At 41.5% G+C, this 71,499-nt stretch overlaps 5 protein-coding genes across 9 annotated transcripts in view; 1 reads left to right on the top strand and 4 right to left on the bottom strand.

The window, feature by feature from the left end:
- Window positions 1-5,353, top strand: part of map3k10 (mitogen-activated protein kinase kinase kinase 10) — a 32,788-nt gene extending 27,435 nt beyond the window's left edge. Inside the window, exons 6-11 of the mRNA XM_070905781.1 lie at window positions 62-184; window positions 276-414; window positions 1,947-2,059; window positions 2,150-2,436; window positions 3,717-4,251; window positions 4,953-5,353. Coding sequence (XP_070761882.1) covers window positions 62-184; window positions 276-414; window positions 1,947-2,059; window positions 2,150-2,436; window positions 3,717-4,251; window positions 4,953-5,353 — 1,598 coding nt within the window. The remainder of the gene's footprint in view (window positions 1-61; window positions 185-275; window positions 415-1,946; window positions 2,060-2,149; window positions 2,437-3,716; window positions 4,252-4,952) is intronic.
- A 9,305-nt stretch (window positions 5,354-14,658) lies between these two features.
- ttc9b (tetratricopeptide repeat domain 9B) lies at window positions 14,659-34,530 on the bottom strand. The gene is made up of 3 exons (XM_070906159.1): window positions 34,071-34,530; window positions 16,146-16,328; window positions 14,659-14,753 (listed from the first exon to the last, which is right to left on the bottom strand). The coding sequence occupies exons 1-3, from the start codon at window positions 34,528-34,530 to the stop codon at window positions 14,659-14,661; spliced, it is 738 nt and encodes a 245-aa protein (XP_070762260.1).
- A 2,688-nt stretch (window positions 34,531-37,218) lies between these two features.
- c5h19orf47 (chromosome 5 C19orf47 homolog) lies at window positions 37,219-42,387 on the bottom strand. Its single transcript, XM_070906158.1, has 8 exons — window positions 42,369-42,387; window positions 41,152-41,239; window positions 40,699-40,813; window positions 40,388-40,469; window positions 39,180-39,305; window positions 38,895-39,044; window positions 37,890-37,963; window positions 37,219-37,788 (listed from the first exon to the last, which is right to left on the bottom strand). Exons 1-8 carry the CDS (start codon window positions 42,385-42,387, stop codon window positions 37,219-37,221), a joined length of 1,224 nt encoding a protein of 407 aa, XP_070762259.1.
- A 1,152-nt stretch (window positions 42,388-43,539) lies between these two features.
- fosb (FBJ murine osteosarcoma viral oncogene homolog B) lies at window positions 43,540-52,780 on the bottom strand. Of its 5 annotated transcripts, none has more exons than XM_070905217.1 (6): window positions 52,524-52,780; window positions 51,889-52,076; window positions 49,716-50,099; window positions 49,149-49,256; window positions 48,371-48,709; window positions 43,540-48,210 (listed from the first exon to the last, which is right to left on the bottom strand). In XM_070905217.1, exons 1-6 carry the CDS (start codon window positions 52,585-52,587, stop codon window positions 48,145-48,147), a joined length of 1,149 nt encoding a protein of 382 aa, XP_070761318.1. In that variant the 5' UTR covers window positions 52,588-52,780; the 3' UTR covers window positions 43,540-48,144. The 5 variants fall into 5 exon arrangements, with proteins under 5 accessions (XP_070761318.1, XP_070761319.1, XP_070761316.1 ...); XM_070905218.1 differs by having other exon boundaries at window positions 43,540-47,265; XM_070905215.1 differs by having other exon boundaries at window positions 43,540-48,709; window positions 51,889-52,128.
- A 13,763-nt stretch (window positions 52,781-66,543) lies between these two features.
- capn12 (calpain 12) overlaps window positions 66,544-71,499 on the bottom strand; it is a 13,252-nt gene continuing 8,296 nt past the window's right edge. Inside the window, 12 exon segments of the mRNA XM_070906175.1 lie at window positions 66,544-66,942; window positions 67,027-67,079; window positions 68,124-68,240; window positions 68,353-68,431; window positions 68,564-68,632; window positions 68,929-68,990; window positions 69,325-69,370; window positions 69,475-69,546; window positions 69,639-69,675; window positions 70,524-70,646; window positions 71,217-71,296; window positions 71,409-71,420. Of these exon segments, the coding sequence (XP_070762276.1) occupies window positions 66,916-66,942; window positions 67,027-67,079; window positions 68,124-68,240; window positions 68,353-68,431; window positions 68,564-68,632; window positions 68,929-68,990; window positions 69,325-69,370; window positions 69,475-69,546; window positions 69,639-69,675; window positions 70,524-70,646; window positions 71,217-71,296; window positions 71,409-71,420 (777 nt within the window). The 3' untranslated portion in view covers window positions 66,544-66,915.

Below are 71,499 nucleotides of genomic sequence, written 5' to 3'. Positions count from 1 at the left end.
AAATGTCCGACAAGTGAAGAATGATTCATATAAAAACGTCTCTCCTCTTGCTCACGTGTAGGCTTTGAGCATAAGATCACGGTTCAGGCGTCTCCCAGCGTGGACAAGAGAAAGACTCAGGGGAGCGAGAGCACCACCCCGCCTGCCAGCCCGGGGGTCATTCCCCGACTGAGAGCCATAAGATGTGAGCGCAAACACCCAAAAGTCGGACAGCATCCTGTGTCAGAGAAAGTGAATGTTTTCTCAATGTTTATACCGTCTGTATCATCCTCCAGTGACGCCGAGCGACGGCAGTAAGACGTGGGGTCGCAGCGCTGTGTGTAAGAAGGAGGACCTGTCCACCACCAAGAAGAAAGGACGCACCTGGGGACCGAGCTCCACCCACCAGAAGGAGAGGGTCGGCGGGGAGGAGAAGTATGTGCACTCCTTGTTTACACACCAGTTATGAATGTAAAATGAGTTTCACCTGATAAAGTCAATAAGACTTTAAGGTGCGCCATTTTTACTTAGGGTTAGTATTAAAACATTTTACATTATTGAAATTTGAAGTATTCAGATTCTGAAGATCTGTATAATAATAATAATATCTGTAAAATACAGTAAAAGTCCTGTATTGAAAAAGTTACATAAGTAAAATCAGACAAACTAGTAAAAACTGAGTAAAACTCAATGCAGAAAAATACTAGTATATATTGTAGATTATTACTGATGCATTAATGTAAAATCAGGATTTCACTGTTTAAAGGAAAAGCAGAAAATCACATTTCTGAGGCTGGAAACATGACTAAATTATCAAAATAGTTGCCATATTTTTCAATTGACTAATTGATTAATCGACTAATCGTTACAGCTGTACTTGTGTGATACTGTTGGGTAGTTTAATTTATATCAGAACATCACATAGCATAAGCTCTTCATATGCTTGTCATATTTCTCTCTGAATTGTTGTGGAGTAGAAGTATAAAGAGGCATGAAAAGAAAATACTAAAAGTACAGTACTTGAGTAAGTGTACTTTTTGTATGGATCTGTCTGTTTAATCTTGTGATTAGCTCATTTTGCAGCAGTCTACCTGTGTCGCCAACCTCTCCTCAATAGATTTATTTTAAAAACAGAATATCAGCGTTTTCTAGACGTAGGTTAAACATCATAAAACACAACGTACCTGATGAAACTGCAGTCACAAACACTGAGATCATGAGGATCGTTTTCCGTTCACCCTCTGAGATCACAGTTATCACAGGCCAGAAGAAGCTGCCCATTTTTCATGTTTTTCTGGACAGATTACACTGGGGAACAATTTGAAAAAAAAATTCTGTTGAGTTAGATTTTTATGCTGATTAAAACTAAAATTGGCATGCTGATTCCAAAATTGCAGTCAGTTTTTTTCTAGCACGTCAAGTTTTTTCTCCACAGCTTACCCTCCAGATAAGCAAAATTCCACTGATTAGCTGTAGTAAGACTTGCCAGCTGATTACGATTGGACTCATCTACAGCTACGTGGCAACTTGTTTGTGCAGTCACAATTGAGACAGTGCGGTGAGAGGTGTGTGCAGCTCCCAATAGGTCAGTACTATCACACACATATCTGTTAAGTACAGTATTTTTCATATTTTTTAAGAAAACGGGGATCCTATAGTTCAAAAACTTGACGTGATAGAGAAAAACTGATTCCACACCCAAAAATTAGTTAAAAACAGCTGTCAGACCTGACTCAACAAAAATTGTGTTCCCCAGTGTTATTGCTCGAAAGGCAGAGAAACAAAACCTTTCAGTCAATAACTCATTACAGTCTGTGGAGCGGCCAGAAGCAGAACAATTATCTCTGGAAAAGAATCTGTGTGGTGTATGATGGCAGCCCCCGTATGACATGAACCTGAAAACAATATTGTAGCACTGAGTTACTGTATGTTTTAGAAATGATTGTTGACATTTTATCTGCTTGCAGACTGAAATCACTGGGCGAGGGATGCAAAGTTTGGTCCTCCAGTGCACCAAATCTGGGCAAGTCCCCCAAACATGCACCCATGACCGCCGGCTTCTCCAGCCTCAACGAAATGGGTGAGCCTCTTCATTGTGAGCTGTGCATCACTAACTTAGTGACAAGAAACAACCTCATCTTGACTCCCTTGTCATTTCTCTCTCGAACAGAGGAGTGCTGTGAGTTTGAGGAGTCACCGGGGTCCTTGCTGCCCTCAGATACCAGCAGTAACGGGGCTGTGGAGGACTCGGGGTCCCTGTGGGGCAGCCTGGGGCCAAACACTGGGCCTGCTCTTGGCTGTCCGGGGCCCGGCGGGCTGGGGACGGGGGCGAGCTACCAGGACTCTCTCCGCCGCTGCAGCCAGAGGAAAAAGAGTGATATGTTGCTGTTGGGTTGCGCCTCTCTGCTCGCGTCTGTTGCCCTCGGACAAGACCTGCTGCAGCTGGGAAAACTACAGGTGAGGAAACAGCAGAGAGAGCTTTCATTTACAAAACCTCAGCAGAAGAAAGGCCTTTTCTAACAGGTCAATGTTGCTTTTGGAAGGTCACAGTACACAAATACCTTAAATTCTAGTACTTTTCAACCTCAGTCTTACTCTTGTAATTGGTTGAATGACATAATAAATAGATAGATAACAAAGGGAAAATACCATCAGACAGCTCAGAACCAATTTCTTCCCAAAGATACATTTATCATGAAAAAAAAAAAAGAAATGAAGAGGAGAGAAATTCTATAGTTGTTGTGCAGAAGAGATTTCACCTTGAAGGCTTGCGCTTCTTGCACAGATGTACATTGTTTTGATTCCCTTTAAAGTTTACACTTAAAGTACCTCAAATTTAAACAACAACAAGCATTTTAGACTAAAAATATTACAGTTCACATATTGAATAGCACCTGTTTCTCTATATATACATGTTGGCATGTTCTACATGCAGATATATAGTTTTTGCAATATGTAAGTAATTTAGCTGATATTTCAGCTTATATATGTTGCATGATTTTAGTTTTCTTTGTACTGATCTCGTCTAACTGGGAGCGGTCGTTATTTCCACTCAACTCGCTCTGGTTGTCGCTCCAGATCTCGCCAGTGTGGGAAGTTTTATCGGTTTTTATTTTACAAGCCTGTCTGCAACCAAAACATCGCTTCCAGGATAATTAAGTTTTAAACTGGGGTGAAATAATTCATGTTTATTCACACATTCCTTATCCCTTTTATTCGGTAGCTGTTTAAACAAACAGTCGACCCTTTCTCTGATAAATACTCAACAGGATAACGCACCGTGTCCCGTGACAGTGATGTGACTCAAATCACCTGCTCAGTCTCCAGAGCTCAGACTTTTGGGATGAGATGAAACAGGATGAGCGAGCTGCCAAATTAGCAGCAGGAAATGCGCGATGCTGTCGAGTCAGCACCGACCGAGGTCTGCATGCACGGTCTCCAGCACCTTGTTGAGTCTGTGTTTTGAGGATTTTCCGTTATGTTGTCGAAGCAAACGAGGGTCTAGACACGGGGTGTGCAGCGAGAGGATCAATGAAAGTAATGATCGGGATGTAATCTTTCGCTGTAGCAGCTTTGATTGGGCGAGGAAGCGATTGTCAAAGAAATAAAGAAAAAGAAACACAGCAGGTCAGATGACTCCAGCTGTTCGGTTGTTTCACTGTCGGCTGACTTTATTTCAGTAAGGCTGCCTCTCAGTGGCCCTGCAGCTTGTTAACGTGGCCTGGTGTTGTTGTCAGGTGCTTCAGGATGAGCAGGACCTCAGAGAGGAGCAGCGTAAGAAGAAGGAGGGTCTCTTCCAGCGGACGGGACGTTTCCGCCGCAGCACCTCTCCGCCCAGCCGAAACCTCTCCCTCTCCCTCTCCAGACACCACGACTCAGCGCTCCCCTGCATGGACCCATCTCCCTCTGTGACACTCCTCTCTCTGTCCTCCCTGTCTGACTGCAACTCCACCAAGTCCCTCCTCCCCTCCGACCCAGACGAGTACCCCCTGACGCCGATGACCGGGGTCAAAACACCGGCGGCGCCACCGGCTCCCGCCCTCAATCCGCTCTTGGACCTGCGGGCGGAGAGCTTCAAGAAGGAGCCCAACCAGTCGCTCACGCCCACCCACGTGTCCGCAGCCATGGCCCTGAACAGAGGACACAGGCGGACCCCTTCAGACGGGGCGATACGGCCCCGAGCTCAAACTCTGGGACACCACAGGACGCCGTCAGATGGGAGCATGCCCATGCCTCCTCCACCGGGAGCACCGCACAGAACCACTAACAAAGGTACAGTGACGAATCATTCAGAACAAGCTTTTTACAGCGTTTACAGCAACATGTGATTGATTTCTGCCCATTTTGTAACCAGAGTCGTATTCTACAGCCGAGATACTTCACTGCATTAGTGAACACTTGGTGGTGCTAGACGCTGATCGAAATAAGTCATGAGGATTCATGCACATCTGAGCAAAGTTTAATGACAATTCATCCTGTATTTGTTCCACTGGTCTTATGTTTTATATAACATTTTTTCATTTAACCAGAAGGTATTTTTAGATGCATTATCTCTTTTACAGGAGCAAATATGAGAACACACAGTCACATAAAGGAACCATAAAGTAAAGCCATTAAATCAGTTCACAGCGGTATTATATTAAAGCTTGCTTGAGAGCCTGTTACAGTGTGCATCATCTCACATTTATTTCTTTTTTTGTCAAAGTTGTGCTGCTGCTGTTTGGTGCGTTCAAGGCTTGTGGGAAACCCTGCCTTCCTAGACTGTTAAAATTTCGGCGTGGCTCTGCTCATGTGATGCTGTGGAACAAATCTGAGCTAGCTTGACGCAACAACTCACAGTCCAAAACCAAAATACCTTAATGTTACAGTCGTCTATGTCAAAGAAAAGCAGCTAATCGTCACATTTGAGAAGCTAGTATCAGAGGACAAACATTATTATAAGCATTCTTCTTCTTCTGTCTTTCATTATTCAGGTACGCAGGACACCCTGGACATCCCCCGCCTCCCCGACCCCTCTACCATCTTCCCAGTCCCCCATCGGCGTAAAGCACCCGCTCCGCCGATCCCTGACCCGGATCCTCTCTGCCTCATCAGCCCCCTGGAGAGACCCAAGACGCTGGAGTTCGCCCCCCGGCCGCGGCCCACCCCGGTCAGGATGAGAGCCGACCCCTGGAAGCTGGGCTCTCTCTCCCGGACCCTCAGCTCGTCGCCGGGCAGCAGCTGCGACAGCCCACTCGGTTCAGGGGACAGCAGCGCCAGCGCCGCGCGACCCAACCTGATGGACATGGACGTGGAGGGCCAGAGTTCGGACCCCACTGTTCCTCTGTGTGGAAAGCGGCAGCCTGCCACTCTGTGCGGACAACAATACTCGTAGTGACAAGCAGCAAGTGAACATTTCCAAGTCTGCTGTTCTGCATTCAAACCCTGTTCCAGGACGTTAGAGCTTGGGCTGAATAAGGAACGCCTACTGACGTCTGAGCCGGGCGAAGTGCACTCACTGAAGTTTGCAGAAACATCCCACTCCTTGTCGTGTTTCAGGCACTTACTGGAAGCCATTCCTCCCATGTGCCCTTGTAGTGTCCTAATAAGGCGTGAAACCCTTACAGCAGGCCTTTCCCTGATAGTGCTCTCTAACCTGCACGACACTGAGGGTTCTAGAGGCCTTTTAAAAGCCTTGTAGTGTGCTCACCCACCTACCTTCTTCCCCTCCTTGGAAGCCGTCTCTACCTGCGTCTTAGTGCCCTGTGACCGGGTCACATTTCCTACAAGACTCACGACCTTCAAAGCCATTCAAGTACTCTTTTTGACTTTGCTAACTGTTCATTTCGACCCATCTGCTTCGTGCTTATGCCTGTCTGTGTAGCTGTCCACTTTCTGCTTGCATCTTTCCTCTCTCACTGAAAAAAAAAAGTTCATTCACATTTCACCAAAACCTTCATTATTTCAGGAGTGTTTCCCTGACGAAACACTGGAGCTGGACTGTTTAAAATTCATAATAGAGAGTGTCTTTGTTCTTATTTTGCACGCCGTTTTTTCTGCTGGTGCACAAACACCCATAAATTCTCCTTCAGTCAGCTCTGCCTTCGTCCTCACATGTGTCGTCTCTCTGCACGGAGGTCATCGTCCTCTTCCCTCCAAGACCGAGACAGGAAAAATCATTTTTTTAATCACTGCACTGGTGGACTGGTTACATCCTCAACCTTGTACAGTAAAAAAACAAGGAGTTTATTTTCTCAGTGCACCCATCCCTATGGCAACCTGTTAGCAAAAACATTTTTTTCTATTGGTTCGGCAGACCAGGTGTTTTCCTCTCTGTGTGGATGTGTATATATTACTGTACACGTGTGGAAGAACAAAATGGGTTCTTTTTTTTGCGTGCTGGTGCTTTTTCAGTGCATGTTGTTTCACGTGTGAATGGTTGGCTGTACGCTACTCCTTCAAAATTAGACCACTTGTTGCTGCACACACCTGTCTCATCTGTTTGTCTTTTACACGTGTCTTTTTTTCTTTTGGACGAAAACATTCCTCACTAGCAGCCAGTAGCACTCTGTACTGTGTGGATCCCGTTCATGCCACTGAAATGGACACGAAGGAAACGCTGAGGGGAAACGACTTCAACGTCGACCTCATGTTCATGTTGGACACGTTTGGACGCTTCATACTCTCCTCTGACCTCTTGTATTCAACATCGGTGGCACTTTAGGAGCCGTGTTGTGCAACTAGTTAGTCTCTCTGTGGACTAGTGGACTCTAGTCACGGCTGACAAATCAACTTTTATCTGCGGAGTTGTTTTCGCACAGTGGACAGTTCGTCTTGGCTGCAGGTGGTATTTACTTGACAGTGCAAATTTCTCTAAGTGAGTGTGCGTGAGTGTGTGAATATGCGTGTGTGTGTGTGTGTGTGTGTTATTTGTATGGGATGATGACAATCCCATCAGTAGAAGAGTGAGCCCAAACTCATTCTCCTCGTGTGGTTAAGAACACTGAGTATTTATTAAATTAATTGTTATTATTGGAAAGGATTCATTGTTATTATTATTATTATTATTACTATGATGCTCTTCCTGGGATATCTGTATATATTTGTTAATATAACAGGAAAAACCAAGGAAAACCAAGGAAACTGCTTACTGAAACATCCATGTTGTCTCCAGTCTCAACATGTGACATTTCTGGGTCCAGTGAGGAATAAGTGTGAAATGTGATGAATGAGAGACGAATAAAAAAACAAAGAAAGATGCTTCAGTGTCAGTGCTACATCTGTTTTTTATATCCATGTGGTAAAAGTAACATTACAAAGTATCAAAAGTAGAAGTACTTGTTCTGCAGTAAAATGTATCTATATTACATCAATAGATTGTTAATACTGATGCATCAATGTTTTAGTATTTTACTGCTGTAGCTGGTCGATGTAGAGGGATCAGACAAGATACATTTGAGGGGTCAGAAAGAGGAAAAAACAGTTCTGCTACACAAATTTGGTTTAATTTTTGTTTGTTCTTTTTGTGAAGTATTGGACATGTGTTCCTTCTTTGAGGCTGGAGCATTTATTTGACTGAAATTATCTGAGAAATTAACAATTGGAAACAACTGCTTAAATCTTTAACAATGTGTTGTATTTCACAAGCTTATTGTGTGTTTTTTTTAAATGAAAAATTCTTAATCTGAAAGGTAACCAGTAACTACAGCTGTCGTAAAATGTAGTGGAGTTAAAAAGCACATTGTTTCCCTCTGAAATGCAAAGTAGAAGTATAGGGTAGCAGAAAATCAAAATGCTCAATTAAAGTACAAGTACCTCAAAATTGTACATCACTTGAGTAAATGTACTCTGGTGGTTGTCATGGTGCTGTTGTCTCAGGAACAGTTAAAACACTGTTTGGTGGTTACCTGCATGCACCAGTAGAGACAAAGGCGGCTGCAGTAACAGATAAAATCCTGTAGGTGTCACCAGTGTGGCCTATGATGTCATATCATTTCCAAGTCTGCTGTTTTTCTCCATGTAATGAATTCCTATAGTCGCTCTCTGACACTGCAGTTACCATAAAAAGGCAGATGAAGGTGCACTCATGCCTCCAACGCAGTTCACTGTGATTTTACGATTAAATTTGAGATGTTAGAGCTGAAATAAATCTTGGAAATGGCAAACAAAATGTGATATTTCACGCCGACGTGACAACCTTTGAATGTTAAAGATGGATCCAGACACATGCAGCATATACAGATGATACAAACACACACACACACACACACACACACACACACACACACACACACCACTCCACTGTTTTGTCTGAGTGTGACCGCCAATCAAACACCCTTCCAGACGCCAGCCAGTTACCTAGCAACCCCTCTTCACTTCCATGGTGATGCTATTAAAAGCAACAACAAAGAAAAAAGGGAAAGAAAAAAAAGGGGGATGATGGGCCTGAAAATGAAGTGAGGAAGAGAGAGAGAGAGAGAGAGAGAGAGGTGTTAAAGAGCCAGCAGAAAGGATTCGGCAGGCTGAGCGTCGCCTGGCCGGTTCACAGCTCATATACACACACACACACAACACACAGTGTTTTGTCTGGTGTGCTTTTCTTGTATGTTTCTATCTGCCTTTTGTTCTCAACAGCAGCAGAGGCTCTCTCACATGTTTATCACCTTCTCCGTCTTTCCCTTCATGGTTTCCTCAACAGTTTCCCCCATTTTTCCTTTGTTTCATCATGTCATGTTTTGAATACGGGGAGATTCTGGTGCTGTTGGTGTTTGGTGGCACGTCAGAGAGGATGAGGCGAGATGAAAGAGGAGAGGTGGACAAAGTGATACAAATGTGTGTGTTTTGTGCTCAATTTTGAAGTGAACAACTAACCAGATTGCCTGCCAGTTGGTGCGCCCTCGGATCTGCACAAGCACTCTCTTTGTCTTAAACTAAGTCTTTATCAGACCATTAAACCATGTAGACAGTTTTATTCTAAAAGGATCTGTGCAAAGTATTTGAAGGGTAGAATAACTCGAGCCCACATTGGTGACAAGGGATTTTTAGGAAGCAATTATGATCAATCAGATCCTGGGTGTTTAAAGGGGAACTCATTCAATTTTACACATCAAAGTCAGCTTACTCGTCACAGATAGTGAACTACTCAAACTGGGGTTGTGGAGTTTAAAAGATGTGGGCGTTTACCAGGCAGGAAGATATTTTTTGAGCTTCACCCACGCGAGGGGCTAAATGTCTGGATATCTCAGCCTCTGCTGCTTCAGTTTTGACCATTTAGTATTTGCGACAGCCGCAGACTTGGCTTTATTTTTGTTTGTCTTCTCTGGTTGGCTCTGCTCTTCCCTTGTGTTCAGAGGGTGGAGCTGAGAGCTTGTCGCAGATGCAGCACACCTGAGTATGCAGGGCTCAGGTGTCTATAACCAGACGTGCAAAATAATCTCACTTTCTGGTCCCATTTGTTTGACATCCACACCCTCCCTCCTTTGCTAAACTCTGTTGAGCCCAGTTGTGACCTGTTCTAGGTCCATAAAGTTGAGAGACAGGTCTATTTAGTAGCTTTTCTTTAGCTTTCAATCATTCCACATGGTCTTCATCAGCAGATGGAGTTTGCACTGTCAAGTTAAAAAACAATTCTGGGCACTTTAAGACTTAAAGGCAAAGCAGCAGAAGCTTCAAAAACATTTGATCCTACATTTCCCATAATGCAACCAATAGCATCTTATTGACCCTCCCTACCTGGTAGGTCGAGTCTGACAAGTCTTTCAAACTTCACACCCCCCATTTCTAAAGTAGAAAAATGTTTACTTTTAAGCCTGACCTGAGAAAACCCTGATGACGTCATCCACTAAAATCCGTTTAGCAGCTACTATATGGACCTGGAGGTGAGATTGTTTTGTCAACAGCTGGTTCCAAAGTCAAGAATGAACGTAACCTTTAAGGCATAATGGATGAGAAGTCCTTAATGTGCTCAGCAAAAAAAAGAAGATTTGAACATCTGCAATTTCATGAGCAACTTCCATCTGCTGATGAAGATCATGTGATATGATCGAAAGCACCAGAGCAGCTACTAAAGGGACCTTGTCAACTGCTTTCTAAGGTCAACAACGAACTCACCTGACCTGTTTTGAAGATATTATACAACTTCTTCTTCATGTGTAAAATTGTAGATTTGCAGAAGATGCAGAGATATTGTCCTTTTTTTATTCCACATCTTCTTCTTCCTTGTCAAAACCTGGTGCCTACATTACCCACAATGCAACTCAACTCGATTCACTTGACTGCACACATTCTGGTGTGTTATGCTAGCAGCAGCTAATGTAACCTCAAGCAGACATGAGGAGCAGGCTACAGGGGTCTGGTAAACTCACTTCTTTCAAACTCCACACCAACTTGTCGTCTTCAGCTCCAACCGAAGTGACTCTTAAGTCTCGAACCACAAAAGGCTGTAAACGGACTTTGTTCTGACCACACAACAACAACATTCCTCTTTGTTTGAAACTTTATTCATAATCTTCATTTACCAATCAATAGTGCATTCCCGGGCTAGCAGTTCAGTAAAACCAGTGATGGAGGCCTGTGATGTTTTGGATGTTGAATGGAAAAAGGCCTCTTGGAAGCCTAAAACGCAGTCATTGCCTTGACGTTCCCAGCTTCATGTCCTTATTTTCTGTCCTCTCCATCCACACAGAAACAAACAGGATGGAGATCGGTGGTTGTGAGGAGCAGCTCTGCGCTCTGGTACGAGTTCCTCAGAGTTTTCATCCACTCCTGCGTTACTGGTCGCCTAACTGTGCAGAAACGGACGAGTCGGGTGAAAGGTTATTCGGACAGGGGGAGGTGGAGGAAGAGTGGAAGGGCATTGCACACACTCTGAGCCGGTTCTGGATCCCTCGACAAGAGGAACATCAACAGAAGTACCAACAAATACAGACACAGTCACAAAGCAGCTCTGTGGAGGAGCTATAGTAAAATTCTCTTTTCTATCTCTTGCTTTTCTTTTCCGTTGATAAAGTAATTCAGTTAAGTAAAGCTTTTCACAACCATAAACCTTTCCATTTTTGTTATTTTTTTGTACATTTGTATCATATATTCACAAAAATTACTCTGACATTTGACAAACATTTACCTCAAATGACATCAAAGCAAAAGAGCAAAAATAACACAGCCAGTAGTTTGACTTTTCCGTCTCTTTTTTTTTTCTTGTGCTTTTTGGTGTTTGTTTTCAAAGCTACACTGATGTAGAGATCAGGTGTCTCTATCTCTACTTGCACCGACAGCAGTGTTGTCAGATTACGCTCACAATAACAGAATCAGCTCTACCGTTAATCAAGAACTGATCGGCCAGAAATGAACCTGTATCATGTGCGGCAAGTTATCCCCAAGACGGTCGTAGTACACGTTGAGCTAGAATGACTTAGCACAGCGGGACAAAAACAAGATGGCGGATTGGTGCCATGGAGAGAGGACTACGGGAGGAGACCTATCCCAGAGGGGCCTGTGGGTGAGTAGATGCAGCCCAGGCAGCCATGGAGACCGAGCCTGCAGGTGCCATTCCTCACTGTTGTTTTGTTGATTTATCTCCTCTGGGATGCCAGAAGAAGAAGAAGAGCGTAGAGAGGCACATCAAAAGTGAGGAAGGCTTCTGCGTGTGAGGTTTTAGCCTCAACCCCAGAGCTGGATGATGCTGGCTGATTTGACTTAGTGCTCTTGAGAATTTCACATTTTAGATATGATAATCGGTGCTTTACACCAGTGATTAGTTCTCTGAGAAATTATTATTATTGGTAATGGGATTTGGTGAGAAAAATAGTGGCATCAAATGTATTTCCTTTAGCAAGAACAGTAAGATAAGTTAAAGGAATAGCTCAACATTTTGGGATAGAAGTTTATACACTCTCTTGCCAAGAGTTACACTACAGTAGTTACAGTAATTTCAACTGATGTAATAACACCCCCGTAAAATGTCGAATAGTAGTTTCTGCAGGTCAGTTTTTGTACAGACAACACAAACAAGTTATAAAGATTAATTTTAGCTTTAGAGTTGGTGGTAGGTGGATTTTGTTACCTTGGGACAGAGCCAGGCTAGCTGTTTCCCCCTGTTTCAAGTCTTTATGCTAAGCTAAGCTAACCATTCCATTTCATCTATCTAAGAAAGCGAATAAGCATAGTTCCCAAACTATGAAACTTTTCCTTTAAGAAAACGTTATCATGTTCCTGCAACACAGCCAGTAAGACCAAGACAACACGTAAGCTATTTAATTACGTTGAGATATATCTCGTATCATGTGCATGAAATAGCCCAAACTATGTGACCTGGATGGGAGCAAATTTCTGCTGCCAGGTGTATAAATCACGCGGAGATTAATGGCTTAGGTTTGGGAATGAGATATTCAGCAATCATATATGACTTTCCACGCACGTTCAGCCATATGAAGTTAAATCTGCCAGCTCTAAACTTTTTTATTTGTTATCTTGTGTCTCTGCTGCTGGAGTGACTTTGGATGAGCTGCAGCTGCTTTGCTGCTTTGCTGATGATGGCCTACTTCTCCCTCCACTGGAGCCTCTCTGTATCATGCCGGTCTCCTCAACGCATGGTGCCGTCTCTCCAGAGCCCCATTGACACACTTAGGTCTCTATGTACCTCCTAGCAGGTCACTGGAAAAATTGGGAGGGGAAATCTTTTACAGCATCTTTCTTTGATTTCCTCTTCCACCCCTTTTTTGAATTTCAAAGCAGTGGAATTGCCTCTAATCTCTCACCTTGGCTGAGGCAGAAGGTGACCCTAATTTATTAAAGACTCTCTTTTTTCCAGATTTATTTGATACTTATTCTACTGCTGTGATCACAGTCTGTCACCACCTTCTGTGTTTATTTATAAAGGGCAGAATGGATAAAATAGAGGTATGAGCAAACAGTGTGGCAGCATGCCATGACAGAAAGCAATAGAGCAGATATAATCCTTTTCCCATACATCTGAAGTAACTCTCTGGAGCCGCACGTTACATGCAGGAGTTGTGCTTGCACACGGGAAAGAGTTTCATGGCATCAAAGATGAGGGACATTCAGGTCATGCTTTCACAAATCGTCAATCCAACCTTCTGCAGAGCAGGGCAGGCAGATTTAAGCCTGTGGTAAAGCTATCATAAAAGCAATATTAGCATTATCAATGATTCTGCTTCACAAGTCACAAGAGAAGCAGTGGCAAATTATTTATGTATCTTTTGACAGCTAGCCATGGATAGCCACAAGCCATATCATCAGTAGTGTTGTGTAATGCTAATGCTGTGCGTTATCTGTCCTCACAGCTCTGTGTTTGGAACAAATTTTCAAACACAGATGTCGATCTATCGACATACGTTAAACTGAAAGAGGAAGAAATCTCAAATGGCACACTCTTGTTGGAGTGCACTAACGCTTTAGACCGTCAGGACAGACGCGTGTGATTGTTTTCCCTGCACTAATGCTGCCCATCGATGTCTGGGAAGCTTCAGCATTAGCGATAAAAGGTTGGACCTCCGTTTAGAAATGTTTAAAGTGTTTCTCGCTGTGAAACTTTAGAGTGGATCTCCATCTGGCCAACAGAGGTTGATGGAACTCCGATTCCATTGGCTATTTTCCGTTGTGACATCATTAACGTTGGGAGAGGGAGGGAGGGAGGGAGGGGCCTCGACAGTCTCAACAACATCAACAACAACACACGACCCAGGAGGGGCTTAGGACAACAGACTCAAGACACCAGTTTCCACGATAGCACACCTGATAACTGCTGGAGAATTTTGTCTGTTTGCTGCGCACACAGATGCTATTAACAACCGATTAATTACTACTGAGTATGATGAACACCGAAAGCAAATTAAAAACCTTAGTAACAGATTACAAACACTTGAATTAGCCCTTGAATTGAAAAAAAACAGTCCAGGAACTGAGATCCATGGCATCAAGGAAAGAAAAGTGAGACAAGAGAGATTAAGCGCAGAGGCAGGCTGTTCCTCTACTTGATGAAAGATTTCTCATCTGTCCCATAGTCTGGGTAAGGGATCTGAGTGAGCCCTGTTGGGGAAGGATGTACAATCAAATTGGGCTATGGTCTTGATATGTGTCACACACACACCCCTCACTATCCGCTGCTTATGCTCCACACTGCCTCCACACACACACACACACCTGCCCTCCTCCCGGTGTGGTCGAGCTTCCCAACCCCCGATATTAAGAGTTCGAAATAAGACGGAGAGAGAGAAGGCAGAGAGAAAAGGAGAGAGCAAGAGAAACAAAATGCTTTTTATGTCTTTAAAACATTTACTAAATCACGCAAATGTCCATTATTCATGTGTATGTTTTGAAGCTCCTTTTTCATTCCACCACATTGACTGTTTCATATGAGTATAATACAGCATTTTCCTTGTTTTTTTTTTTTTATTTTATCTTTTTTTTATGTTTGCTCGACTGTCTGCGTCTAAGGAGAGGAGCCACAGCACCTGAGGGAGAAAAGGGGGAGAAGAAGAGGGAAGATAAGGAAAAGGAGGTTGGGTTGCAGACAGCGCTTGATATGTCTCCCGTTTTTATCCATCGCTGGCGGGTGATTGGGTCTGTCTCTTCTGTGCTGCTGTCAGGAGTCGATAGAGGGGGTGGAGAGAGGGAGGGTCGATGTAGGGACTGCTTGTAGGGTCAAAGGTCGAGGGGTCAGGAGGGTGAAAAGGTCGAGGGTTAGCCCTGGGTCTCTTTGCCGCTCTCTCGCTCCCGCTGTCCACTCTTGCTCATCTTCATCTCTGTCAGCTGGATGTACCGCAGCACGTTGGTGTCTGCAATGGCGAGAGACAATGTGAGGCAGAAAGGTTGACATAAAAAGAAGAGTCACATCTTTACGTCAATCAATGCAATCTCATTCGTGAATGCAGTTGAATTTCTGCTTCTTTCATGTCAGAACAATAAAGGCACAGTAATGTGGCCTGGGTTTCATTCATTTTCTTCACTGACATTTCAGAAAATATCTAATAAGGAGTCTAATTATAAGTCTTGAATGAGGCCAACCACCTATGAGACAGAGCGTGACCTTATAAAAATGTATCCAAAGTGAAAAGAAAATTTAAATTTTGGAGAAAAAAAGTTGAAGGCACAAGGCTAAATACTTAAATGTTTTTAAATGGAAATCAACTATGAATCCGATAAAGCTCTGCAGTCAAAACATGCAGAGCAAATTACCTGCTTGTACATGTACATACTCAGTGGTATTAAAAACAGAGCTTGCTCTATTTTCTAAAGCTTGTTGACTCTGGTGCACGTGGCTCATCAGAGAACAGATGAAAAGCACTTGTGGAGCAGGTTGTTAGCTGACAACAACAGTACGTCACTTTTCCACCACTGTGGGAAGAAGAAGACTTCAATCGAGCAAATATGGATGTAAACAATGTGGGTTTCAAGTAGTTCCAAATGTTTTATGAGGATGGGAATGCATTCAACATGTTTATTAGGTCTCAAGTTTACAAACAATGTGTTTTAAATGTGAATGAATGTAAACATAACTAAGGCTTTTACAGGAACACAGGGCCCCAAACACACCCCTTGCCACAAAGTTTGACCACAAACCAAAAAGGGTCTCTAAAATGTACTAATTTACTTTGCATCTTTTATTTATCCGGTTAACCGTTAAATTACTCTTTTACTTCCCAACATGAATGTCTAAAATGGTGTCTCAAAGCCTTCTCCACGTCGTGAGGAATACAAGTCTGGGGAGAAATCCTAAAAATGATTCTAGTGTTTATGTAATATATATCATTACTGTATTATTTTGTTGGCCTAAAAAATTGTTACAATTTTAATATTTTTTAATTGTATTAAGTCAACTCCACTTATTTGCAAAAATTAATCAACAAATAAATAAAAAATGGAATGGACCTGACCTCATTGTCTTTAATGGTACCTACAGAAAGAACATGTACTATCATGTACAGTCTGCATTGTACAGTTAATAATACATTATGGCTAATTATCAAAGTCCCTACAGACATTATAAGTAGTTTTTTTACGTTCTAAACCTTAAGCTTGTGTTCTATAAGTCCACTTTAAACTATAATTCAACTTACAGTAAAATACTTTGATCTTAAAACTAAAGCACTCTGCTTCATCTTGCAGTGGTAACGTCTCCCTCTGTCATTTGTTACGTGAGTGTAACTGAATATACAGGTCATTCTCACCTGTGGGCTCGCGGTTCTTGGCATCACGCAGGTAGCGCAGGGCACATTCGTAGTCACCCAGGTGATAGAAGGCGATGCCGGCTCGGTACATGGCCTTGAAGTGGTCTCTCTGGTGGCTCAGCACCTTCAGACAGTACTCCTTCACTCTCTCGTAGTTCACCAGCTCTGACTGCAACAGGCACGCTGCAGGGAGGAAGAGGGGGAACAAGTTAGTAGTTTGTACATTGTAAACGCTTAAAAATTGATTGTGATAATGGTAATAATGATATGAAACGACAAGTACATTCCGTGAGTGGAAAAACAAAAATGGGGATGTTTTGTGAACATCTCACTCTGTGTCTTTTAATAGAGCCACAGTGAAATCTAGCCTCCACATTGCTTCCTCAGGATGACAGTGAGCTCACTATAAATAGCCAATACTAATGTCTCACAGCGTGGAGAAGACACAAAAAAGTCATGCAAGCAGTTTGAGCCCTGGGGCAGGGGAGTAGTGTCTGCACATGCTGCTGTTGAGCTCGATGTGCAAAATAGAAGAATGGGGAAAAATTCAGCTTGAGAATGATGGATTAAATACTGTGAGGATGCTTAAGTCCCGTTCTCCTGACTTAGCAGATGTGTTGTAGTCAGCGGGGGCAGCAGGAGAGACGAGGAGACGAAGGGCAGGATGCAGAGATCAAGTGAGCGACAGATACCGCAGGAGTCCTTTGGGATTTGATGTGAGTGGTGAAGTACAGAACTGAGGTCAAGACACCTGAACCTGAACCAGCTGGCACTTAACTAGTTGAAAAAACGCCATAACGTGCAATTGTATTTCATTGTAGTCTTGCAGCAGCAGTAGCAATTCTCAGCAGCACTGAGATCAGCTAAGGTTGGAATAACTTCATTAGCAAAGACACACAAACACACACAGCTTTTAGTCCACCAAAGCTTTTAAATGCCTGCTGATGGCTCAGATATCTGATCACTCAAACACTATTCCTCTGGTGATTCCTAGCACTCGAGGTTTTACTTCCCTTCTCCCTTCATCCCCTCATTTCTTTCTTTACCCATCACTCCTTCCCTCTCTGCCAGTGTCTGAATCTATCTGATGATGTATCTGGAAAAAAATTCCTTTATCCCTCCTTGTACCTCCGCTGCCATATCTTCCTCCAGCTCTCCCGTCCCACCCTTTCCCTCCCTGATCTGACTCCTTTTTTTTTAAAAGCCTCCCTCCATCCCCCCTCTTTCCTCTGAGGCTGCCCTTGACACACAGACAGCTCTGTGAATAACATGAGTCAGGCACTATTAGCTGGGAGGCAGGGTGAGTCAGGCGAGGGGCTGCAGTAGGAGGAGGAAGAGGAGGTTTGTATGTAGGGAGGCTGGGGGTGAAGTAGAGGAGAAGAGGTGATACCTGTGGGAGACTATAGGGTGAGGAGAAGGGGGGAGGGTGTTAAAAGCAGTTAGTGGTCCTGAACCGGTCCTCTCCCCCTGAGCCTCAGAGACACACTGTAGATGGTCTGGCCTTCTTCCCCGTCAACAACGCAAGTGCAAAACACTAAATAATTCATCATGGACGTCAGGGGACGGACCGATTCAATAACAATCAATGTGTTTTGGTATTTAGTGGTGAAGTCGCACATGTGTCTGGTAGGTGGAGGCAGTACATTGTGTGTGTGTGTGTGTGTGTGTGTGTGTGTTTGTGTTGTGTCACTGCCTCAAGCCTCACAGCTGTAGACATGAACTTTGCTCTATCACACACAGTTAAAATGGGGGGATGGTTCTCTGGAGGTGCCATTTTATTATGATCACTATTACGCTTGTAACATTTTAATTTATCTTTACCTCTGTGCCTTTTTTAAAATATTATTAACCTGACCATAACATGAATCCAAGTACTTTCCCATAATTATAATTACTCTGAGTATTCATAAGAGATACCTGCCCTTTAATCCACCATTTCTCTTGACATTCTCAACAAAGTTATGGTTAATACAGAATGAAAATATAATGATGTGATCCATTTCTTGATGTATAACTTCGACTGCACATGTAAACAGCATATCCTGGTTTTGAGAAACCTGGATATGTTAGCTGGACTACTCTGACAGAAACCGGGACACTGGAGCATGTAAACACAACAATGTTAATAACAATAATGATGCAACTGCCATGTCCTGAATGTGACCAAAACAGATACTAATGTGCATGTAAGCATATTTAGTGTGACAGTGAGCCAGTGGGCACAATACCAGGACCCTGAGAGCTAAACAGCTAAATGGAATTCAGCCATCATTCCTTTTATTATTTACACCTGTGTTTTTCCTACCGTGACACGTCAAAATATCCTCAGTGAAAAACATCTACTACCAAAGGACAAGAGTGGCATCATATTCTTTCACCAACATTTATTAGACACTGATGAGTATTTATCTTGCTGAACTGGTACGATAACACATCTGGATCTTCTCTGCACTTTCTCTCCAAAATCAGATGTTAAACTATTTAGTTAGTCTGCTTTTGCAGACAAATTCACTTGTTTTTGGTTGTTTCCTCCTGTCGAACCCTTTGAGTCTTGTATGAAAGTTGTTACAGTATATAAAATGTTTTAATACCATCATTATTAAATGTATGCACACACACACACACACACACACACACACACACACACACTAATAGCGAGAAGAACAAAAGAAAGCCTGACAATCCCCTTATTTTTTAGCTCATGATGACTCAGCTCAGAGCAGAGCAGCAAGGTCGAAGCTGTTTCCCGTCTTCAGCGATCATAAGTCTGCTCAGCCCGGTACAGTGGGAATCACCTCAGGTGCCCTCTACCTCTCCTGCACACCTCTCCACAGACTCCACTCATCTATTTGTTTTTACAACCGTCCAGCTCCGACATGACTACTCTCATCCCTCCACACACTCATCCATCATCGCCTTCCAGCAGTGGACGTGAGCGGAGCTTTCAGAGGATCCGGTTACAGTCCATAATGGCCTAATGGCTGACGCAGTTAGAGAGTTCACTGGCGCTCACACGAACAGATATTACCACACACACCTAAATTGCATACAGCAGATACACAGTTACCAATGACAAGGGCAAAGGCACAAACACACACACTGTAACACAGGTGACTGCAAATCAACAAGTGGGGCGTAGACGAGGGTTGGACATAACAGATGACTTTAAATGAACCATTTGATGCAAACAATGGTTAAAAAGATATGTGACTGTACAAATACACACACACACACACAAAAGCAGCGTACACAAGTGATGACTGGCCGGCCGCACCCTACTGGCCCATTAGGCAGATGGATGGCATGCCAGAGGAAATGTAGAGTGTGGTGAGATGCATTAAGGGTGTGATAATGATGGGATCATCGGGGCAGGCTGGGCAGGGACACAGACAGACAAGAGGCATGATAAAATACAGCAGAATAATATAGTTGGAGCCAACGTGTCCCAGTCCCTGAGAGACATGCGAGTCTGAGGTTTTCTGTTTGTGTTCTGTGTTATTGTTAAAAATAGAGTGACTCAGCAGGGCCTCCAAACCTGGAGGCCAGGACCCCCCTCAAGAGATTGCAAGATAAACCGAAGAGGATGTGAAATGATTTAAGAAGAGAGGAAGACAGAACACATATTGATTTCTTCTAATCTTTGTCTTTTCTTATAAATTACAGGATAAATTACACTCTACACACTATTTTGGTTGAACTGGTTGACAAGCAGTGGACCAGCCCAGTAAACCTAGAAATTACGATGATTGTTAGTCATGATTTACATCCAATGCCAATGTTCAGTGCTAATGCAGGAAGCGGTGTGCCCTGCCTGGATTGTAAGGATGTGGTGGTGAATGAACATCAACCAAAATCTTGCGTGAGCAGATATTGTAGAATTGTAGAATTTTGTAAACATTGGCATTCGATGTAATCCAGGGTTTTACAGAATTGACCAATATTGACATTCTTGTCTGACTGCTAGACATGTAACTGGTGACAAGCGGTCACAAGGAGACATTGCTTTGTTTTAAGGTCACAAGTAGAGCAGAATTGATAAGTTTCGATTAGATTAGTGCAGGATTAGCTGATTACTCAATTAGTCAGTCAACAAATGAATGTGCAACTATTTTGAAAATTGATGAATCTTTTCGGTAATTTTTCAAAAAAACAAAAATGCAAGACTTTCTCTGGTTCAGCTTCTCAGATGTGAGGATTTGCTGTTTTTCTTTGCCACTTATGATAGTAAGATTAATATCTTTGGGTTTTGAACTGATGGTCTGATAAATCAAGTAATTTGATGTCACCTTGGGCTCTGGGAAATTATAATGTTGATTTTATATAATTTTTCACTATGTTATGACACAACAATTAAGCAATTAATCGAGAAAACAATCATTAGTTGTAGACCAATTCACAAGCCAAAAAGGTTGGGAACCACTGTGATCAGGAACACAGTCCATCACATCCATGCTGAACTTTTCCATGAGAGGCAATTCCTCTTCGGACATCGACAGAATATCAGATATGACTTGCTGATTTTTGAGTTGATTAAAAATGCAGTGTTCCCACAGCTTTTTCTGGGTACATGTTGAGATGAGAGAGGAGGAATAATGAGACGTGACTGCATTAGTGGTGCAGACGAGATAGATTTGTCCTAATGAGGGACTTGATGTGAGGGCAGGGATAGAAGAATGAGCTGACGCTGGGACACTGGCTTTGTGTGCGCCCATCTAGTGTCAGTGTCATAAGTGTAAGTATGTCTTCCTCTTTCTGAGATTCTGTGTCTCACTGCCAGAATTAAGGAAGAGCAGAAGAAGACGAAACACAGGAAATTGGGGGGGGAAAAAGGAACAGAAAAATGTATTTAAAAATGCATTTGAACGTCTAAAACCCCAAAAAAAACCCAACAGGTGCAAAACAGCTGTCAAGTGTGAGTGTGTGAATGTGCCTGTCTTCATGTGACTGCATGTGTTTGTGTGTGTTTCCGTTGCTTGAATGTCGAATGAGAGGTGCGATGAGTGGGAGTGGTTAACACATGCTCAGGAACCCCACTGGTTTGCCTGAAGCATCATGTTTGAAAAAAAACAAAAACACAGAGCCTGCACAGAGACTTGCTTTCATTTAGCTGACAGAGCGTCAAAGCCTGGGAGGAATAAAAGAGAGAGACAGAGAGAAAAGGCAGGAAGCTGAAATAAGACAAGAGAGACAGGGGGCAGGGGAGGACAGAGATAGAGACAGCACTGACAAAACAAAATCCAGACATAGCCGAGGGAAAATAATGATAGAGTTTCTGTATGAAAGGTACAGAGGACAAGAAAAAAATGTTATGCTTAATCACTTTTCTTCTCCTCTGCTCTCTTGTGATACTTGTTTTCAACTCTGCCTCCTTCTCTTTCTCTACATCACCTCATCTTCCCTCTGGACCCATGCTCCCCCCCATCCCTCTCCATCACCAACACCAGGCGCGACACCACGATCCGGCTAATTTAAAGCCTCTCGTGGCCCCCGGTGATTAGTGTGCTGTCCATCACCTTGTAATTAGTTCTGCGGGAAGATAATGGCAGATGGAGAGACCCATCACTCTCACTGATGCTCTCACACAGACGCACATCCCTCATTTCCTCACACATCCCTACGCAACAGCATCCCTCTTTGACACTTCGCTCCTCCACCCTCCGTTCCTTCCCAGCAATGTGTCGCTGTTCATCTCCGAGCAAAGACCGCCCTGCCCTCCTCTACACCTTTCACTGTCTCTCCTCTACAGATGTCACAGTCCTGCAACAGATTTATTTACAGAGACAAATGAACCGTGCACAGTCATCATCATGAACTCGCCTCAGAAATATATTCTCTGAGCAAAATCCGATCCAACATGCTGACGTCACGGCTCTCGGACAGTGTAGCCGGTCTCACCAGGCCCACCAAGAATAGCTCCACCCAAAGCGTTTTGTGAATGCCTATCTCTGTTATTGAGAGGGACAGCAGAACTACGGCTCCTAGCTCGCTTTATCACAGGGGCTTGTCTGCACTGACATGACACAGCATTCACTCCACCTTCACCAGCCACCACCTGCATGATTATTTTTCTTTTCACCCCCTTTCTTTTTCCCGGAGATCCACTACTTTTTCCTCCCGTTACACGTTCTTCTCTCTTGTTCTTGTGTCTCAATCTCTGAGAAGTTGCTGCCATTCATCTTGAATGTCATCTTTTAACCCAAAGCTGTTAAGAGGAAGCTGTCACTCTCATAATGCAGCTGATGAGTGTTTTAGTATCTCTTATATCACTCAAAATGTGACATAAGGAATATAAAATACTCTTTTCCTTAGAGGAAAATATACATAATGACTGCAGGGATCTATCATTACACAGATTTGATAAAAGCTCATCTTGTCATCAAGTAACATTTCACTTAAAACAAGTGGTGCAGATCATCTCTTTGATTGTATGTCACCGTAGCGGAAGACTAATGCAGCTCCATATGGTGTTAAAATACCCTCATAATTACTCACTCTTGTTGCTCTTGTTTGACTGTGTGCGTCTCAGAGGCCTCCACAGGGCCCTCTGGTGTAGGTGGAAACGTAGAGTGCTGGGACCAGCCTTACAAATGAGTCACTGACTATTTTCAATGAGCATGACTATTCTGAGCAGTACAAACTGAGAGTGTATAGGGTGAATAATGTGTGAACGCTCCCAACCTGCTAGCTAGCCTGGCTCTGTCCAAAGGTAACAAAATCCACCTATTCGCATGTCTAATGCTCACAAATTCTTGTTTGTTTAATCTGTACAAAAAACGAAGAATTAAAAAAAAAACTACAATGTTGTGGTTTTGGGTGAATTAGTGAGTTACCTTTGGACAGAGCCAGGTTAGATGTTTCCAATCTTTATGCTATGCTAAGCTAACTGGCTGCTAGCTTTTGCTTCCTATTCAACGGACAGACAATCGACACTCAATCTGCCTCTCATAGATCCTTACATTTGTAATGCTAACCTCACAAAACAAACCCTGGCTTGTTGATTCCCTCGTAACATTGAACATCCCCTGTCATGCCTGGAAACTGCTGGTACATCAGACATATTTGCATGGATTACCCACAGCGCAACAATTATCCTGAGACTGAAGTAGCCAGATTATTCTGTTAGATCTCACAGAGAGCAAGGGGCAGAACGACTCCAACCCATGCTTCACAAAGGTCCTGGCTCTATCTTACTCTATCAATTTGCACCCTTCTACATTGCTCCGCTCTCCTAAAATAGTCGCTGACTCAGGATTAATGCTCATCTAGTTAAATATTTATACAAGTGAGGAAGCTACCTTCTCTATGACTTCACTAAAGATGAAATCATTTAATGCTCTCCACTGCACATCAGTTTCCAGAACTTTAGCTGTACTGTAAGCCCACCATACTTAGAGTGGGTCTTTTGGGGGTTTCTTGAGGCCTCTAAAGAAAATGAAGAGCAGTTCATGTAGTTATGATTTTATTTAACTCATTACAACTGGTTGACTTTTTTAATATCTTCAATAAGTGTCCGAAGGAGGATCCAGGACTTTCTATATTACTTTTACTCTCATGAGTAAAAACAGACATTCAAATAATAGATAAGGGCAGTTTAATAAAGCAGAAGAGACTTTTATTGAGGTTACATCTGTAGTTGAACTACAGACATAATTGAGACATAATTTTGTTGTGGCCCTTAGCTAGGCCATTATCTGATTGGCGATGTCATCTATGGACACTGGACAGACTCTCGCCTTTAGCCCAGCAGATCTTTGGCTACGCTTTTCTGCTGCTGTTGTTGCTTTTATCAACTCTGACAAATATTGTGAAGTAAAAGTAAGGCTGTGTTTGTGTGTATGGTTGTATGTGTGCTAACACTGATCCACTTCCTGTGTTTTTTTCAGGTTTGTTTGGATGATCTATGTACAGTAGCTGTGAGAAACATGTTCTGTGCATTAAACTGGTTACAAGATAGATGAGGGAGTCTTTGGAAAGGTCAACAGAGAAAACTGCCAAATGGTTTGGCTCAGAATCTCATGGAGTCAGCCTCAATCTGCGAGGTAGTAAAGCTTTTCCACTAAGTACCTGAAGTAAATGAATGGCTAAAGCAGCATAGAGCTTTCATAATTTCCCAAATTGAAACAGCCATGTGTTGGCAGCCTGTTGTGTTTAGAAAGCAGTCACAGCTGCACACAGTATGGAGACCATCCGGTGGTAGATAATATGGATCAGAGCTTACTCCCAACAATCTGTATCATCCTGGACCAAACAGCCAAACACATCAACGAAAAAGCACATAGAGCTTCCAACCTCTCAATGACTTTAGACCTGATTTTTTTGCCACTTGGGGCCAACGGAAACAAGCTGTAAACACAACAATGACTATTAATATAAACATTTAACTTGATATTGTGAACTTGTTAGCAAAAAGTTTCCTATTTACATATCCAGCAGACGCAGAGCAACTTTAAGGTTCATTTGGAGTCGTGTTTGTGTCCACCTGATGAGTCCAATATTCTCTCCTGAGGAAAATATCTGTATCTATATCGTTAGCCTCTAAATGCTTCACTGTGTTCACCAGCTAGTCGCTAACTATGTCTTTCTGCTCGTTTGGGGCTGGAAAGGTGGTACTACAAGCCACCCCTTTCACATACCCTAATATAAAATTATTGATTATAGCAGCTTTAAATTTAACAGTGTACCTCTATAATTGACCTTTTTTAAAATTTGACAGCACTGGTGTTAAAATACTGCTAAATCTGCTCCACTGAGGATCACCGTCATTTCACCGCCTTCACAAACAGCGTGTAACAAGGGCAAGTTTTCAATGTCAACCCCCGGCAGTGCATGTAATGAAGCATTCAGTGTCAGGCCGGAGCAGACCGTGTAGTATCTGTAAGCTCAGATAGCGACCAACATGGCTTTTTATCAGCATGTATAAATATAAACAGCCACTTGGTTTACTCTGCACTGTCCGCTGGAGCACGGGGTGTTAGATATGCGCAAATAGCTTCAGCAAATTCTCATTACTGATGGCTTACAGAAGATGAATATTCTGCATTTCTCTCGCGCTCTCTCTCTCTCTTTGAGGGTGTCAGAAAAGGGCATCAGTTTCCTCTCAGCTGATGCCATGACTTTCAACTACGGACTAAAAAAAAAGAAGCTTTGACAGACACTTTCAATTTATTCATTACTTCGCACAACTGTCAGTCAAAATCAAAATGATCCAAAAATCTAAATCACACACACATCACATATCACAAACACATGGGCACAACAAAAGCATTATAATAAATCCCTGAGGTGTCAGCACAATGTGATGAATGCAATTCTGCCAACGGTTCTTTAATACAAATCTTTATTTCCTGTTCCAAGCTGGTTATCTACTGGGGGGACATTTTATAGATTTCTTTTTTTGAGCGTTACGCACAGTAGTGCAACCAACACTATATGCTGATAATGTTTGGCACATTAGAGATATTAACCACATTAAAAGTGCCTTAAAGACGGTTCATGGCTAACAGCAAGGAAACACTTGAACCACCTTCAGTGCAGCATTGACCAAACGGTTTGTCAGGCTCCCTGCATCTTGAAAGAATCAGGTTTGCTCTGACTTTTTTGTTTTTTAGTGAAATGTCTCGACAACTAGAATACATTGTAATGACATTTGGTACAGATATCCACGATGCCCAGAGCATAAATGCTGTCTCAACAACTATTGGCTGGATTGCCATGAATTTTGGTTACAGACATTCACCCTCAGAATGAATTGTAATAACTTTTCCCATCAGCTTCAGCTGCACTTTGTGTTTGGAGCAAATTAATGCTATTTAATGCTAACACACTAAACTAAGATGGTGAACATTAGTCCTGCTAAGCACCAGCATGTCGGCATTGTCATTGTGAGCATGTTAGCATTTAGCTTGCCGTGCCTTAGTACAGCCTCACAGAGCTGCTAACATGACTGTAGCCTTTTGCTCGTTTGTTTGTTTTTTGTAACTGTACCAACTATGTGAACACATACAGAGCTTCAATTAAAAATAGATATGACAAAAAGCATCATAAAAAAATATTTCTTTCTCACTCTCTATCTCTCCCCCAGAGTCCCTGCCTGTCCCCTGTCTTTCCTTCTCTTCCTGACAGATGACTGAATCTTATTTACTCTTGTGACAGGAGTCATCTGGGCCTGTCAGGGCTCTGATATAAATCAGTTTGGTCTGGATTGGATTTCTTAGCATCCTCCCCCTCACGATGAAGAAAACCCCCATACAAATGCAGCTTTAAAAACCCTCCCTTTACCACTCAGAGGTCATAGAGGCACGCATTTTCCTCCTCTCCTTCCCTACTTGTCACTCTCCTTTACAGTCGTGCCCTCCCTCCTCTGTCGTATAATCCCGTCATATTTAAGAGTTCTGTCCAGTTTCTCACGCTCCCTTGGTTTTACTCCCTCCCCCATTTCTTCTCTATTGACTCCCCCCCCCATCCTCCAAATCTACCTCTCTCAGCTGTGAGGTCATTCGGAGATTTGGTATGGAGAGAACATTACAGTGTGAGCGGTGCAGTAGAGGGAGTGCCAGTCGTACCCCTGACAGCAATGCCACGCCATCTGCAGCCCTGGCACACGACTCTTCCACGGCTCTCGTTCTGCTCTGTCCACCCCTCCAATGGCAGACGTACATGCACAGAGGGAGGAAAAACACCAACCAAAACTCCCCCCATCCCCCTTCTCACCCTCGCATGGCATCTCTTTCCTTCCTCAATCCTCCTACGAGCACATTGCAAGGTGTATTTCTTCTCTCCAAAGCACCAGGCCAGTTCTTTTCCTCTCCCAACTTCTTATACAACCCAGCTTTCTCCTCGTCTTATCCCGTCTATCTTACATTTCTTCTCCCCATCTCCTTTTCGCCCTCACTCTCTTCTTCTGCCTTTATCTCATGCACTCCGCCACGTCCCCTGCCGATGGAGCTGGCAGGAGATGAAGGGGAAGAGTTTTCTGTTCTGCTTTTGTAAGCAAACCTCGACTGTTCACTAGCAGTGGGTCAGAGTGAACTGGTGAAATCAACCAGATGTGTGGTGTTACACATCACTGACATTATTCTAATACAGCCCCAGCTGCCCCAGGCTGTGATGTGGTGAGTCTTCAAGGCCGCTGAGGAAGTGCAGCGATAGCACTACAGCTCTCTGACGAAGGCAGTGATTTAATTTTGGTCCAGCAAGGAACAGATGTTGATGCCACCAACAGACTCATTAAATCGTTAGTATAAGGCCTGTAATTGCATGTCATGGTTCAAAAGTTCATTGATGGCCTCAGTGAAATGTCCCTGAGGCTCTGAATATAGAACACATGATGGGACACACCTGGTTAATTAACATGTGATCTGTATTTGGGTACATTACCTGAATAATGCATTTACACCTGGTACCAAAATGTATTCTCATTATCTCGATTGTGTCCGCATTGTGATGAGATTTAAATCTGCAAATTAGTTAGGTGGCACTGGCTGACTTGTCCACACACATGGCCTGTCCCAGGTCCAGACAAGAGTGGGGAGTTACTGCTATTGCTTGTGGCTTTTGTTGTGTTTGCTTAAGCTAACAGGAAGAGACGAGTTTAGATGACCTATGTCTGGCTGATCTGACCACATTCCTATCCCAATAGGAATAGATTTACACCTAGCATTAACATGCTTTTTCCAGATAACGTATCCAGATACAGATTGCATGTTAATGCCAGGTGTAAATGGGGTCACACACATTCAGGAAAGGATGAATGTGATGCTTTGAAATTGAAATGATTTTACAATCTTTCAGGTCTAACCAGAAATGGATTTTAATGTTACTGCGTTAGGAAATCAAAAAGTTCCTAAACCGGTAGTGAACAACATTAAGTGTTGTTTTTCATCATTAAAGCTGCTCTAATCCATACTTTTATATAAAAAATTGATCAACTGACTATGCATAATGTAAATGGGGTAGTTCATAGTTACCAATCCTTAATTATCACCTGACATTGTTGTTCCCCTCAACTCTAAGGAGAATTTTAACATTTTCCGTCTCGCAACTTTACTGTTTTGGATCACTCTCACTGCTCTCATAGCATAACATTTAAAAACCCACTGCACGCTACCTGCTCACAGTTTCAGCAGTCAGACTGTCAGTTTGTGCTTGTACCCTACTATATTACAATAACAGATTTTATTTCCTTGTGAACAGAGAATTAAAAACTGAACAACTGAATGTGGAGTTTATTGTAGATAAATAATTAAGGCAGCATGAGATGCATGTTATAAACTACAACTGCACAGTGGGCCTCTACAAACACCAGTGGGAAATGGTTTACTGGCCGCTCATATCCAACTCCATAGCTGTTTCTGCATGTGAATACAAAAGACCATTATTAGCTGGCAATGTACAATTTGAAAGTCACGTTTTCTTAGTTTCAAATGCATGCTTGTTTCACTGTTTTTTTTTTTAATGTCATTCCTTTAACAAATATTCTTAAATGTGACGAGTGGGTGGAAACTGCTGCATCATCATCATGGCAAGCAGTTGAATAAAAAGGTGGCTGGTGTTACGAAACAAACAATTTCACTCATCCACTCCTGCTGCGCCTCTCCTAAGGCAGTGACTTATGACTCATTCACAGATTGAGCCAGTCAGGAGGAACAAAGAGAGATTTCAGGCAGAGATCAGAGCGAGCAGGAGTTAATGAAAAGTCTGATTGATCGCTCTCACAACAGGATCACACCATCCTGCTCCTTGTTTGATTCTCTGTACACTTTCTAATGTACATTTGAAGCGATTAAAACTTTCTATAGCTTCTAAACTGGTTTATGCAAGTCTGTCTGTCTGTGTGCTGTTTATGTAAACTCAGACTAGCTGCTGTTAAAGGTGCTTCTTGATGATCAATATCAGAAATAAGAGCAAACAAACTGCAGTCACATCTGTTATTTCTGTATGTGCCTCGCAGTGTGTTTGTGGTGGGTGGATGGATGGCTGAGGCGTGCTGGCAGGCAGTCCGCCTCTGGCCAACATGTTGCACCACTGTGAGCTGCGACAGACACAGACAGTGGTGGTGGTGGTGTAACCCATTTAGATGCAGCCCTACAGGGACACACAGACTCGGGGTGTCCCCTTAACAAGGCCAGCAAATAGGACATTCATCACCCATTGTCTTTTTGTTTGACAGAATCAGGTAACATTAGTGTTGGTGCTGAGACTTAATCCTCTGGTTTTCTTCTCTTTAACCAAATTCACTCCCCTATATATAATGTTAAAAACTCATATTCTCTCTGTTGCCGGCCTCGTTCCTATAATAATCATCTAGTTTATTTCCTTTTTGCCAAAACATATTTAGTCTCTCTTTGCTCTTTTCTTATCATCCTTTCAGATTTGTTTTCTCCACTTACATTACATATCGTGTGGTTTGTATCAGTGTGCACTCAGCATTCAGTAAAAACTTTTCACTCATCAACATTTTAAAAAGTTGCTGTGATTGACTGAAGACGCTGGGGCTACAACTAAGGATTATTTTCATTATTGACTAATCACCATTAATCATTTGATCTACAGAATGAAAAATATTGAAAAATGCACATCACAAATTCCTTAAGCCAAAGGTGACATCTTTAAACTGCTTGTTTGATCCAACCAACAATCTAATGCCTGCCTGAACATATTCAGTTTACTATTACACAATACAAGCGAAAGCAACAAATCCTCACAAGTGAGATGCTTAACTCAGTTAATAGATTTATGAACTAATCTTCTCAGCTCTAATCAAAAGTAAACATACTTAATGCAGAAGAATGGCCACTGTTAGTGTTATTATTATACATAATATTTCTGGATTATTCTAAATGTGTAAGTAGTAATTTACTGTTGTACTGTTATACATGTGAAATCTTAATTTGTAAAGTATAAATATAGTATAGTATATATATATAGTATATACATACATATATATATATATATATATATATATATATATATATATATATATATATATATATATGTAAATATTTATCTCTGAAATGTGGTGGAAAAGTTGCACAAAATGGAAATACTCAAGGAAAGTACAGCGCTTAAGTAAATGTACAACAGTTACTTTCCACCAATGCAATGAGAGAAAAGCTTGCCCTCATCACAACAAAGTCAAGAAGATAAGAAAACACACACACACACACACACACACACCAACACACACACACACACACACACACACACACACACACACACACACACACACACACACATCAACTGATAAATGCACACAAATACTCTGCACTTAAACAAAATCAGCAATGTCAGCAACGGGTACGGAAAGAACGGCAGGACGAGCAGCGCTGAAAGCAACTCTCCTTCATTCTTAGCACACACACACAAACACTTGTATACACGCACTCACACACAAACACTGACACGCAGTCACTCTCACGTGTGAGACTGGTGCTACTGCTTGCTTGTTGCTCTCCTATCATGCGTCAGAGCCAAAGACAGCCGACCAATCAAATGGCAGCTCCTCACTCATAACCACGGAGACCGCCGTCTGCCCAGCAGAACTCTGGGTAACCAGGTGGAGCCACGTAACGAAGACCTACAGCTGGATTACTGTTTACCCAATGAGTCACAGCTTAATTTCAGTCGGTGTGAGAGTTACCTTTGAATTTTTAAGACTTTTCTTTTCATTCTGTTCTTAAAAAAAGACTTCCTGTCATCTCTTTTACTAAATTAACTGCCATTTTGTTTAAGTCATAATCACAGACTGAGGCCAACATGGATCATAGTAGCCTGATAGTAACCTTGAATATGAAAGTACCATGTCATAGCTGAAATAAGTATAACTGTGCTAAGACATTAAGAGTTGGGTCGGAATTTAATATATTACATTTAAGTGTTGATCACAAACGCACCATGATCACCCCAATGAGTCAAATGTTTTTTAGTCTTAGAGCAAAATCCTTCAATTATCAAATATCAAATATATGTTCTCAAGTACTTAAAATTATGTGTAGGTACTCCAAACAGGTAAGAATGAGTATTTTATATCTCACGCTGCGACAGACTTAAGGTAAAGTTATTTGTTATCATTCATTTGGACATCAGAGCTGTGAACAAAGACATCTCAAAAGACGATTATGATTTCGATGAGGTGATATTGAATTGTCATCCAGCTCAATGTGGAGTGTACAATTTTAGGTGCATTATTAGAAATGATTTATTATTATTATGTATTTATTATTTTATATTTCTGTTATTGTCAACAAATCCAACAATGAATTGATCCAAATATTGCCTAAAGACTGATAATCTTATTCTTGTGTGCCACAGAGCTCCATTGCTGTCCAAACACTAAATAGTTAAATACATAGTTATATACAGTTAATCCCACATACACCGTCCTGTTGCTGTAAATACTCACTAGAGCAAGTGTATCAATCCACAACTTAATATAGTCCCAAATAAATGCTAAAAAAAACATTGTCCAGCAGGAAACTACTTAGTCTATTTTAAAAATAAAACTATATGTTTGTGACCAGATTTACATCTTCAGTAGAAACCAATGGGCTGGGGTGTGAGACAGATAGGGTAGGGAAGTAGGAAAGTACTGAGAAACGGACTAACAGATTGTTTGGTCTTTTCTTGGGATTTGTTGACAGAAACATAACATGACAGAAGGTTTATAGGGGTGGATCAGATCTTCAGTCATTAAAATGGCTAAGCATATCAGCAGGAATACAAATGTAAAGATCCTATAAGCCACCCACACAAACATCTTAGAGTAAAACACATACATGATTGTAGTCCACGTAAACATAGTCACTGATGGCAAAGCAAGGTTGAAGTAAGGTTTTCTTTGTGTGTGAAGGCGCATGTGCACACACTGCAGCAGTGAGGGGAGGGCATGAGCCATATTAATACAACAACTGGGAAAAGGCCCAGTGATGGTTGCCATGGTAAATATGGCCCCCTGTCGCGTGCTAGCTTCCTCCCCCTCTTCTCCCCTTTCTGTTCCACTGCTCTCTACTATTCCCCTCCATGCCTCTCTCATACCACGCTAACTGAATTCCTTTCTCTCCTTCTGTAATTTCCACCATATCTACTGCTTCTTCCTCCCCCAATTCTGCCTTTTTACTTCCCTATTCCACTCTCCCTCCCTCCTCTTCTCCTTCCCTCCCCCATCTTTCCTTCACGCCACAGTGGCCTCCCTACCGGCTCCAGACAGGCCCTGAATGCTGCGCAGAACGAGGCGACCTTCAATGCATCATGGCAGGCTGACAGGGACAGCAACGAGACCCAACATCATGCCACACTCGTGATCCAAAATCACAACATCCACATAGGAAGTGATGTCTTATAAGTGCTGTAGTGCCAGTGTGCACCACTCATCATCTCCTCCTGGATGTCAACATTCATGATCTGCTGTTCACACTGCAAACTGAGCACATACTGTATTCATTATTAAGCAAAACTAGGCAACATATTCACTATTATTATTTTTCTCATATCGCTGTGACCATATTGTGGGTATTTCTTAATGCAACAAATCCTGATTCACTCCTTTGTTGTTTAAATTAACACCACAAAACAATTATAAGGCGCATTTCTTCCTGAATGCTCTCTGAAACACTGAAAATCTAGCTTGACTTCCCAGAGCCAAGCAGTCTGGGTTGATAAACAGTAACTGACAGATGATTGATTGATAGATGACTCTCTTCAAACTCATTGACATTTTAAGCTAAATTGAAATATGGAAAATAATATTATGATAACCAGAAGATATTTTTTCAATAACTCCATGACTCATTCATGAATATTGAGCATAGAAGTCTTGACCGTATCTATGATAAAATATTATACACTCAATGTTCACTTACTGGCCTTTCCCAGAGCTTTTGACAGTGCAGAAGGCTATGAGACATGGTCAAAAGCTCTCTAGTATTTGTTTTATTGATAGTTCTGTGCCTATAGATACAGTATATACTATAGATAGTTCCATAGTACAGCAACTATAATATGTTGTATAATCTTTAATCTGTTGGGTAAATTATGTTTAATTCAGACTATTAAACAAAACAATAAGTTTAAAGGTAGAGATGAAACAATTAGTTGATTAAGTAATTTTAAAGACATTAACAGAGGGGTTTAGAAAATTGTGATGGCCATTTGTCAGTAAGCCTATTTTTTTTACCAAATGATTAATTGAGAAAATAATATTTGATAGAAAGAATCACTAATTACAACTTAGTGAGTTTAATAGGCTAGTGTATAATAGTGCTATAGCACATGAGCACTGGCATGAAGTGAGCAACTGAAAGTAGTAACGGTTGTAAACACTACAGTGAGTGAACAATGAGTTAATCTTCTCTGTGCTCCAGGAGCTCAGTTAACCCTGTAATAAAGTCACTGCAAAGTGGTGCCATAGACACAGCCTTACATCACCCATTGGATGGTTCAGGGGCGTCTTCTCACCTCAGACCCCCCTGTGAAATGTTGATGTTATGACACAACAGTGTGGTGAACTTGTCTCATACATACATAATGAAAACATATATACATGTCCTATAACACAAGGCTTTTGGTGTTTATTTATTTATAATCATTTTATTTACTTTTTCTCTCACATATACATCATTAGTTGAAATAATAATGAAATAGCTGGGAAAAAACGGCTGTGTAAGAGCCTGAAATTGGCAAGGCAACGATAGGATGTGGTAATTTATAGTGACACTAGGATAAATATGCTTTAATTTGTTCAGTGTACACATTCCTCCACATTCTCCATTAAATTAACACCATATGAGCGTTATTTCACCAGCCTCTGCACAAGAGAAATCCAGCACCTGCAGAAATAACTACAGCCTACAATCTTGTGTGAACCCGGTGAACCGGAACGAGGCTACAGAGGTATGAGTGTTTTGTGGAGGTGTACCGGTACCGGCTCACCTGTCAGGCTGTCGTAGCACTCGATCTCGGTGCTCTCCACGGCTCTCCGCTGCTCCTCGGTCAGCTTGGCCGCGGCTTGGTTCAGCAGGTTGACCTCGGAGCCCGTCGTCCCGTCGACAACATGCACCCCTTTGAGTTGCAGCAGCGCCCGGTGGTACTTGCCGATCGCCTCCCGAAATTTCTTCTCCTTGTAGCAGCGGTGACCCTCCGCCTTGAAGTCGATGGCTTTCTGGATCTTCGCCTCCATCTCCATTTCAGCAGAGCCGGCTCGATACCCGCCGCCGTCGCCTCCGGCGGCCGCTGCCAAGCTCCGGCCACCGGTCTCCGGGTAGCTTTTTAGGCTTTTTATCGGGTGCTGTTTGGCTTCCATGTCTCTCAGTGAAAGCGGCTGGAGCGGGCCATGGTGCTCGGACACGAATGTGTGTTTTGTTGGGGAGGACCGGAGCAGCGTGCTGTGCATAAAGGATGCGGGACGGAGCGGCAAAGACGGCTGGGCAGGCGGCGGCACCGGAGAGACGACGAGCCACGAAAAACAGCAACACAAACGGCTTCAGAAACGTCTCCGGTTTGTCAGCTTGTGCTTGAAGAGTAGACGTAAAAGGGATTTAAAGGATGTTTGCAGTTATAAGGAGAGAAATAAGGCTCGAGCAGCTGGCAGGAACATGCTAACCGTCAGTTCTCCAACCGTCGAAAAAAACATATTCCTCGCTCTGGTCCGCTCGCGGAAGGATGCTCGGGTGGATTTCTATGGTAGCAACCTCCGAGGCACGCGCAGCTTCAGCACCACTAACAGCGCACACACGACAACCCCTATCGCGCAGCATTGTGGGAAAAAAAGAGAAGTCGTGAGGCGTTGCTGCAGTCCAGATTTTACATGGCAAAAAAAACCCACAAAAAAACGAAGGAACGTGTTGAAATGTCCTGACATGATAGATTATTTGGCAAATACGACACTGCATTTTGGTAAATTGTTAAAAATCAAGTGTATGAATTATAAAATAATACTTATATCTGTCCATAAATTATAGGGTATTTGCATATTTATAGGACTATTGGGCAAAGGGTACGCCCTATGACACCATTCACAGTGATAGTCCTATATTTAGGCTGCAATATTTTAATGATTAGGCCTATTAATAGCCTTATAAAAGATTGCAGATTACGTCACACCCATTGTTTGGAAGCGTATGTCACAATAAAAAAAATCGGCTATATGATACAGACTAATTCTGCTTTTACTTCAACTGATACCCCCTCTATAATCATCAGATTATGACCAAATTGGAGCGCCTGATGACTTCAGCTGATAAGGTTTTCAAGGAGATGGAGACGGACAGCACAGCAGGAGGCTGCAGGGACCAAAAGAGGAGGAGGGCAAGAGCGACCTCAAGGGGACATAATGTCAATTACACTCATTTTTTGATGTGATGTGTGGTAAACGTCAGCTAATCATTATCTCTGCACAAATTACATAATTTTTTTGCAAAATTGTATGATATTTTGCAAAGTTGCTACCTAATTTCTTCCAGATTTATATGCAACTTCTGATTAAACATCATTAACATAATGCTCTAACACTTCAGCCAACATTACGCAGCAGCTACCTCATTGTGAGAGTGGGAGTTTAACAGGTTATTGATAAATGATCAGCTACATGATCCCAGGGGAATATAAATATTGACATTGCTGTCATGTACATACTTAAAAGAGTTGCAAAGTACAGTTCCTGCCAATGACATGCATTGTAAATATCTCCTTCACAGAGAGAAAAAAAAACAGTAAAGACTCTTTTTTTTTTACCCTTTTAATTATTTTCCAAGCACACTTTCTCCAAATTCAGAACTTTTTTCCTGAATATCTTTTAAAAAATCCTGACAGTTCATGGTGTTTTGCTCTATTTTGTTCTTTAAAATAATAAAAGTTCCGTGATTTTAAACATTTCAAATATTTACAGTGTAACAAAGTTCTGGTGCGAAGTCAGAAAGACCAAAATAGTACACAGGTATTAATGACCCATATTGGGTAAAGGTGAACTACCTACTGACACCAGGCCCGATGGCATCTCTGAGTTTCATGGATACATGATACAAGACTGTCCACATAGAAAAATATGCAGCCGAACAGGTTCTGTGCTGTTTCAAATCAAGTCTAACAAATCTATACATTGCATTTCAAAATAAACAATACTCAACTGATCCGGCCTTCAAGTAGGTGGTTTTAGAAAATGTTCAGTACTATGGTAGAAAAGTTGACATGGGTGTCTTTAGTTTAGAGGTGTGAACTTCTACTCCACAAGAAGAAGAAGAGGAGGAGGTGTGGTGCTTTTTCTTGGTTCAAGTGTTCAGAGGTCATTCTGTGTAACCCTTTGATTTTAGTTTTTCACTCACAGAAATTAAAAACACTTTTACACATTTTCTACTTTCAAGACATGATAGAGAAGGTCATTTTGAGGTGGTGAAGGTAACAAGAAATAGAAAAATTTAACCCTCACCTCATGGCTAGTCTTACGTCAGACTGTTTTTAACTGACGAGTGGAAAAAAAAACCCATCTGCACCTTTTACATCACACTTGTTTTTGATGAAGAAATAATTAACTTTCAGGCAAATCAACAAAATGACCACATAATTCAACTTGGAGGAACATTTTTTACTACTCAACTGTATTCATTCAGGAGGACTCTCAAAAAAGGGGAAGTTTAGGCAGCAGCATCCTTATATGTGGAGTTACAGGGTAAAAGTAAAACCACCGTTACAGCAGTCTGGTTGATGTCATGCTCATGCCTTAAGCTCACAAATATAGTTAAATATATATTTAAATGGCAGATATGACTGAGATGTGATAAATAGCTTCCTGGTTGAGCAACAATACACTGAGAACTTTCAGTCCTCAAATTAAAAGCTTGGACACTAAACAAAGGTGATTTTCTGATGGCAGCACAACTAAAGTGTAAAAAAAACCAAACATTTATTTTTATCTAAGAGTATCCCTAAAGCCACAGTGCAGCATTAAAACCGTCCATACACTCAGGCTGAACAAGAAAAATACTGCAGTCCTGCATGTTGTCAGGTTAAATGCAAAAAGGTGGTGATAAAAATCCTTTAAAAGGACATATAGAAAGAGTCTGAATATTGTTTAGGGATTTATGTGTTAGGTTCTCTTGCTGCCCAGTCTCTTAAAAACACTGATAGCCCTAACGTCCATCTGGGCACCCAAAGACTCTCCTCCTCCTGCTGCTCCTGCTGCTCCTGCTGCTCCTACAGCTAAGGCCCCGGTGCTACTGCTAACCTTGGGGCTTGCTATGGTTAGTCTCTCCTGGGCTTTGGGCCTGGTGCTGGTCACCCTGTTGTCCTGTGTGTCAGCAGGTGCGGGCGACACAGCCATGCTCGGGTGCGTGGCAGGGAGCTTGCCCAGTCTCTGAAGCACACTAATCTTAGGAGGGGGGAGGCCATTGGGGGAAGAAGAGGAGGTGGGAGTGTCAGAGGGAGGTAGTTTGAATTTGCCTCCCAGGCGCCGCAGGGTGGTCGGGGCTGGTTTTGTGGCTGGCTCTTTCTTCTGGGAGGGAGGGGGTCTCTTGAGGACGCCAGCATACTGAAGGACAGAGCCTTCTCCGTCACTGTCATCCTCGTCATCTACATCCATGTTTCCTGCCGTTTTCCCCGGCCTCGGCCTGTGTTCCTCTTCCGCCCCTCTGTCCAGACGACTGAACACACCGGTCGGCTGCCAAACACGAGCATTATGAGCACAGAACTTATCTTTATGCCCGCATCCAATACAATGCAATACAAAGTGAGCCATCATGATATACTGACAAGTCTCACCTTGTTATTGCTTGTTGTTGTGTCTGCCTTTGATTCAGCCCCAAGTCTTGCAAACACAGAGGTGCGTTTCAAACCTTTTCAAAGAGTAGAGAAACAGGCAATTAGAACGCTTTACACAAATCATTTTGACAGCATGACTTTGATAGGTTTGGTTCATGTTTTGATAACTCACTAGCGATGGACAAATAATCAGCTACAAAATAAACAAAAATTCCTGATCATACCAGAAGAAAGAAACTGAAGAAAACCTTATCGCTTCTGTTGTGCTGACCTGTAGTATTCTAAGACTAAACTGATGAGAGTGCTGCAGTGTGCAACAGTCTCTTACTTTAACATTTAAGATGTTTTTAAAGGTTTTATTAAAATAGGCTCCACATGTATCTAAAGCAGCTGTTACCAGCTCTACTAGTTCAGATTTACGCTTATTGAAGATCACAAGTCAAAAGAATTATTTATTTCCAAGAGATAACATAAAATGTATCATTTATGTTGCCAAAGCTTTAGTTTTACAGCTTTTGGAATGATTTTGTAACAGTCATGGAATAAATGAACTTTGTAGGGGTATCAGACATCTGTATTTTATTATTGTAAATACTCTATTTATTGCTAACATTTGACATTGGCGTTGTATTACGTCCATGCATGTACTATGTGAGAAATATGACAAGAAAACCTGGCAGAGAGCAAGTTAGGGCTCTAAATGTTTTCTTTCTTAAAATAAATATGAATGAATATCAGAAGTTTACTCTTTTCAGAGACAGAGCCCACTGGAAAAAAGTGATGTGACAAAGGTAGAAACAAGAACAGTTTTGACAGAGGGATTAAGTGTTGGTGCAGTGGGAAGTATTAGTAAAGACAAGGGATTAAATTATGGCAGGCTCTGTTTATCAGCCCTGAGTTACCCGATTCAGTTTTAGTATGAAAGAATTTTTAGTACTGATTAGCCGTGGCGAGCAACAGCATTATTTGAGCGTGATGTCGGCGAGGCCACTGGGTCAGGCCTACCTTTCTTGGCCTGCTGGGCCAGGATGCGACGTGTACGAGGCGTGGTGCCTTTGGGCATGTTGATGATGTACTTGCCTTCCATCTCAGCTGTCACACGTCGGCGCTTCACTGCGGGCAAACCGTTCCCCTCATCAGCTGGCTGACTTACAACTGACAAACAAAGTGGTGGGTACATGAGGATTAAACAGAGGTAAAAAAAAAAAAAAAAGAAGACAGGACTCATGGCTCCAGAAGGACAGGAAATATGGGATTGATGGGGTAAAAGGAACTTTTCATGATATCTACCTGCTTTGCTACTCTTGTTCGCTTGCATGTTGGACACTGTGACAGACAGGCGGTTGTCAGGTCGGCGGGCTGGAGTGGGCGGTGGGGAATCATGGCTCAAAGCGTTGGCAATCATACGAGTGGCAGCTGAGAAGAAGAAGAAAAAAAAGACAGAAAAGTAGTTGTGAGCTTGTTTCCTATAGGAGCTCTTCATGTTCTGTCCCTAAGATGAGATCAGAGGACAGCTGGGCTTCACAGTTGTCTTCTGAACTACGTGAAGATCTTTCTAGACAAGCGATAATTAAAGGTGTGCATAAAAGAACATGCTGTGAAGAACTAAAGGAGGTCTTGTACAACTTGGCACTGGGGCCAACAAACTAAGAGATGCAGTTTGTTCTGGTAACATTAGATTAGTGTGATTTACTTTATCTCCCAAAGGAAACAAAATTTAAAATGCTCTATTACCTGACTTAACAAATACAGCTAGTAAAAATGTGTAGCTTTAGCCACTTTTAGGCTGTCTCTCAAAATAAAAACAGGAATAAATCTCTCTCTTACTCCGCCCACTCAGTTAGCTTGACACTGTTCCTTGCTGATAGAGCTGTAGGTTTTCAATAGAAGTGATGACTTCTTCTTATAAATAGCAAGTTTTAAAATGACTGACTGAACCCTCCTCGGGTTTTAAGCTATTGAGCGGGTATCAAAAAGGTGTTGGTGCCTGCCTGATTTGATTTTCTCTGATATCTTTTACAGTTTTTCTTCTTCAGAGAATACTAGTTCATCATTAATAAGCAGCAACACAAATGTTCAGTTTAGAGTGTGATAAGACAAATTAGTCACAGGCGTAGCAAGAGGAAGCATTACATACTGATTTTTTTTACCCACCCCTAAAGTTAACTTTTATTCTCTACACTCTAATCCTATGACATGTATGAAATGTCAGCTTCTTTGACTGTTGATTCACATTGCTTCTGGCTGGGCTGATGTGTAGGTCACATGGTTGTCTCACTACAATAAAGCAAAGTAGTATGTCGGGTGAAATTAGTAGAAGGAACACACAGGAAATGAGAAGGTTTCCCAAAAAAAGTTTAAAAGAAAGAAAAAGAATCATTCACCATGGATCATTCTGTTGTGACCCTAAACTTCAATTTGAAAATAAATCCCTATAACTCATGACAATGGTTTAGTGATGTTCGATGTAGAAAAGTAAAATGTAGATAGATACTTACGAGTATTGGCAGTTCTTCTGAGCTCAGCTTTAATACTGGTCTGTCCTGAGGAGATGGCCTCTGTGGCCATTTTGCACATGTCCTGAAGAGGGAACACACATTACAGCGGTTACGTAAGCTCACAGTCTAATGTGAGTCACTGACCAGACAGCAGCGACTTTGAAAGACATCCATTCTCCATGACTGCATTCACAGTAATAGCGGATATATTCCAGTGGTATTTTGTTTGTACGTGTTTGCACCACTGACGATACATCGTCCATTTTCAACGTTTCATTACTTCAGAACATGAAACTTATGTCTGATCTCACCTGCCTGTAGACCTGCTTGGCATGTTTAAGAATGGCGATGATGTCACCAATGACTGTAATGCCGAGGTCCATCATGATGTCTTTACTGAGGTCCATCAGCATGTTCTTGTGAATTCTGCAGTGATATGAACAAAAAACAAACAAACAGAAAACACTGTAGTTTGGTTCCCTCAAAGAAAGACAATGTGCATTGTTGCCCATTAGTTCACAGTGACCTATTACAAACAAACCAAAAATTGTAAACATTAAAATCACTTGGACTGACAGCGAAATGATTCACTGGACAGTTTCAGTTCCATGAAAGTTGCCATAATTACCACATGAACCACACAAATTTAGTTTTTGAATTCATAAAATCTCACATGATAACAAATTTTTTTTAGTTATTGTAACGCTTTGTATTCTCACCACAAACGAACAGCACCAGCCTATGAAAAAGGGGCATTAGGTTACCTGTTGTCCACAAAGGAGACTGCATAAGTGACTGCGAGGCCGGCTGGGATCCCAGCATCCTTGAAAAACTGAATCCACTCTGAGGTGGCTTAAGAAAAAGAACAGACCATTAGAAATCATACAACAGGAAGGATTTCAAGAACACTCAACCACTGACATGTTTGAAATCAATTTAATCAAATATAAAACCTCTTTGCTTTTGTTGATGAATCTCTCAAATCTTTTTAAGATTAATCAATTCACAGATAAGCATATACAGTATCAAAAAATACCTATCACAATCCCAAAACCATTGTCTGATGATCATCTAATCAATTAATGGTTTCCACACTATTTGTGACCATAGTAACAGTAAATTAGCCTCTTCAAAGCAAACAAAATAAAGTTATACAGTTGATGATTCTTCTCAGTAATACTGTAGATTATAGTAGGAGAGGGGCCTGGCACTTAACGCCAGTGGGAGACATAAACCTGAGGAGACAGCAGCATGCTGAGGTCAAAGACATGCTGCTGACCATGGCCAGCTGGAGGTTATTTTTAACACCAATTACAAAACGTCTTTTGGTTGGAGTAACAGATACAGAGTGAAGGGTGTACAACAGCTGCCAGAACAATAGCTCTGTCCCACATGCTCTGACTGTTACTGATGAACTCATAGCTGCACAGAGACGAAACTCACACAGTGGCTAAAATCTCATTTGGCACTTAGGCGCCTGAACAAGACAGAGCCACAAATGATACCCAAACGTGTTCTATTACAAAGGTATTGTAAAATTACAAAGCTAGCTTTAACGGGGTGTGAAACTGAATTCCAAATCTGATACAGATTCAATGCTGGTTAGCTCATGTTAGCATAAGACGATGACCTAGCCAGCTTAACCAACTCACAGATTAAAATAGCCAACAAGTCAGTGCACAGTTCTCGTTGACGTCTGTTTTAATCAATGAAAGTGAAATCACACATTTAAGGAAGCAACGCAAGTCCGCTAACAGATTTGGCTTAGCATTCGGCATTAGCATTGTCTTAGCGGCAGCTACAGCCATGAATTAAAAGGCGGTATCGGCCATCTGCGACATCCACTATGAATAAAACCGGTTGTAAAAACTCTGGACAGTATTCCAAATTAATGCAGTGACCAAGTCTAATATACAGTTAAATACCCACATATTTTAATTGCTGCTAAGTGGTAACGCTAGATAGGCCTTTCAGCTCTCACCTGTTGTCACGGACGCCATGTTTACAACAAATGTATGGTGGTGACGTCAGCTACATCCGGACAGCTCGCGCTGCTCCCGTGACGCAACTTCCCCCAGAAACCACACTTAGTCCTGAGAAATGTTGTTCATGGACGCTAGAGAGCAACATAGACTGCAAACTCACACGAAACACCCTGAGCAGGCAGTCATGATCACTTTTATGATGACTTGTTTGAAAGTATCCGCTCCTCGACGTCACCATTTAAATCTGCAGTTCACTTTTTAGCAAACAGTTGCCTATTTGCACATCCAGCAGATACAGAGCAACATTCATTTGGAGTCATGCTTCTGGCCACCTGATGAATGTAAGTCCAATATTCACTTTCCTTTTTAGCTCTGTTTTTGTCCCCACCAAGCCCTGAGTATATGAAATATCTGGTTTGTTAGCTGCTATTTCAGCAAACGTTAGCTGCTAACTTTGTCTGTGTGCTGTTTGTTGTTGGGCAGGTAGCTTACAGTTCGCTGAAAACGACACTATGGAAGCCGGGCCTATAACCAAAACAATGAGTTAAAAGACGCTTTAAAGCTCTGTAGAGCACAAGGGAACGAGTTCATCACAATGACGCATCATAGGATCCATTGTTGAAATAAAAAAAATGATTAAAGCCAGTATAGATATATAAATGGTGTGTTTTTGTAAGTGTGCTCTTCTTTATGATTAATTTATTGTATTACTATACTTTTTATACATAGCCTATACATATTTTAAGCCTTGCCAATTGATCTTTCGCCTATTGTTGGCTTGGGAATATTTTGTTATGCTATTTTCTGTCTTGATTGTGCAGTTTGAAATTTGCATATAAATTGGCTCTGCAGAGCTTTTAATACTGACCTTAGTCTAACATTCTGGAGAATTGTGATAGGCATTTTCAATATTTTCTGACATTTTATGGACTTACAGATTAATCAAGTAAATAATAAGCAGATTAAAACATAATGAAAATAATCATTGGTTGCAGTCCTAAAAAACATACATACATACAAACATACATAAATACAATTGCTTTTCTGTTCCATACCCACTTCCTCAGTCTCAACTCAAATAACAGAGATGTTAACTGACTTTTTTTTTCATTTGTACATTTGCAATTAAATCATGCATAGGTCAACTATTTAAAAGCGAGAGACATGTACCTTTATAATATGTTGTTTATTTAAGTGATTTCTTCACAATTTGGAAATGAATGGCATTTGGTCAAACCACCATTAAAGGAGACAGCTCACCCAGCTTTTGCAGTCTGGAAACCGAGAAAACAGCGTTATCATGTAAACCTTTATAGGACAGCAAAAGGGGCCAGAAGCTGAAATATAGACACAGAAGGTCAGAGCAGGGACTGCAAAAGCGACATGGCAAGTTTGTCATACACTTTGGTCCTCTTCAAGAGTAAAAGCAAATGGAAATGTTATAAAAATAAGTAAACAGTATTTTATAATGATGAGCAGAAAACTATGTTATGTTGAATTATATGCATTGAAAAAATAGACTAGTTTGATACCAGAGCACCTTCATGAGCTAGTTATGCGCCCTAAATGACAATGACACATCTAGAACAAAGTTTCTTTGGACCTTTCACTGCTGTAACCTCAAAATGTATCAATCATATATCCTCTGTTTCCAAATGTGACAAAATTGCAACCTTTGCTCCCAGAAAAAGAAATACAGAGTAAATTGTTAGAAAAAAACTGATGAAACATTGATGAAAGGAATGTATTAGAAAAGAAGCATTGTTTTTTTGAAGTGGAGGAACCTCTCTAAACATCATCAATAAATGAAAAAAAGAGATTTTTTAGATATATTGTAACACAATTTCTTCATAAAGATTTTCTCCAACCTAAATGTTACGATAAGTATTACTCATAACTTTTAATATTGTAAAAAAAATTGATAGTTAAAGCAATACATCATCACACTTGACATATAGTAGCAGTCAGTTTGAGCACTGCATGATTTGCTACATTATGTTTATCCAAGAGGATAATAAGTATTGCATTTCATACCAGGAAAAATATGAAATCAGAGCGTATATGGGACTTGTGGAAAAATAGAAATACATAGCAACATTCACCTCATCATAGAAAAATAGGAAAGCTCTTGTTCAGTTAACGCTAACGTAGCCATTTTACAGTACAGGTAGGTGCAGGCAGTTTCTCTGTCTTATAACTGGTCGCTAAATATTTCTCCATTTCCTTCTATGTCACCTTTTCCAATTCATTAGCAAACCATTTGTGATTGTAACCTTACAGAAAAAAAAAGATATTTAAAGCAAATTCAGACAACTTCAATTAATTCCAAGGCAAAGACATTAGATGAAAGAATGAGTCTAATATGTTGTGTGGTGATCAGGGGCTTAAGAGTGGAGTGCAGGTACAGTACAATGGCCCTCTGAGATCTGTTCATCACACTTAAAGATGTAGCAGGCAATTGATATTAAACTATGATGAAATCATAGAGTGATTACTGGGCTCTCAGAGCTTCAGCTGCTGGGAATTCACTGTGTTATTGGCTTCTATTCTGAATAAAACATCCCAATGAGACAAGCAGTTTGCTCATTTGTCTGGAGCCTCAGCAACAGCAATGTGTAACCTTCCACCATACAATGTGAAACTGCCTCGTCATTATAGCATACTATAAGTAGCACCACAAAAACCTATATACATGAGAACTATTGAATATGTTTTATGCTTATTCTCACACCAGAACATATTCTCATCACATTTGCATTTGGAGAGAAATCAAAAGGCATCTCCAACACCTGTACAAACACAGTCCTTATTCAACATTTAAAAAATGAGGTCTGCCCATTTTCTGACCACCAAGAGCCACATTTGACTAAAACTTTATATCATTAATCTAGCCATTGCTTTGAATAAACATGTTTATTTATTGAAAATAAAGCTTCTTATCCAACAAATACAATCGCAATAATTTTTTAAATCTCAATTAGACAACACATTTGCTTAGTACAAGAATGGATAAACTTTAACATGATAATGTTCATATTAAAGCTAAAACTGTTATCCTTCAAACACACATTTCAGTTTGGAAATAACAATGTTATTGAGTGATATGTTTATATTGGACAGAAATGCATACTGGGTACGAAATACTTTGTCCTCAAATGAAACAGTTTAGTCATTAGTTGTTGCAGTCTGAACACTTTTAATATGTGTATTGACATTAAATCACACCATTTATTTTCCTCATTTTGCATCTGCTATAGATCAAGTGGCATTAAGGTGTCAGTAGCATTGGGACAGACCTCACAGAGAAAAAACAAACAAACAAAACAAAGGCGTTACCACAACCTTCTAACATCATAATTATAAACATACATTTAATGTAACTTTGATAGTGCTTTATATTGTTTATAAAACATAAATACACATTGATAGAGGCAGTGACATCGTGCTTCATGTTGAGGGACAGGGCAGTACTTTAAATTTATTATAGTTTTTTTTTCCTTTAGAAAAATATTCATTTTAAAACTAAACCTCAGTAACATTTTATCTTGTTCTTCATTGACAAAAATATCCCATTTAGATCTGCAGACATTCATACTTTACAATCATGGTACATACACTTATATATACATGTTACCTGTATATATGTATATGCATATAGACTTATAATTAGATTTTTTTTTGTAGTGCACAACATGCCTCCAAAGTTGCCAAATGAAAATACAATAAAATAATGAAACAATTGTTACAATGCAATAATAATAGTAACAGTTATAAGGAAATCTCCCAATTAAAGAAAAAAAAACGAAACATTGAAAAAAACAAGAAACGGCAACAGTACAAATGAAAGCAGAGGTCAATGCAAAACAATCAAACACACAAACAAACATAGACATTAAAATATATAACAATTCTCACTCAAACATACAGGAAAAACAAATTGTACAAATTCACAGGCAAAGAAAGGACGCTCACTCCACAACATCAGCCCACGTTCTCCCCTTTTGTTTCCAGGTCTTGCTTTGTGCTCACTCGCCACATCAACCTCAATAAAGAAAGAAATAAACGGGCCAGGTGCCTCAGAGTGGACGCACTCACAATAAAACGCACCCCCACCTCGTCTCCGCTGAGAGAACAGGGGAGGTACAGAGACCACTGAGCCCAATGTTTTAGAGGTTGTCTGAATCACTACAAAAAAAACGTCTCTCCTCTAAATAAAGGCATCGGTTCACATCTGATTGATTCTGAGCAAAACACGGAGCTGGTGCGCTGCAACAAAACGTCTGTATCTTCAGTTCAGAGACTTCAAAGCGATGGTGTGAATATGCGCATGTAGGCCCAGGGTGATGAGGCTCTGTGGTATGGAGGTGTTTTTACTGAGGTCACCCTTCCACACAGTTGGCAAGAGCAGGATTTTTTTTCTCTCTCTTTTTTTTTTTTTGCTTTGTTTTTAACATTTGGCTCTTTCTTTGTTTTCAACTTTTGGTTCCAAAAATCAATGGTTAGGATGGGAGTCATCCTCTTTATCCATCACCTCTCCATCTGAGTCTGTCCAGCTTGTTTGCACTTCCTTCCTGCTAAACCTCTCTCCATCCTCACTTTTAACCTCACAACATAAGATGCGTCTAATCACTGTGTGAACAATGAAAAATGGCTCAGCAGAAGACAGTGGCATCCGTCTTGCATTTTGCGGTCATCAATTATGCGTCTATGTGCGTGTGTCAAAGTATTTAGCTGCTGTTCACTGTAAGGATCCGCTTTGAGCGATGCGCTCCAAGAAAAAGGTTGCGTCCATGTCCTTGTATGAGAGGGTGCAAAAGGGCGTATTAGTTGGGCCGTCATTCACTCAAGGTCCCAAGGGCTGGAGGGGGTCTTCGGGCTCTCAGGGGACGACGACTTCAGAGAGAGGGAGAAACACAGAGACAGAAGAGGAGAAACAGAGATGGGCAGAGATGGGTTGCATGGCAGGTAGGTAGACGGCAGAAGAATTTTTAAAAAACGAGAGAAGAAAGCACAAGATTTAGTGGAGGCTGTGACACTCAGATCCCCAACTTGCCAAGTCCAAGCAGCAAATGAAGAAGCAGAGGGAAGTCGAGCAGATGAAGGGTTAGAGGTGAGCGAGAAATCAGCTGTCTGTTTCCCACAAGAAAAGACCCTGAACAAAGTGTCCATCGTCTCTATTTCAGTTTTGCACAAATACATTCAGCGAGAGGAAGAAGGGAGAAAGTGATGGAAAAGGATGAGAGCAAGGGCACTGGAAAAAGGGGCAACCGACAGAGGGAACAAGGTGGGGGCACTGGTGCTCGTCAGAGTGTAAAGTGAGCTTGTGGTGTCTCACTCAATGTACTGTACATGTTGAAGATTGAAAATATTCATTGTGAATTCATCAGTTAATTCAGAGCACTTAAGATTGGCAACCTGGACTTGATTGTGACTCAGTTTTTATTCACTTGTCTTGTCCAGTTGCAGGTATTCCGATAATACAGAACAAGAAATGATTTATTGTTTGAGCTCAATGTTAGATCTAATGTCATTCATGTGCAAGTATTTGTATGGCTCTTAATTGGAATGCATTTCAGAATATGTAAACTTTAACTCAATCAGAAACAAATGATTGGTTGTTTTTTTTTTTTCTCAATCTGTGAGACTGATACTGTAGGTACTGTGCATGTACTTGCCTCAGCCTCTAATTCCAGCGAGCGTTATGTATGTACGTGTTGATATGTGTGTGCGTGTGTCTGTCGGTCAGTCAGAGTGCCAGCAGCGAAGGCGAGTTCAGGGAATCAGATGACTGCTCGCTACTGCTGTTCCGCTGGTTGGCACTGACCCCGCAGGCTCCCTCTGGGTAGGTGAACACAAATGAAGATGTGTATGAGGTGTTGTAGCTGCCAATGGCCGCATCGTCATGGTTACCACCACCACCACCACTGTCGCTGGCCATAAGACACGGCCCGCCTGGTGCTGGCTCACTCGAGCCATAGAAAGAACTAGAAAACTCTACCTCCTGCATTATCCCTGGCTGAGGCTGCTGCTGGACTTGCTGCTGCTGAACCGGAGGCTGGGACTGTGTGGAGGCCGGATGGGCTGTGTAGGCAGGAGGCAGATAGAAAGAGTCCTCCTTCACAGCCAAGCCCACAATGGAGACAGGAGGTTGTAAGGTCTGGGGCTGGGGCTGGATTGGAGGGAGCTGCGCTGGGCCCTGCTGGGGTTGGTCCTGGTATGGGATCTTACAGTTCGGCTGGTGGGCCACCAGGACAAACTCCAGGCGCTCTTTCTCCTTCTGCAGCTCAGAGATCTCAGCTTCAAGCTCTGCCTTCTCCTCCTCCAGTATGTCCGTCTCCTGTGGGCAGGTACAAAGAATGAAAGAAAGAGGGGAAGGGGGAACAAGACAAAGGTAGGTGAAATGAGGTAGAGGAGGGAAGAAGATGTGCAGCAGAAAGAGAGAGGACAGAATTGTTAGTTACACCAAACCTCTACTTCAGTGTTTGTGGAGGTGGATGTATCCACCCCAGCAGAAATACCTTCCTCACCTGCAGTTGGATATGTAAGGTAGCTTATATAAGAGCCCTTTTAATAAGGCCATAAATACCGTGGGTACAATAGTCTGTCTTAAGGACTATAATTGTCTTCACCACAGCTAAACACCCCATTACCATAATCCTCTCTCTTATACACACATGCACACATTTATTAACACACTCCGCAATGCTATGGGAGGTGACGTAAAGTATGTAATTATGATCATTACTCATTCTGGCAACTAAAACGGCCTAGCTCACCGACTGCAGTCTGTCTGTGAGTTCTCGTCGGCGATTCCTGCATTTGGCGGCAGCCAGTTTATTTCTCTCTCGCCGAACACGCCTCTTCTCCTCCTCCTCAGGTGTCAGCTAAGATGAAGAGAAAACAATTAAACGGATTAGGATAAAAGTTTTGTCTTTGTTCTTGAAAATGTATATTGTCCAAGCAGCAGTGGTGGGCACACTGGATGGGCATCAGGGTGACCAAACCTAATACCTTAAGAACAAATTTGCCCTTTTCTGAAGAAAACTTACAACATTTTCCTCATACAGTGACAGTATCTTCTATCTGGCTTGTGCCCTCCCACATAGTCCTGACCTACTCTGCCCCTATTTCCATGTTTAGCATTTTAGTAATATTGTTTGTGTATATGAGAGGCCTACAGTAGACTGGAAGGTGCCCTTTTTTTGTTCATTTCCCATGTCCCTGAAAGTGTCTGTGCACACCACTGCTTAACAGCACACTACACTGCATGTAAACGATATACCTGCACTGCATATGTGACATGCGAGGGTCAACAAACAAACAGATCAAGCACACACACTTACTAACACACCAACATCTCCATCGTCACTCACAGACTCGTCTCGTGTACGGCGGCTGCGGGTTCTGGACTGGCGGATGGGGCCCGGTGCTGGGCCTTGAGTGTCTGAACTTGGAGGGGTGAACCCAGACCCCACAGAATAACTGGGGCCTGGCATGTCATATGGATCAACCAGTGATACTGGCTGGGTCATGGTTGTGGTGCCGGTGGACCCACTCTGTCCAGAGGCCTGGGAGGAGACGAGGGTCGGCTGTACCATCCACTGCAGGTCCTGACTGGTGGTGATGGCGGTGACAGTGGGCACGAATGAACCGGGCATCTCCCCTCCGACACTGGGCCCTGGCCCGCTACCCACAATGCTCGAGCCAGCTCCCGCTGACACACACTCCTGAGAAGAAGACATGAACTAGAGTTTTACACACCATGTAAAGCCGCTGTAGGTGAGTAAACACATATAGACAAACAGAGGCAGACATACAGGCAGGAACAAGCTTGAAGTGTCATATTAAATAAAATGTATTGTAGACTTCATGCCAGCCTCCAGTTGGCTAAACTTTACCTCTACAACCAAGTGCTGCCATCGAGGATGCATTATTACAAATGCACTGTATTGAAATCTAATCAAGATCCTATTTTTAATTGTAAATACTTCAAATTCTGGTAAAGATACATGGCATGACATAAGAAATATGTAAATGTATTTTTAAAAACTATGAACAATACCCATGCTCCCAATACAATACCCTTCATTTGTAATGTAATGTATAGGCTACATAATGGTTCACGTATAAAAATGGCATTTTAACTTGATATAATAACACTGAATTTAGTGTGATATAGTTTACAGTGCTGGAACAATTAGATATGACTTCGAAAAGTGCGGGGAACAGCGTTTTAGGCTAACCATCTAATAAGAGGAATATATTGGAAAATGACATTTGGAGGTGTAAGAGGAAATACAAAAATTGCAATAGGCTATAAATTCAATGTAAATCTTAAATTCACTAGTTTTTAATCTGTGTTTGTTGCTTTGTCACAGCTTTTTCTATGTATCAGTTGAGGTCTAAACATGCAGAAAGCTCTAATCTGTCGCTTGTCTTGTTTGTTTTATTTTAGACCCGAGGAGGACAGTAGCGGCTTTTATTAATATTCATATAAAAGCGTGTTAAGACACTGGGACAGGCGGCTCTGAAAGCGGCCGCCTCGACCAATCGCTTCTCTCGAAGAGCGTCTCCCCCCTCCTTCTTCCTCCTCCCCCGTCACACCCCCGGTGTTCCCCTTGGCAACGCGACGTAGCGCTCCAAAATAGAACAAGCATTTACGTCACGGCGAGGCCTGTGAGAGGAGAGCGGAGCGCGTGGAAGGAGAGAAGCAGGCTGTGGGGAGAGGCGGAGCTCCGGCGCTGACGTAGGAGAGTTCGAGGACTCTGTCATCCGCTCTGCGGCGTGCTGTAAACCGAGCACGTTGTCAAAACTTGAGGGCCGCTACTGGGGCTACTACTAGCAACAGATGGAGATATATAGATATAGATATAGAATCGGCGATGTACTTAGCGACACTGTTTATATCTGACTGGAATGCAGTACAAACGTATTGTTTTCCTACACGCCCAACTCCATTAGGAACATCACCAGCCTCCAAATAAATTAAAGCATAAGATGTGCCATTAAAAGTCTAGAAGAGTCTGAATCGTGCATACTGTAAAATGTGTAAACTACAATTTCAGTGCTTTGTATATGTCTGCTATTTTTCTTTTATATGATTAGATACGTTCATGCAGATCACATGTAGGATTAGGCCACATGCCCATATCCTAATATAATAGCAAATATTATAAATGTTATGCTGTTTTGCCTATTGCTTATGACATAGCCTACATATGGGGTGGTAAACCACCACATACAAAACATAGCCTATAGGTCTACATTGTAAATTTAACAATATGCAAAGTTTATCCGGTAACATGTTGCACATGTCCTATTTAGCCTACAGACCCACATACAGTTAAGTAAGCACAGGTCCATCAGTGCACTTAGGGCCATAAGTCAGACCTATTGCATTCATGAATAAATACACATCTGTAAAAAATGCCGTTTTTGAATAAAACGATTTTCATTCTTAGTGTGACTCTAACATAGGCTACATGCATACTTTCGCCTTAATAGTCTCTAACTTACCTGCGGACCACTGGTGGTCGGCGGGCTCCCGAAGGAGTCCACGGAGGAAAGGTACTGGGACTCTATGGATGGAGACGAGCTTCCACGGGATCCGCTGTCTGGGTCGCCGGGGAACCCTTGGTACATCTCCCCGGAGGGACCGAGAGAGAACGCGACACCTGCAGTTGCCGGAGAGAGCGCGATGTCACCTGCAGCGACAGGCAGCGGCACGCACAAGATTAGGCTACTAAAGGAGGGGTGCTGTCAGGAGAGAATGACTGATGTTATAGGCAGTGTAGTTAACCAAACCCATCTGATTAATTTGATAATGGCTTTAACGGAGTATTCTCTGGTAAAAGTTGGATAAGCCCACCACCAGCGAGGCGAATTACTTCTGTCTGCATAAATGCATTGATCATTGAAGAAACACCCCACAATTACCAGCAGAGCGTTTGATACATAACGACATGTCTAGTTATTGTGTGAAAGCAATATCAACAGGGAAAGATGTCTGTAAGCATCTCATATTAAGCAGACTGACGGGCAGCGGTGGACAGATGTGTCCGACCTACACTCTGTAGCGCTAAAGCAAACATTTATTTCCAACACTTCTTTTTGTAGCCTATATCGTCCTCATAAAGTCAACATTGACCTACCGTTGCTGATCTTTTTGTTATTCCCCGTTGAGATGCTCTTGGTTTCTTTCCAAAAAAGTTGCATGAAGAAGCTTAATCCAGTTCCCCGCGTTAAGGAGGAAAGTGTCCCAATTCAATCTGTTAAGAAGTCCTCTCGTTTGGCTTTAAATCCTCGCCGCGCTCTGCTGTATCCGCTCGTCAAATATGCGATTATAGATCCATAAAGTCCGTGGTACGCCGGAGGACGCTTGCTTGTATTACGGTGCACAGTAGCAGATCTTGTCTTATGAATGAAGCCATCTCGTCGAGTACAAGCAAGGCATTTCTAGCGTCTAAGCCACGCCTCGGAGTTCCGCTGACGTACATGCCCATATTTGTGCTTTGGTGTTGTGTTTGGTATCCTTGGTGACGTTGAGGGAATCCCTCTCCCACTGAAATGGACCAGAAGCTCACCTCGCCGACGGATAATAATAGACATTTTTTTATACTATCACAGGCACGAGATATTTCTCACCGTCTGACGATTTCTGAGAGGAAATTTTAAGAAACTTCAGAGTGATAAATATGGAAAGTATCTATTTAGGACTATCTATGCGTCTATCTAGATTGGAACATTGTTTTGATCGTGTCTACGTCAAGAGAAGACATTATAATATTCCTATAATGTCCACGCTATCTATAGGCATTTGGGGAGTATTGTTGTGTTCATTTAGGTGAAATCAACGGCACATACAGCCTATGGACTTCAGCATGGTGTTTAGTTATCATAGGCTAGATAAACAGAAGACACGATATTCTATAGCCACTCTCGTTTCTGAATGTCATGTAGGGCTTGAGCATAACCTAGAAAACATCACAAGATAAACCTATACAATGGCTTATTTGTGCAACACCCAGATGTCTATGTCACTCCGGGACGGAATCCCGTCAGGCATGCAAGGGAAATCCTGCTGTAAAGTTTCTCAGGACACGCCCTCGGGAGTCCTCTGAGCTTGAGAGCTTAACGTCTAATGGGAGGAAAGACTCCTTTTCATCTGTGTCTGAACACTCCCTAAACCTGGAGCCAGGCACGGTGCCAAGTATGGATTTACTGTAGGTTGAAAAAATACCCTCGATACATTCCGGATGCACCCAATCTTTCAGTTAGATTTACATATTTATGGATTTTAGTGTAGGCAAGACTCTGTCACACAGCATACAGAGCAACAACAGCAGCCTCATCCAACCCAATAAAAAAAACATAAATTGGTAAACAGCAGTGTAATTCTGTCATAGACAGTGGGCAGCAGTGACGGAAATCGGCGCCTGTCATTGCAAACATCACCCGGCCGAGCAGAAAGTGATTCATTATTATACCCTACATGAGGACACCAGTGGGAATGTGGCAGGTGGGAGGTTGGCTTTGGTCGGGAGGGGAGGGGGGCTTGCTCCACGGGCTAAATGCCATAGAAGACCGGGTGGCAAATCATGAATGAAAATCTAAAATACAAGGCCTACGTTTTTTGGCTGTGATGTCAAACAATGTCACGGGGCGGGCACGCTTCTGTGTGAGGACCGATGTGTGAAAAGGCGTGAGCAAAAGGGGAAGAGTTGGGGATAACAAGTTATTAGTCAGCGCCATAACAACGTCAGAGACGAGGATCCACGGAGGACGTTGTGTCCCATCCGGGCTGCAGTTACCGGTGCTGTGCTGCTGAACCGGGATGACTAACTCCGTCGATGTAAGTTGTTCATGATGGGGGATTATTGAGGTGAATGGCTGATAACGCAGGCGAACAGCCCACACTGACGGGGAAATAGACGATAATAGCATGACCTGGCGAGGGCAAGAAATCACGGAGATGACTACTGACTAATAGCTACCGCTATTTTATGCTGATAACTAGTTTACAAACAGACTTAACAGTGACAACATACGATATGTTTTCCCTTTTAATGCTGTTAAAAATATCACAAACAGTGAGTATAATCACGTTAAAAGAAGATATTTAGGCTAAAACAAGTGGCCGGGACCATGTGTTATCCACGGGTCTGCTGCGTGTGTGTGTAGCGTTCTGTCGCCATGGATACGCCGTCGCCTCTGACGCAAGGACGTATAAATTTGGTCTTTTTTGTTATGCCGCCTAGCAACCGGTTTCCGTGGTAACCGCCTCTGAGTGACAGACAGCAGCGGCACACAATATGGCTTCCGGATTCTTTCTGTGCAGTGAGCAGCAGCATATCTGAGAATACTACGGCCACCGTCGTTATTTCAGCATAGTTTTAACCGTCAGCGGCGGTTGTTTTCCTCGTTCTAACGTCAGACAGTCAAAGGGAAAGTCAAGTTGAAGGTGTTAGCGTTCACTAAACTTGTTTGTCCCGTGTCCTAGTCGTAGCCTATAAAATGCAAATATGCACACGCGTAGCAACGCACAATACACAAATGTATTCGTCTTGTAGTTAATCATTGTATTGTGAATGCGTAGGTAACAAGCAGACTCCAAGGCAAACTGACCGCTGTGTTTTCAGACAAGGTTCATTGAATGCAACGTTAATAAACAGATTCAGCATCAGACAACGCAAGTAAATGAGCCCTGTTTTGATGGGCAAGGAGCTACAGCAGCTGATATTTTGTGGAAAAGGTAGGCAGTAATTATCCTTCATTGAATTAAACCTGCAGATTTTTCTCAGCCACCTTCTGTTGCATGGCATTGAATTCAATTTGCTTTATTTCATAAGGACAATCCACTCAGTATCAACACTGCTTTCAGGGAATCCTCAGTACATACAAGCTAATAAAAACAAACAATAAGAACCTTAAAACGTATCAAAGAGTAGTAACTTTTTGTCAATGAAGTGCACTTGTGTCGAGGTTTCAGTTTATATTTGAAAGCTTGTAAAGTTTAAGTTGTGGGTATTGCCACATCTTCATCATACAGAGTGAAAACAGACTTATAGCTTATTGAGTTTTTATGGCTCTTCATAGACTGTATACCTAAATCACTGTACTAGTCATGGCCATATTTAGAGTATGGAGGACATTATGGAGTTTAACTGAGACTGCCATCCTCTCTCTAAACTATTTTGTTCCTTGAGAGTTTGTTTGTTTACAACTTGTGGTGGTCTAGACAGTAGACTCCAGCTGAGCCAGGTAAAAAAATAGACGCAGTGTTGTCCAATACCCCTGATGTGCTTTGTTTTGCTTGCCCCTGTCTCTTAGCGTATTTTCGGGAAGCCACTAACTTGTGCTGTGCTCATGAGGCCAGCCCCTATTTCCTTTTGGAAGGCGGGCCGTGTTTGCCTGGTCTTCCTGCCCAAAATATTTGTTACCAGGCAACGGTTAGGCCTGTCCCACTTCAGAGTGGTGTTGTTTACACCCCTTCTGGCTCCATATCCCAACAACATTACATAACTCTCACAGGCTTTCCCCACCTCACTGAGAGAAATATGATCTGTCTTTTCTCTCCAGCCAACCAAAATGTCTCATATCCTCATACCATAGCTTTTCCCTCAGCCACTCAACAATTTCTTTCGGCCTTTGTCTGCTGTACTCGCTCAGAGCTCTTTTTACTCACCTAGCCGTTCAGAGCAACAAAACTGAAACTGAGGCTAAAATTGTTTATGAAAAAGCTATGCTTGACTAGACTTTCAGCTCAGCCTTGGGCTAAAAATCCCTGAAGCTTATTGTTACATGATCCGTCTGGTGGGGGTTTGGGTCAACCCCCTTAGCCATTTAATAACACATCTATTCTCGTCTAAATCCAGTAATTCTTTCTTGGCAAAGTCGAAGGCCTTCCTACACGCCTATGTCAACATGACTTGTGTATACTGTATTAACTGAAATGCTTGGGTTGAAATTAAAGAAGTGGAGCCCTGCATTTATTAATATTCAGTTCAGACTGAACCATAAGCATTTGATCTTGTTTGTTGTTTAAAACTTAAATGTTATTAGATTTTAATTCATTATTGCGATCCAATTTGTCGAAAGTCGAGAATATTCACTTTTGTTGTTACTGGCAGTTTGAGGTTTGCACGTTGTGCTGTTGCATTGGATTTTATTATATACTGTAAGATGCTTGTGTTATTTTGTACCTCCTTGTGTGTTTGGCTCATATACTTGCCTCTTTAGTCTTTGAGTGACGGCATGAAAAGAAAAATACATGCTTCAGCTGCCCTCGGTCTCCTTCATCTTACGAGTGATAAATGAAAACCTTTCATTAGGGGCAGAGTGCAGTTTCTCCAATTTTCTGTCTTACAGCTGACTCTGTGTTTTGTAGTTGTGCCACAGACCAGGAGAGGAGCTGGAAACTATCTTCCTTTTTTATGTTTTGAGCCAAATAACAAGCAAACTGCCTTGATATTGACCTCCACCTTCTCCTGATTCACCATGTTGTGTCTAGTATGTGTTACTTAAATTTGTAAGGTGGATTTATTTTGTTTCAGTTGAAATTTGCCAAGAGAACGATGACATGTGAGATGTTTATTAGTTGCAGGGGGAGGAGACTGCATGTTCCATCCATTCATTTTATGGTTTCTATCTGCCCACATTTAACCACTGGGCAGCACACTGAACAAGCAATGCAGCCCAGAATACTTTCACAGGCAGATGTTTGTGAGGCATCCAGACCTTCTGAATATATAAGCTCCTCACCTTGTCCCAACGGATAAGCCCAGACACCCTATGAAGCAAACTCATTTTATTTATTTAACTTTATTTAATCGAGAAGTCTCACTGAGCTCTTTTTCAAGAGAGACCTGAGAACAAGAAACATTCATAGTGAGATAACCGACAATCAAGCGACAAGTAGAGTTAATAAAAACAATTACAAGAGACTTCAAAGACACCATAAAAATACATCAGAGAGTAAAGCTTTCACATTTCCAAGGTGAAAATGAAATAATGTAGCTTGAGAGCAGTTTGCAGTTCACTCCATATAAACGGTGCAAAATACCTGAAATCAGATCTGCCAAGGTTAGTGTGTGGAAGATTTTAAAGAAGTTAGAAGATTTAAATGAAAGAAAGATATGAAGAGGAAGCTTTAACGAGAGCTTCTTGCATCCATTAGCGTGCCTGCCCAGACTTTGTGACCATACATTAGGATTGTAACATACATAAATGCGAGATATCACCTTCAGCCTCAGCTTCCTTTTCACCACGATGGTCCAATACAATGTTTGCCAGACTTCAGATGCAGCAGGGAGCCACTTCCTGACGTGTCATCTCATGTTACCTGTGTGCTTTCGAACGCAGTTACCTGAACTCCCTCACCTCAGGCAACAAACCTATAATCCTGCTCGACTTTCTGCTGAGGATGCAGATACAGCTTTTGCTTGAATCATACAAGATTTAGATGCACTGGAGCCGACAGCCCCGGCACCGCACACTCCCACAGACTCCACAGGACCCCTCAATGGACAGTTGAGACCACAAAACTCATGTTGACTGAAAAGGAAAATTCCCATGACCCTTTCAGTGTCTGTGTGAAGAGCCGGTTACATTATTTACACTTGTGACTTTCCAGTTTTTCTCGTTCCCTGCTTCAGCACACGGCTCCCTTTGCAAGCTCCCTTTTGTCCTGTTTATGTTAATGTACTTTTGTTTATATGGCGTAATCCTTGTGGCTCTCGGATTTAAATAACAAGCTTGTGTGTTTACAGGAACCCACACAGCACACACACGCACAGCAAAGATGTACAGTGATCTGTGGACAAGGTAAAACATTCAGTTGTGCATGCGTCATAGCCTCGGTTGTGGGCTCTTCTGAGACAAAAATATACTCGCGTCATCTTATTTCACCCAGCAGAGTGGTATCAGGCCTCTTACACTAATCTCCCTCAGTGTTAAACAGGTGAGTGAGGCTATAGTTGACTGTGGCATGCCTGACCCATTGTAAAAAGGCTCTTGACAGCACTTGACGATGAAGCACAAATTAAAAAGATGCTTGACAGCTTTGTGTGAGAGAGAGAGGTTATTGTACCATGGCAGAAAATTAAGATGATGTCCTCCATTTTTCTCATTACACAGTTTGGTATCATCCTAAACCCATTGGTGTGCACAATCTAGTTGTGGTGTTTGAGTGAGATCATTACTTTGTCTGAATTAACAATGCCTTTGAATAATCTTTCCACTTGTTCACAGCGTCAGAACAATTGGCATTCTTTTTTTTTGGTGTAAGTGCAGCCATAAACGTCAGCATTGAGGTGCAGAAAGCAGAGCGGATGGTTCTATTGTATCATGCACTGCATGGGAGTCGGATGCCTAAAGTTAAATGCAATCAGTGGGCTTCAGTATTCCACAGCTCTCTGTGACTCAGACACAAGCAGCGCGTCAATCCTAGCCTACTTTCAACAGGCTCGCTGCCAGTCAGAGAGGCAAAGTGCCAGAGAGAGGGAGGGACAAGAGCAAGAGGATGAGATCAGAGGTGGAAAGTAACTCTGTATATTTAGTCGGATTCTGTCGTTAAATACAGTGTTGAGGCACTGACTGAGAGTTTTTAATTTGAAGCATTTATACATAGAATTACCCACATTTCCTAAGTTTTAAACATATTAGCCCACTTCCTTCTTCACAGCAAACTTTTTTGATTTGTCATAGTGGCACAAGCACAGATGTTACCAATAACATTAACGACTCTGTTCTATTCAAGTGTCCCAGTGTGTCGTGACAGTGAGCCAGCATGCCCAATACCAGGACCCTGGAACTGTTCAGTGGTGAAGGAAGTATTTAGATTTTTTACTTAAGTAAAAGTGGCGATACTGAAATATAAAAACACTCCATTACAAGTAGAAGTATGTAAGTATTATTATCAAAATGTGCTTAAAGTGAAAGTGCTGATAGGTGTGCTGTGAGTGTGATACTATTATGTATTATCTTATTGGATTATTATTGCTGATGCGTTGATGTGTAGGTAGCATTTTGTTGTTGTAAGTACTCTCTAACAATTCATTATATTTTAAAAGCATTTTTTGTTTGTAAGCTTAATGGAGCAAAAAGTACAATATTTTCCCTTTTGAAATGTAGCGAAGTAGAAGTATAAAGTAACATAAGATGGAAATAGTCATGAAAAGAACAAGTACCTCAAAACTGTACTTGATTGCAATACAGTACTGCAGAGTAATTGTACTCCATTACTTTCCAACACTGGAAGTCTTTATGTATTTGGACAGTTTTATTTTCATGCTTTAATTGGATTTGAAATTAAACAGTGACTGTGAGGGTTTTTACATCCAAATCCGATGTAGAAATTATAGTCATTTTTGTACATACAAAAATTTCAAAGAGCTACAGTGTGTACTGTTCACCCTATATGGATGCAAATATCCAAAACACCATTAAAGCAGAAAGTCTGCATTTAAACATCATAGTCACTGTTTGAATTGTAATCCAAATATCTGCAAAGTACAGCAGTTAAAATATATAATTGTTCTAATACATACAGCCTGTACTGTACAAAAGCTTATAAAATACAGTGCTGTCATTTCAACAATGAAACCGTATGAGGTAATTAGACTTGATGTCACCTGGACAGCAATACTAATAACTTTAACACTCTGACAGGGACTTAAGAATCTGTACTTTTCTTTAAATCACCATTTTGAAAGCAGAACCTACTTATTTCTCACAATGCAGTGAAAACCACTGCATTATTTATTTAAGTAGTTTTGAATACTTCTTCCACCTGGATGAGGAGAGTGGATGCCAACCTCATTATTCCCCCTACTCATTCTCTCTCTGCTTGTTTCTATCCAGAAGGCTTTGTTTCAACCTTCTTTTTCCTCTGCTCACAGCCCCCCTCCCCACTTCTTCTCTCTTCCTTACATAAGGGCTGCCCTATTTTTTCAGGGAGCAGTAAGAGGTAGGAATAAAGGGAGTGAGTGGGTGAGGAAGAGGGACTGATAGAGGGTTGGATCCACTGAAGAGAGAGAGAGAGAGAGAGAGAGAAAAGATATGGGGGTAGAAGAGAGGACTGTGTACACTGCACACGTCAGGGAAGACACAGACCTGCATGTGTCCCCGTCATCCCCCTCACCTCACTGGCCTTCTCTGCCCACACACTGCTCCTTCACTCCTCACCCTCTGCTCCTCACCCTTTTGTGCTGCCTCCATCTTATCCCTCCTGTCTTCTCCGCACGCTCCCTCTCCCTAACTCACCCAGTTGAATCCGTTGTTGGCAAATCTTTGATATCGCCGTTCCCCCCTGCCTCCCACCTCCAACCACCCATGTTACGTATCGACCCATTTTTCTGTCATGGCATGTTCTCATCCATCCATCCATCCATCCATCCATCCATCCATCCATCCATCCATCCATCCATCCATCCATCTATCCATCTATCTATCTATCTATCTATCTATCCATCCATCCATCCATCCTTAAGTATTATACTGAAGTACAAGTTTGAGGTACTTGTACTTTACTTGAATATTTCCATTTTCTGTTACTTTATACTTCTACTCCACTGCATTTCAGAGGGAAATATTGTACTTTTTACTCCACTACATTTATTTGATTCCTTTAGTTACTTTGCAGGTTCAGATTAATAATACCAAATATAATCAACAAAGAACTGATGATGTATTATTATGGATAAAGATAAGACTTTATTGATCCCATGGTGAAATTCACAAGATAGCCAGCAATATATATAGTAAATCATTAAAGTGTACATATGAATGCAGCAATAATCATAATCCAATAATATAATAAACATTATTCTGAAATGGGCCATTCTGCATGATGAGTATTTTCACTTATGTAAATTTTGAATGCATACTTACTTGTAACAGAATATTTCTACAGTGTAGTATTGCTACTACTAAGTAAATGATCTGAATACTTCTTCCACTGCTGCTAAATGTTATATATGACACTTCTTTGTCATAAAAAAAGTTTAAATTCAAACTCGGAATACCATCGTGTGTTTCACACTGATGTCACCCTCTGTACTCATACAACCATGGTTACAAAACATAACCTTTATTACTTTTACTTGAAAAGCCATAATCAGGATTTTTCACAGAGAGAAGATCATTATCATTATCTCTTAGATCAGTTGAAATATCTTAATATGTATCTTTCAACCAGCCAACAGTTTTTATGTAAAAAAAAGAAACCATATTTGCGTACAAAGGACACAAACAAGTTGAGCATAACACGCAGTGAGGACATGGTGTGCGAGTCATGAATGGAATTTCAAACATGTTTTTACTAGGGGGCATTTGAGTAACGCATGAACGACTGACGGCAGCAGTTTGATGTTTAGGTTTGCACATTCTTCCCCTCTGTACACATGTGGACTAGTTTTCAGCATTTTTAGTGCATTATCATTTGCTTTAATCACATAATTGTATATTTCTTTGCACAACCTTGTATGTTTATTACGGCATAGTGTTTTGTATGGTAAAAAAATTACTATTAAACAGTATATACAGTAATATTTTTCTTACTGAACTGAATTTTGCATGATCTCGTGCATACACACACCCGTATGTAAGCCCCCTGTTGGTTAAAATAAATGATTGCTGCTTCTGCAAAAAGGTGTATGTTAAATGTGTGTGTGTGTTTATTGAACCAGCCAGTCGAGGTCTCAACCAACATTCCTGTCTGAGAGTTTTACTGTAAGAAAACTGTGTTTGAGGTGACTGCTGAGATCAGTCCAGAGTGCCGGCTGTGATCTTCACTCCGTTGTCTGGCAGAGAGTCTGAATAGATAACACGCTGCTGAGAAAAATGCAAGATAGTTTGCAGAATATCCAAAAAGACATGACATTTGATTTACACGTTTAAAATGGTGCTTCTGACATGTTTGTCAGGGAGTATTAGACCACACTGACATATAATGTGATGCTCATTCAACATGCACCAATCAGCACTAAATTTACATATCAAGCAGAACTGAGCAAAAACATTATCAAAAGACATAAGTACTTAAATACACGCACACACGCATACAGACATTCAAGACAAGAACAATCATTGTTAGGGTAGGCAAGGGAGTAAAAATGGGTCATGAGACACCTTTTAAAGGAGTCAAGAGATTCTGCTGTTCTTATATTTTCGGGGAGGCTATTCCAGAGTCTTGGTGCATCTACTGAGAAGACCCTGTCTCCAAAAGGGTGTCGATGAGATTGTGGGAACAGCCCTTAATCTGAAGATCTGAGGGGCCTAGCTGTGCTGTATGGGGATAGTTCTGTAATATAGTTCGGGCCGAGACCATGCAGGGCTTTAAACACAAACAGAAGAATGCTAACCATTCTGGACCAGTTGTAAGCGGTGAATGGAGGCCTGGTTGATGCTGAAGTATAGAGAGTTTCAATAATCGAGTCTTGAGGATATTAGAGCATGGATGACTAAATCTTTAGGTGATAAGAAAGTCCTGATCTTGGATATAAGAAGCTACATTTGACAACTGTGTTAACCTGTCCATCAAATTTATTGTATTGCCGAATATACGTTTTTTTTTTTAATAGGGTCTGATGTGATTGGATAACCGGTTGAGGGACTGGGCGGTGGTGCTGGATCAGTATGATCTCTGTTTTGTTTTCATTTAATTGTAGAAAGTTATTAGCCTTCCATCCTCTAATATCATCCAGACATTTAGAAAGGGTCCTGGGTCCAATTGGATGTGCAGGTACAGCAGGGTGTCATCTGCGTAACAGTGAAATTAAATATTGTGATTCTGAGTAATTTTGCCCAGAAAATCACACACATGTCAGAACATGAGGAGAAAGAAGAACCCCAGGTCCCATTTAAAACTGTTTAATTATAGTTTAAAATGTTTCTCCCAGAAAAGTTGAAGATAGGTTCATCCCTACTTTATAGTGGCATTTTTTTAACACGGTGGCACAGGTTGAGATGTTTATACTGTATAAACACACAAAAACAGACATCTAAACAAGCAAATAGACAAACCAGAGGACACAAGTTTTTTTCATAAAGTTGGACAAGAAGAGAAAGTTTCAGTAAAAAAATGAGTTTCAGTGAGATGATATTTCTGTGACACAGTCAGTGATTATGACACACCTGGTCACCACCATCTACAACAAACTGCCGGTTTGAAAATAAGCAGCAACAGGATGAGGAACAGAGGGTAGAGTGAAGGCGAGAGAGGTGCTGTACTGTAGATGCAAATGCCGCTCTTTGCATCTCAAATTATCAGCCGTCAGTCCTCACGACTTGTAAATAAACACGCACGATAAATTCACCCCACGTCCCATGCCAACACACACTCACATCTTTAAATACCCCGGCTCTGACGACTGCGATAGCACTGCTCATCAAATTTATGCGTGAGCGAGCCCAGGCTAAATTTGCAGCCAAGGAGCCAACTTACGCAATCCTCCCTGGTCTCCCTCCTGTCTATACAATGGCTCAAAAACCTCCCAGCCCTCCCCAGATCTCCACTCCCACACTACACACTACAACTCCGACACTATTCCTGTACCAGCCCCCGCCGCTGTGGCACAGAAATACCAGCACCTCCAAGAACAGACGCCAAGCCTGTCAGAGCATCATCACATCCCACAGGACAGCTGGGGGGGAGGGAGGAGTGAGGCAGGGAGGGAGGATGGTGCAAAGAGAGGAGAGGAGAAGAAGAAGAAGAGCAGGTGGAAGGATGAGCACAGCCGCTGTCGAGAGAAACGAATCAACAGAGACAGAAAAGAGAAAATAAATACTCTCTATGTGAGGGTGGGGACACAGTTTACAGTTATATCCTGGTAGATCAGCCGCAAACTGTTTCTCTTTCTTTTGATCGGACGGGGCTCTTCTGTGGAAGTGTGTGTGTATGTTGTTATATTACAACATTTATGAGGACCATATCAGGAGATAACAATCATAACACCTGTCAAAGATTCACCCTCACACCAAATTACATGAAAGACTTAATAACTTTTAGGTGACACTTTAATTCAACTCCCCCAATTAGCATTTATAAGCAGTATATAAACTATACACTATAATGTCATTGTAAGAAGATATGTGTTAACTATCCTCGATGCTGCTGTATAAACAGATAATAATGACAATATAGTAAAACACAGATGTAATAACATAAAACATGTCTTCATAGGGAAAACTGTTGACAAGTAAAGTATGTTACTAAACACTTAAAAATGTCCTAATATGTGCTTATAACTACATTATAGTGTGTAATGAACCATTTATTAGCCAAAATGTTTATATAATGCTGTTAATATACGGGGCAACTTTTTCGTCTTTCTTAAACTATTAAAGGTCCTTCTGTCAGTTTAAGGAAGACATGAGGACCATTGTTCCTATGCCATATTCTGTACTTTTAGTTCACGTATTTGAATGACTTATTTTTTCTGTTATTGTTGCGTACTCCTCTACACTTTTTATTTTATTTTATCAAAGCTCATTTTAAAGGCTTTGTTTTGGGTTTGAGGTTAGTCATGTAGTGTGAGATTCACGGTCAGAGAAAATATAGAGTTGAATGTTGTTTATTGATTGATTTGTAGCCTTGCTAGTAGAATAGCTAGGGATGGCAACTTCAGTCTGTTGGTTTGGTCCAGACTGAAAGATCTCAACAACTAAAGGATGGGTTGGCATGACAATTTGTAAAACATTCAGAGTCAGGGGACGAAGACTATTGACTTTGGTGAATCCCTTACTTTTCCTTTAGCGCCACCATGATGTTCACATTTGTGGTTTTTAGTGAAACGTCTCAACAACTATTGGATTGCCATGAAATTTGCTACACACACTCAGGATGAATTGTACTAACTTTGGTGATCCTCTGACTTTTCATCTAGCGCTATCATCAGGTCAAAATATGAACTTGTCCAACTCTTTAGTTTATGATCAAATATCTGCAAAACTAATGACATTCCCATCAGCCTCTGCTGTACTTTGTGTTTAGTGCAACTTAGCAAATGTTTTGCATGGTTAGCATGTACACTAAGATGTTGAAGGTAAATATTATACCTGCTAAACATCCATATGTTAGCATTGGCTCACATTAGCATTTAGTTTACAACACAGAAACAGAGCACATCTGTACTGAGTCCTGTGAGGCCTGTAGATTTACAAGCCTTATTGAGGCCACAGTTGTCACATTGGCTGACCTCCTGCAGAGCTGAACTCAAGACGCTCAAACAATAGAAAGCACAGGGTTTGGAAAAATAAAAATAAGATAATAAACCAGGTAGAGTTGTTGAGAGAGAGAGGCCAGACACTGAGATGAATCTATGGGCTTGCTCTCGTCTCCCTACCTTTACCTTCTCTCCTCCTCTCTCTATCACAATGTAGACGGCTGGTTGCTGAGGACAACCTGTGTGTACTCACCTAACGATGAACAGGAAGCAAAGGTGCTATTCATAGCCGCATGTGTAGAAAGGACATTTGCTGGCTCGCGGGTGTATGTGTTTGTGTGTGCGTGTGTGTGCATGCGAGCACCTGTGTGAGGGAGCAGCCAACATGTAACAGGGGGGAGGAGGATGCAGATTGTGAGACTCAGACAGTTACTAGAGAGAACAGTAGGGGGGAGAAAGAGTGAGGGATGGATGGAGAGAGTGAGGGAATGCAGTGGAGGAGGGGGCGAGTGTGTGTTGACGCTGTACGTGGCGTCAGTGCGATAAGAATAGAGATGGTGCGTGTAGCGCTGCTGAGACATCACCCTCACACCCTCAGTGGGGCAGGCAGTACTCACTCTGACTGTGTGTGTGTGTGCACACATATTACCCAGGGTATTCTCATGTATGCGTGGATGACTAAACTGTTGGGGTTGCAGTGAATTATTTTCTTTTTTTTTCTCAGTTGTGTAATAACAGTTATGTGTACCATTTCATTCATGTTTAATTTTTAGAAACACATTTTCTTTTCATCATTGCACAATTTCTAAAGAGCAACTTGAGAATATGATAATTACTCTGAGAACAAAAAGGGTATTAATGTGGACTATATTTGGGGTTTGAAACTATTTTCTTGTCAATAGCAAAATTCTTTGAGAAGACAAAAGGAATAAGGACACCTTTAAACTCACATTTTCAATTAACATCAATTTTATTAACACATATTGTACATATGTTTTGTGTGTATATGTGTATATGTATACAAATATATATGCATATATGTAACTGTATATATTCCTTTAGTTCTACTTTTCTATACTTTGTTCTCGGTCATTGCCTATTTTATTGTTTTATTCTATTTTTCTGTGTGTGTAATGTGGAGGGGGGCTACAGCTGCATTTCATTGTGCCATCTTGTATTGTATCGTAAAGCTGAACCTTGAACCAAGGTTATAGCCAGAGATAGTACGAGATGAAGCCAGAATAAAACAATGGCATAGCAGAGTATAAGCTGACATAGCCATAGCTGTTACTTTGGAATAATAACAGTTTATGTACGTTGTCTGTGTTTTAGAATCAGCAGCTGGGTCTGATGTGGAGATCCTCTAATTCATAAAGCATCTTCACACCATCAGGAACTGAAGCAGCCACTGTGGAGGAGAAACAGAGAGTCAGAAACCTGTTCAGGTCCAGGTTATGAACACATGACAGAGCATATTTGACCAGATACTCACATAGTTGATCCCTCTGTCTTTCACCTCTTGACTGGTCTCTGATTCATACAGAGCTGAGGAGAAGATTTAGTATTCAAGTTTTTAGGGTTCGTTTTCAAAACAGATCCTGGCAAGTTTATTTAGTGATACTCCAAATACGAATAAAACTTATGTAAACAAACATGTAGATCATCTAAAGGCTAACAGCAGAATGTTACCAGGCCACAGGTGTAACATATTGGTTGGCACACCATAATCATATCATGAGATATATAATAAGATGCAAGAAGAAGTGCTCAGATCCTTTACTTGATTAAAAGTACCAATACAACAATGTGAAAATACTGTACAAGTAAAAGCCCTGCATTCGAAACCTACAGCAGTATTATAAGCAATATATACTTTAAGTATCAGTAAAATGCCACTTTGGCTGATATTATATATTATTCTATATGACATTGTGAGATTGTTAATACTGATAAGAAGAATTTTACTGTAGATGGTGGAGGTGGTGCTAGTTTTAATTATTTTATATATAGTTTGGTATTTTAGTCCAGTGGTCAGGTCCCTCCAAAGGGTCATAAGCTAAATCTGAGGGGTCATGAGTTTTCTCTACTGGTCCCCTGGTTTAACCTTGTGCTGTATCTTATAAACTAATCACATGTCTTTATAATGTAAAATCTTAATCTGAAAAGTAGCCAGTAACTATAGCTGTCAAATAAATGTGGTGAAGTTGAAGTATAAAGTAACATAAAATGGATATACTAAATAATATAGTACAAGTACCTCAGATTTTTAGCTGTTGAGAAAAAGTACTTAGTCACTTTTCACCACTGCTTATATGTACCAAATGTTTTAATTACAGTTTCAATTTAACATTGGTTGATGGTTATCTTACCTACTACAACTAATGAGCTTGTACATTCAACTTTAAGTGCCTGTATGTCTAATAATAATCTAATAATGGTAATAATAATAATAACTGTGTGACAGGTTCAAATATAGAAAAAAAGGATAGATAGTCTTTTATTCTTTATTCTTTTCTTTTTTGTGTGTTTGATGATGTGTGGTGTACCTACATGTGTGTATGTATGTGTATGTGTGTGTGTGTGTGTTACCAAAAAGCTTGCGCAGCCTGGTGACACATGACACAAAGCCGTGGAAGGGCATGTGAAGCTCTCCAGAAGCGAACCGCTCAGACAGCAGCTGAGCTACCTTGCCGTCACACTGCATTCCTGTGAAACAGAAGTGGACAAAGGTGTGAAGCCAAACAGCAGCAACCATCTGTGTGGACATAGTGGGCGTGTATTCGTGTGTGTATATGCGTGTGTGTGTGTGTGTGCATACCAACAGATTGCAGCACTGTGCTGAGTTCAAAGGGGCTCATGGTCCCAGAAGAGTCCTCATCGAACTGAAAAAACAAGGACTGAAAAAGGAAGCAGCATCAGAATAGGTACAGTAATAGTGGCACAACTCTCCGTCTTTTTCTGTCTTTAACACACACACACACACACACACACACACACACACACACACACACACACACTCTGAGCTGTACCTGCAGACTGCGCAGACTGGACAGCAGGGTTTCTGTTTGTTTACGGCTGAGACTGGAGCGCCCTTTAGTCTGCCAGCAGAGTTAAGGACATCTCAACAGGATGGACGACACAGAGATAAAGTTATGAGGAAGGAGAGTGAAAGTGAACAGCGGGGTGGCGGGATGACTCAACCGGAGGGTTTAAAACCCCTTCGTCAGCAAGCAAGTGTGAAACTAGCAGAGGTCAGTTTTTGTGAATTCACGAAAAAGATAGAACTTTTGTAAGCTTGAGTAAACCAGACGTATGTACAGTCAGAGTCAAACAAGCATCGTAGGAGACTGGAGAGTGAGGAATATTAAAGAATACACTGAGGACAAAAGGATACATCCTCTCCAAAGATGAGCTGTCTGCACGTCTCCAGTGGCAGATGGTAATCTTTGTCAAGAACTGTGATTACAGCAGAAAGGCACAGATTGAGGCAGAGGAAGAAAATAAGGGTTTAAATTGGATTAAGGCGAGGTAAGGTGAAGGTGAGGGTGAGTGTAGTTACTTTTATTACTTCACCAAGCTCAATGTACTCTATCTGACTGCAACTGTGAGCCTCTGTCTAGACTGCTGACCTCTGTGGCTTCACTGTTCCAACTTTTGAGGGTGCGCATCACTACTTTGCTCCCATCTAGTGGCCATTACAGGTAATATGTAGTCAAAGGTCACTTGTGGTGAAGCTTTGAGTCCTTTTCAGATGCAGCTAAAACATGAAAAAAACGTGATATACTGGAACCTGAGTTGAACAGATTCATGATCTCCTTGGCGTTCAGTCTGTCATCCTGCCAGAGAGACAGAAGAAATCAGTTTGGATTGTTTAGAAAAAGGCCCCTTTTAAATCTACACTTTTAATAGGTGAAGTAATGCAATGAGGAGGAATTCTTACTGGGCCAGCCTCCTCATCAAAAGTCCTCTGAACTCTCACGTGATCCTCTGGGGAGACAGGATTTGCCATAACCTGTAGGACACAAACATGTCAAACAAACATAAACATACTATTCTCTTTTGGTTGGCTGCTGTTGGCTGGTGATTTAATGTATATGGACTCACCGGGAGGAAGCCAGAGGAGCAGGTAAAGTCCTGAGTCCTGAAACACAAAGACCACACCAGATTGTTAGTCTTGCGCTCTTGAAGTATACTTTTAAACAGTGTGAATCTTACACAGTCAGAAATAAAGTTTGATATTTGCTCATATCCTTTAGTAAAAGCAGCAACACCACAATGTAAAAATACTCAGTTACAATTAGAAGTCATGCAGTCAAAATTCTTCTTGAGTAAAAGTACATAAGTTTGACCAGCAACATGTACTTTAAGTATCCAAAATACAATTATGGAATACTTTGTGCAACATGATAAAAAAATTGATTCATGTTAATTTTGTTGCAGGACAAGTAATTCATTCTTCTCGGTGACTGCGTGTCCATCAAATGTTTTGTATATAAAATCAAAGTAACAATAGCTGTTAAATAAATGTAGTGGAGTAAAAAGCACAACAAGTATAAATTAACATGAAGTGGAAATACTCAAGTAAAGTACAAGTACCTGTTGTTGCTAACTGAAGCCATAACAGGTGGTTTTAATAGCCTGTTGTTGTTGAGACTAATCGTAATTTTCTAAATTATACATTATAATCTATGTTTGGGGGGGTGTTGGTGAGAGTGGGTGAGGCAGGAGGTGATTCAGGGATGCTGCGGAGCCCTCAGGAAGTGTTGTGGGTCAATGATTAAACAAAATATCTATGATGGGAGGAGACGCACACACTCAACACATAACATTTACACAAGGTGGCGACTAAATGGAGCTGTTTTCCTGTTTCGATGACAACAGGCTGTTAGTATTAAGGTACAAGAGAGAAAATGACATTCAGCTAAGTAGTGTTCCCTTGATTGATGTCCCCTGTTTTAGACCCTCAAGGCTACATCCCCTTCATCTCACCCCAGAGTGTTTCCAGTCTTGGAGAAAATGCGGACAAAGAAGTCTCCAGGCTGGTTGGGTCGATAGGTGGACGCCACGATGATGTAGTTACCCGGGTCCAGATGAAGCTTCCTCCACACACCCCTGAGGGACAAAGTCACTGAGTTACATTCATTGACTTCCGTTGGATCTGATCGATAATCTAAATATATGTTTCATATATACAGACAATACCGTTCGTGTGTTTAATAGCTGCCACCATCAGGGACATGTTAATTAGGTTTTAAGGATTATCTGTTGTTGTTGTTTTAGCTGTATGTAAATGTTACATTTTTGGATAATAATTAAAAAATGTATTTGATTGTGTTTTAAATCTCTCACCAGATTACTTCTATATATAAAATTACTTCTTCAGGCAAGTATGCAACATAAATATAGTGACTTCAGATCATTAGTGATAAGCTCAAATTTTACATAAATTTTAACGGTTCTGGGACTAAAAGCAAATGTCATTCATTCTCCTCTTCAGGTTTTGCATTTAGTTGGGCAATTATTACTTGGTTTTGTGTAGAGGCACGTTTGTCAGGCTGAGTTACACATTTTACACTCAATTCAACACACAGTTAGCACAGTATGATGACAACTGCTTTCATGAAGAGAATATTACATAATTACTAATAAGCAGTCATTTATTTTCTCATGATGGTCTTTTACCTCTGAGCCACATATTTCCCAGAGCGACCCACAGGGCGATTCTTCATGAAGAAGTTGCGGTTCAGACAAACACCCTGGAGCTGTATGAAGAAATATTTAATATTAAGTAATGAATAAGAATATAAGATTGTTCTGATATTTATTTAAGCAGATCATGAAAATGTATTTATCTGTTGCTCACGAGATACTCACCTCAGAAGGAACCTGCAAAGAAGAAGAAACGGGTGTGAGTTTATTCAGACAATTCAAAGCGTTCAATAAATCAATAAGTAAACTAAAGGTA

The sequence above is a fragment of the Enoplosus armatus genome, chromosome 5, assembly GCF_043641665.1.
Source record: "Enoplosus armatus isolate fEnoArm2 chromosome 5, fEnoArm2.hap1, whole genome shotgun sequence".
Lineage (NCBI taxonomy): Eukaryota > Metazoa > Chordata > Actinopteri > Centrarchiformes > Enoplosidae > Enoplosus > Enoplosus armatus.
The sequence above is the reverse complement of the archived record's forward strand: the minus strand, read 5'-3'. Positions and strand labels throughout refer to the sequence as shown.

Coding starts and splice junctions, on each gene's coding strand:
- c5h19orf47 (XM_070906158.1), bottom strand. Junction 39,306..40,387: donor CAGAAGAACTGCCAATACTC/GTAAGTATCTAT, acceptor TCTTCTTCTCAG/CTGCCACTCGTATGATTGCC. Junction 37,964..38,894: donor GGCCCAGCAGGCCAAGAAAG/GTAGGCCTGACC, acceptor CTCTTTGAAAAG/GTTTGAAACGCACCTCTGTG.
- ttc9b (XM_070906159.1), bottom strand. CDS start 34,530: ATGCACAGCACGCTGCTCCGGTCCTCCCCAACAAAACACACATTCGTG. Junction 16,329..34,070: donor GTGCTACGACAGCCTGACAG/GTGAGCCGGTAC, acceptor TCCTCCCTGCAG/CGTGCCTGTTGCAGTCAGAG. Junction 14,754..16,145: donor CAAGAACCGCGAGCCCACAG/GTGAGAATGACC, acceptor TCGCCATTGCAG/ACACCAACGTGCTGCGGTAC.
- fosb (XM_070905213.1), bottom strand. CDS start 52,587: ATGCAACTTTTTTGGAAAGAAACCAAGAGCATCTCAACGGGGAATAAC. Junction 52,077..52,523: donor TAACAAAAAGATCAGCAACG/GTAGGTCAATGT, acceptor CTGTCGCTGCAG/GTGACATCGCGCTCTCTCCG. Junction 48,710..49,148: donor TCACAGACAGACTGCAGTCG/GTGAGCTAGGCC, acceptor ACCTGCCCACAG/GAGACGGACATACTGGAGGA.